This window comes from Macrotis lagotis, chromosome 2 (assembly GCF_037893015.1).
Source record: "Macrotis lagotis isolate mMagLag1 chromosome 2, bilby.v1.9.chrom.fasta, whole genome shotgun sequence".
NCBI classification, from domain to species: domain Eukaryota; kingdom Metazoa; phylum Chordata; class Mammalia; order Peramelemorphia; family Peramelidae; genus Macrotis; species Macrotis lagotis.
Window position 1 is genome coordinate 185,531,225 of NC_133659.1, and position 72,089 is coordinate 185,603,313.

At 39.7% G+C, this 72,089-nt stretch overlaps 2 protein-coding genes and 1 pseudogene across 2 annotated transcripts; 1 reads left to right on the forward strand and 2 right to left on the reverse strand.

Moving 5' to 3' along the window:
- Positions 1 to 3,091: 3,091 nt before the first annotated feature.
- RUNDC1 (RUN domain containing 1) lies at positions 3,092 to 12,443 on the reverse strand. The gene is made up of 5 exons (XM_074223816.1): positions 11,928 to 12,443; positions 8,339 to 8,497; positions 6,907 to 7,105; positions 6,595 to 6,711; positions 3,092 to 6,502 (listed from the first exon to the last, which is right to left on the reverse strand). Exons 1-5 carry the CDS (start codon positions 12,405 to 12,407, stop codon positions 5,637 to 5,639), a joined length of 1,821 nt encoding a protein of 606 aa, XP_074079917.1. The 5' UTR covers positions 12,408 to 12,443; the 3' UTR covers positions 3,092 to 5,636.
- An 884-nt stretch (positions 12,444 to 13,327) lies between these two features.
- Positions 13,328 to 32,087, forward strand: AARSD1 (alanyl-tRNA synthetase domain containing 1). The gene is made up of 19 exons (XM_074220953.1): positions 13,328 to 13,372; positions 13,572 to 13,685; positions 13,766 to 13,832; positions 13,954 to 14,052; positions 18,050 to 18,139; positions 18,310 to 18,363; positions 18,641 to 18,668; positions 22,429 to 22,460; positions 22,573 to 23,619; positions 25,387 to 25,546; positions 25,708 to 25,765; positions 26,976 to 27,132; positions 27,234 to 27,350; positions 27,650 to 27,780; positions 28,402 to 28,468; positions 28,734 to 28,825; positions 29,502 to 29,556; positions 30,066 to 30,160; positions 31,850 to 32,087. Exons 1-19 carry the CDS (start codon positions 13,365 to 13,367, stop codon positions 31,983 to 31,985), a joined length of 2,607 nt encoding a protein of 868 aa, XP_074077054.1. The 5' UTR covers positions 13,328 to 13,364; the 3' UTR covers positions 31,986 to 32,087.
- LOC141513712 (transcription initiation factor TFIID subunit 9-like) lies at positions 19,002 to 23,543 on the reverse strand (annotated as a pseudogene).
- Positions 32,088 to 72,089: the final 40,002 nt, after the last annotated feature.

A 72,089-nucleotide genomic window follows, 5' to 3' on the forward strand; every position in this document is an offset into this window, starting at 1 on the left:
CTATAGAACCCAGAGAATCCCATCCTGGGTGTCAGGCTGATGGCTATTGCAATGGATGGGTTTAGAACTTTGAAAGAGCACTTGGCCTTTGCTTCTAAGTTGGAAAAGGTGAACAGCAAACAGTGACAAATGTCTCAAAATGGGACCTGCAGGTTGGAAGAAGCAGAAAGCCAGAAAGCTAATGTTTTAAGCCTGTGTCTAACTAAGTGATAATATTACCATTTAATGTATAGACAAGACAAGGCAGGAGCTTGCTAATACCTTATCTGTGCATGTTGTCTAGGACAGGACACTGCACACTACAAATGCTTAATATTTGTTGAATGAATACATATTACATCCTCCATATAGTTTGTATTTCAGATTCCTTCTGCATAGTTAAGAACAGCTGTGCATATCAGCTATGAGTTCATATTCAGTACAGGGACTGAACTTTAGGGGAAGTAGAGGAAAGTGGAGGAAGAGGTCCTGCTAGAGAAGAGGAATCTGTGAAATACTATGATTCCCTCCTTGAGGCATTGAAGAAATCTTTCCCCTGTCAATTTCCTGATAATGCTGGCAGAAAATTACCTGGGTAGCCAGAGACAGCTTACTGTTTGGGGTCCTTCTTAGGGAAGAGTAGCACATTTATTTTTTTCCCTATGAAAACTTTATTTTTGTGGTAGATGTTACTGGTGAACATACATAACAAGGAAAAATTCACTTTCACACTCTGGAAGCATTTTGGTTTGGAAAACAAGTTCAACATAATTGAAATAGACCTCCAAATGTTTAAGTACTCATACATAATATTTCTCTCTATGAAGATTATAATTGTCCTATGTCTTGTTAAAAAAATTTTTTATGACTGTCAAGATATATAACTTTTGTTATGAGGACAGGTTAGAAAAGCTGTAGAGGCTTAACTGCCCATAGTAATAGGAGTTTCCTCTTCTTCATGCAAAATTACAAAGACAGTAAATTATCTTGGAGCCTCAACACAAATATTGTACTACTTAAAAGGTAATATTACAATATTGCACTTTTTTTTGCTATTTTCTTTTTAAAAAATTTTCCACATTACTACAGTAGTCTTGCTGTAAAAGTAAACATACCCTCCCCCACATACACACACAAAGAAAGAGAAACCTCAAAAAAAATGAGATTAAAAAAAGTGTACTTCAGTCTAAATTAAGATACCATCAGTTCAGTCTTTGGGATGGATAGCATTCTTTACCTTAAGCCCATCAGAGAAATTGCTTCATTTTTTTCTCCCCATTTGCTATATTTATACATACATCTATATCTATCTATCTATCTATCTATCTATCTATCTATCTATCTATCTTTCTATGTAATGGCTATTTCCCTCCATCTTATTCTTCCCCAATCCCTCTATTTTCCCTCTCCTTTCTCCCTGTTTCTCCACAAAAGTGTGTTGTATCTGACTACCCTGTCCCATGACCTTCCTTCTCTTTTATCACTATAGTCCTACACCATCCACTCCCCTCCTTCTGTTCCCTGTCTTCCATCCCTTTCCACTCCTATTTTCTTCTGGGATGATAGATTTCTATACTAAATTGAGTATGTATGTTATTTCTTCTCTGAGTTACTTTTTTTTTTTAAGGTTTTTGCAAGGCAATGGGCTTAAGTGGCTTGCCCAAGGCCACACAGGTAATTAAGTGTCTGAGGTCTGATTTGAACTCAGGTACTCCTGACTCCAGGGCTGGTGCTCTATCCACTACACCACCTAGCTGCTCCCTCTGAGTTACTTTTTAAAAAAAATCTTATTATTTAAGGCAATGGGGTTAAGAGTGACTTGCCCAGGGTCATTATAGCTAGGCTTTTATTAAGTGTCTTGAGGCCACATTTGAACTCAGGTCTTCCTGACTCCAGAGCCAGTGCTCTATTCACTGTGCCACCTAGCTGTCCTTCTGAGACACTTCTGATGAGAAGGAAGGCTCACTCATTCCCCCCCCCCTTTCCCCCCCTTTCACTCCACTGAAAAAGCTTTTTCTTGCCTTTTATGGGAAATAACTTACTCCATTCTTCCTCTCCTTTCTCTTTCTCCCAGCACATTCCTTTCCATCTTTTTAATATACCTTCATTTTCAGCTCCCTCCTGTGTTTTGTCTATATATGCTCCTTCCAACTGCCCTAATAAATGAGGTTCATGAGTTATCTGTATCATCTTCCCATGTAGGAATACTAACTGTCCAACATCAAGTCCTTCATGATTTGCCCTTCCTGTTCTTTATCTGAGCTTCACCTGAGTCCTGTAATTTCTGTTCAGCTCTGATTGTTTCAACAGCAAAGTTTGAAAGTCTCCTATTTCAATGAATGTTTATCTTTTTCCCTGAAAGAGAATGTTCAGTTTTGCTGGGCAATTGATACTGGATTGTAATCCAAGTTATTTTCTTTGGTGTTTTTTTTCTATTTCCTTCACCAAGCTGCTGACTTGGTTTTCATGATTTTCCTGCATCACTCTCATTTCTTCCCAATTTTTCCTAGCCCCCCCTTATTTGCTATTCAAATTCTTTTTTGAGCTCTTCCATAGCCTGAGACCAATTCCTACTTTTCTTGGAGGCTTTGGATACAGAAGCATTGACTTTGTTATCTTCCGAGTGTGTGTTTTGATCCTCCATGAAACCAAAGTAACTGTCTATGATTATTCATTTTCTTCAGTTGTTTGCTTATCTCCCCAATCTATAATCTGATTTTAACTCTTTGTAAGTTGGGGCTCTGCTTTCAGAGTAGAGGATGCACTTTCCCAAGCTTTTGGAGTTTTTGCAGCTCTCTTCAGGACACCCTCCCCAGGAACCTCAATTCCTCCCAGGTCTTATGAGAGCCTCTGACTGCTCTCCTGGCCTGTGCTCTAGTCTGTGGGTGACCACAAGCATTCCCCTCTGTCCTGGAGCTGTGAGGAGAGTCTCTGCTCTGCTTTGGAAGTAAAGCTCCCCTTTCTGAGACTGGCATCCGAGTATAGGCAAAACAACAGAATCTTGTCTCAGAGATAGCAGAGAGACGTCTGCAGTCTCCCCCAAGCCCCCTTACCATCTGTGGAATGAGTGCTCTGGAAGCAGCTGCTGGGGGGGCTCCCTAAGCCTACTTCTAGTTCTGAGGCCTGGACCTCATAAGCCTACTTCTAGTTCTGCATTGGCCTGGACTGTGTGCTCATTCTAGGGTGGCAGCTTTCCCACTGACCTTTCAAATTATCCTTGACAATCCCTGGCCTGAGGTCTGGAAGCCGCCCCTGCTGCCAGGGACCCAGGTGCCCCACACGGGCTATTCCAGGATGGCTGGAGCTGGTTTGCTCCAGCCCAACACTGCATCCTTTCCAACCTCTGTGTTACAGACCTTTCCTGCAGATTTTCCAAGTTTTCTTGGGTCAGAAAATTGTTTCGCTCAGTCTTTTTGTGGGTTCTACCTCTCTAGAATTTGGTTATTACTTAAAAGCACTTGGAATGATCTGGGGGAGAGTTGCTGGGATTTCCTGCCTTCACTCCGCCATCCTGACTCCGCCCCACAATATTACAATCTTAAATAATTTATTTTCTTTCCTTTGAGAATTAGGAACATTTTGTTTCCTTGTCCCCCTAGGGTCTTTTCATTCTAGTGTACCTACTTGCTACAAGTTGAAAGCACAATTTATTTTTAACCAACAACTCCAGTGGCCTTACTCCTCTGGATATCCCCTTCTGCAAAAGGCAGAGCTTATCAAAGGATTGGAGCTGCTTGCTAGAGGGACTGAAATGCTTAATACTTGTCAAAAATCCAGCTTTCAAGGAAACACTTCCCACTAAATGCTCTGGCTTTGTCAGCAAGGAAGAGAGGTTATGACCACAACATTTACATTTATTCTATCACACAACTGATAAATTAGGATCAAAATCAACACAATTTTAAATATAAGTTAACATTTGTGAAAAAAATAATTAAGTTAAAATGCACCGTATAGCCCAACAGACACAAGATCATCCCACAATTGCACACATGTAACTGAAGACAAAGCTTTTACAAGAGTAACCAGAGGCTTGTCCATAAAGTTGTACATTCACAGCTTTGGACAGTTATATACTGACATTTGTCACAAACTGATTGAAAAAGTAGTGGAATAAAAAGACTCAAGAGATAAGTTCTAAATAGGTCAGTTCTAGAAATAGCTAATCAGTTCTTCCCACTTCACTTTTGGGAATAATTATCAGCAAACCAGCATCAAAACCCCACTAAAGGGGGAGCCTTCCCTAGACCTATACCTTCCCTGGAGGGAGAAAAAAGCTAGGTCAGACTTTATTTCTCTCCCAGTCTCCAAGATAGGCTGTACCAAGATAGCTCCTAAATTAAGGAAAAGTTGATACAAGTCTGTCCTGGCATGAAAGTCCCTAACAGAACATTACTAAGAGCTCTGCCTCTGAGAAATCTGGTTCAAATCCCTAGGGATTCAAAAATCTTGCTGAAAGGTAGGTGGGTAGATAAAAGAAAAAAAAAGTCAGAGAATATATCTGTCATGACATATAAATTGATAAAACATTTGCTCACTGAGATTTAGGCTCTAATCTTTACAAGATTAAATGTTTTCAAACTGCTTCATTTAAAATAAAAACAAATAAAAAAAAAATGTGGCTAACTCCCTTACAGCTCTGTCTGAATTTCTATCAGAAATGTAAGAGAATGCATTTTTTTCAAATTATATTCACTGGCTTACCCAGAGGAAAGGTACAGAAACTACTGGCACAAAGAGCATCTTTGGGTGCAAAGGAGAAACTATGGTCACAAAACAGTCTGGCTTTGGGTCGTGCTTTAAAAAAAAATAATTAACAATGATAAAATAGCTAGCATTTATATAGTGCTTTAGTTTGGCAAAGAGCTTCACAAACATTATTTCACTTGACCTTTACAACCACCCAGGGAGGTAGGTGCTATCACCCCTATTTTTACAGAACTGAAAACTGAGGCAGACGGGTTAATTGACTTCCTCAAGTAAGTCTTGCTGACTCAATCCAGTACTCTATTATGTGTACTCAGCTGTCCCCCCCATTAAGGAGCAGATGATGATTAAAAGAAAAATCGAGCTGTATGTATAGAGATCTAGTTCAGGTAGAATTTTTTCCCGTTCAACTCTATGTGGAAATGTTCATCTTATTGGGGGTTGGTCAAGTGTATACAATAAAAAAAAAATGGGGAGCCTCTCATTTGAGCAACAGAATGTTGGGCTTAAATTCTCTCTTCATAGGTGGAAACACATCTTTGCTAACCCTCACTTTCATTGTCACATGATGAATTCACTCCTGGCTTTGCTAAACTTCTGATAAGGGCACCTGTAGGTCAATAGAGCAGCTGGGAAGGCAAAGATGCCTCTGGGAGAAAAGACCATGTTCATCCACATGTGCACCTAGATACACACAGGCAGGTGATGACCATGTATCAGGGCACAGCATTTTCAACCAGGGGCTTTTCAGGGTGAATTTCTAAGGTGCTAAGTGTGGGTAACAGATTTAGAGGCACTAGGACTGATCATTTATGCCAAGCCTAGAAATAGTTAATCTGTAACCTAGCAGCTTCTTTCTCCTACTTCCTCAGCCTCATGTAGCAAAGTGGTAACCCATCTCTATCGGTTGGCCTGTGGAGAGGCACTGGTCAGGGACAAGGGCATGGTCATCAAAAGGCATCTTTGATGTTCTTGAGCTGTCGGACAGCCAAGTCCACAGGGAGGCTGAATTTGAGGCTGCTCAGACGGCTGAGTAGATTCAGGGCACTTTCAAAGCCTGTGTGGGCCATATAGCTCCAAGGCTGGTAGTGTGGTTCAATGAGTGCTCCGGATTTGCAGATCAGGTTGATCCAAGACACCAAACGCTGCTCATTCAGGGCCATGCACACCAGAGCCTTCAACTCGGAGTCTGCACTGCGCTTAAACGGGTCATGTTCAGTCAACACTACATGGATGGCAGTTAACAAGCTCTGTTTGGGGGTAACAACAGTACCCCCAGTCACAGGCAGCCCAAAGGACTGGGACAGCTTTCGAGCAGGAGATTCCACAAAAGCTCGGCCATTCTTGGTATTGTAGTATTTCACAAAGAGCTCCCAGGGGTGCATGGTCTGAGGGGCAGAGGAGAAGGAGGGGAGCAAGCAAGCAATAGGTGCCATCACAAGACTCATCCCTGGTGAGGAGGCGTACAGTCCATGGGCCAGCAAGTCTCTCATGGCCATGGTGAGCTCCTTTCGCACTGCCACTGTCAGTTCATCTTTGCCCCCAAGGGGGATGTCCTGAAGGCTGGTGCTGCTGATGACATGATCAGGCATCTGGTTTCTCAGTGCTAGCTGCCTCACCCTGTCCACTGAGACCTCTAGCCTCTTCAGTAGAGGAGAATAGTCCCTATCAGTCTGGTCCCTCTGCCACAGGGTTCGAGGGATCTGACCAGCAGTGCAGCCAAACTGACTCACTGCAAAGATCTGGAGCACAGCCAGCACTCGCCGCATCAGGTGCAGCCCAGTCTCTCGGATCTTCCTCGCCTCTTCAGCATTCGCTGTGGAAAGAAATAATCACCTGTCAGTGAGAGGCACATCTTGCCCACACCTCAGACATGCTAAGAACTGCCAAGGACTAGGCCACCCTCACCTTTTTTATTTCCGGAAGGTAATCGAGTACCAACCCTAGAGGAGCCGTTTCCTGACTTCCCTGATGTCCTGCACTCACAGTGTTCACCTCCTGTCTGCAGGGGGCTTCCCACTTCATCTGGAATACAAAGTCACAAGAAGGGACTTACTTAGCCTTTCTGAGAAAAAGGCTGGGATGGAGTAAGATAATATTTTATTTATTATAATCATTTACTAAATCCTAAGGGGTTGTTGTCACTGGTGTCCCAAATATACAGACACAGAATTGTGATTCTGAGGCGTTCTTACCTCTTGCCTTAGCAGGCCTACTGACCTTGGATGAAGTTAATGAACATTTCCAGGTCTCGGATCTGAGTTTTTAGCTGTTCCACCAATTGCTCCTTCACTCGGGCAGGATTGACTATCTGGGCCACAGCTGCATCCACACGTTGCCTGAGCTCTTCAGGAGACAGTGAACTAATGTCTTCATTCAGATTCATGTCCAGCTTCTTTATTAGCTCATCTATGATCACCTGCATTAGGTTACAAGCAATGACATACCATTTACCAAAAGGGAAGCTAGGTGATGCAGTGGTTACAGCACTGGTCTTGAAGTCAGGAGGATGGGAGTTCAAATCCCACCTCAGACACTTGACTGTTACTAGCTGGTTGACTTTGGGAAAGCCACTTAAACCTGACAATCTCGAAACCAGAGCCATCTCTAGTTGTCCTGATCTACACCTGGCCACTGGACCCAGATAGATCTGGGGAGAAAGTGAGACTGGTGAACTTATTAGCACAGCATTCCCCCCTCCCCCGAAACTCAAATCTAATTCACGTGCTTGTCATGGCATCACCTCCTGGATGTCATGGTCTTCTTCAAAAATGAAAGACAAAAATTAAAAAATGGAGTTCCACAAGGGGGAGACATACAGATTCCCAAGCCCATAACAGGTGAAAATGGTACTACAGTGGATTAAACCAAAGTTTCTAAACCTTCTGTTTCACTTGTGGTCTCTATGACATAGGACCACTAGAGCCCGTTCTTGAAGTTGCCCAATAATATTAGGAGTGCATTAGAATGATGTTAATGTCATCATAATGCCACAACAGGTGCTGTGAAACTGAATTATCTGCCTCTTTGTGATATTTTTGTAAAACCAAGTAATGATATTAGATGGGATATAATTGAAATTTGTTTCCCAAATGCCCCAGCATACTTATTCCAATTTCTTCAAATTTCTGGTCAACTAAGGAACTAGAAGTCCAAGGTGACTAGAGGGAAAAAAATATCAGTTAACAATGAGGAATATTGGGGCAAATCTGAGAGAAAAATAATCTGGCCACTTTTTCAGAATTTGTGAGAAATCCATTCAAGCCTTTTGGAGCTCTGAATCAGTCATGTAGCCTTTGGCTGACCTGCCTCCCATATACTTCTGGAGCAGGAGTATTCCCAAGGGAAAAGGATTGTTTTCAGTGTGTATGCCAATAGAAATGTAGCTAGTGTTGTAAAATAATTTTAATACATTAAATATATTTAAATAATGGTTCATAAACCTACTGATTAATAACTCCATGCTCAGTTATGATAAGCTATATTAAAGTATGTTCCTTCTCCTAAAAAAGTGACTGGTGGTAGGGGAAGGAAGTAACCCAAAAAGAGTTCTGGGAAGAACCAGCTGAAACAATGTCATCAGTAAAGGAGAAAAGGGGGGGGCACATGTCAACCAAGGACAGCGTCAGAGGAACCTCTAGGACGTACTTACCCGCTGTCTTTCCAAGACCATGGACTGTGGTAGGGAGTCATAGCTGCCCTCCTGGTAGGCAAAGGTTTCCAGGTCATCTAGCTGAGTCTTGAGCTGAACAATGAGCTCTCGCTGCTTCTCTCTCTGGGCTTCCACACGCTCTTGTTTTTCCTGTTCACTCTAAAATAAGGAAAAAACCAGGATGCTTATGTTAAGCATGGAAAGGAGTGGTTCAGGGGATGGTTTGTCTCTCTTTGGCAGGACTCTATAGAGCCTTTTATTCTAATTGATTCATCCTAACTGGACTGTCAGGGAGGAAGTAATTAGTTGATATCTCTGCCAAGGTGGTTTCCTGGGTCTCCATATTTTCCTTAGGCAACACTGCCACTAGCTCATATTGAATCTACAGAAGTCTTAGGGAAAAAACTCAGTACTAGATGAGTAGGGCAAATCATTCAAATCTGATTTCTTATCACCTCTCTAATGGGCTCCACCCATGACTGCCAGCACATTTAGCTTCTAGACTCCATAATCTAGAGCCTTGTCTGAGGATACATCACTCAAGGATCTCCCCTGCTTAGTTCCTGGGTTGTTCCCTCTCTACCTCCCAGCAATTTCTGTTTGGGGAAGAGGCAAGAATAAAAGGTCATTTTTGCTCCTATCCACTAAATGTCAAATGTGGCAATGTATTGTGTTATGGTACTAATGGCTCATCCTAAGTGGAGAATGAAATGTTTGTTCTCCTCTGAGTAAAATAAGAGAAAAAGATATACCCGCTCTCACTACCTCTTTCATTTTTCCAAACTCTGTGACTTTTAACAACCCTTTGCTGGAAGCTGTTCCCAGTCCTCCTTCATCTTAGTGCTTTCCACCTAAGATTTTCCCCAGTTTATCTTTTCCATCCATCCATCTCTAGCTTATTTGTGCAAGGTTGTTTGCATACTGTCTCCTCCATGAAGCAGTGCATTCCTGAGTGAGGAATGCCAACTACTCTAGCATTTAGCACACAGTAGGTGTTCAATAAATGTTTGCTGAAAGACTGACCACCAGATCAAGGAAAGACATGTATAGTGATCTCTTTTTTCATTCTTGGATACTCAGGGGACTGATGGAGCTGGAAAGCCAAATGCTAAATGAGGGGTAAGGCAGAATAGAGGGAACTTCTAGTTAAAAGTCTCTAGGTTTCAGACTCTTTCCCTTGGCACTCCCTATCCTCATTTTGAGCATCCATTTTATGCAGGGAATTATTTTTTAAAAATGTACAATTAAGACATTTCAGACTTATTCTGGAAAGCATAATCCTAGCCTCATTTTTTTAGGTTTTTGCAAGGCACTGGGGTTAAGTGGCTTGCCCAAGGCCACACAGCTAGGTAATTATTAAGTGTCTGAGACCGGATTTGAACCCAGGTACTCCTGACTCCAGGGCTGGTGCTTTATCCACTGCGCCACCTAGCCACCCCCTCCTCATTTTTCTTACAGAAGAAAACTATACATCTTTAAATGCATGGAAAATCACAGCATTTTAAGCCTTTAATTTCAGTTTGTCCACAAAGATACAGGATATAGCCTTAAAGTGGCACTTACCAATCCCTGCGGATGTAAGGCATGAGAAAGAACAAAGCAAAAACAGCAAATTAATGTCATGATATTTTATAAATGAATCAATTGCTTTTAGTTTGCTCTAAATAAAAATCACACAATTTCCCCTTCTCTAGAATAGTCAGAACAGCCTCAGGAAATCACAGCAGTGTCAACTATGAATCTGACCATAGATTCCTTTCAGTCTTGAACTCTTGGCCATGAAAAGTTGTCTAACCAGCCACAGGAGAGAAGGGGGAAGTTTCTTTTTCAAAGTATCTTAACTCTTTGCACATAAAAGCAAAAAACAAACAAAAAAAACAACAAAAAACCCAGCAACAAAAAAGAACTGTTATTGACAGTCTCTGCAGAAAACTGTCTCTAACAGGACAAGAACAATATGGTATTACACAATATGATTAACAAGAGTAAATTATAAGGAACACTAGAAAAATGCGGCAAGGTAAAAAAATGTCTGTTTCTCTCTTTATACATAGACCCCCCCACACACACACACACCCCTCTGGCACCCTGCACCATAGTAAATTCTCCACTGATTTTTTTTTAGTTTTTGTAAGGCAATAGGTTAAATGGTTTGCCCAAGGCCACACAGCTAGGTAATTATTAAGTGTCTGAGGCCGGATTTGAACTCAGGTACTCCTGACTCCAGGAGTCAGGTGTTCTGTCCACTGTGCCACCTAGCTGCTCCTTCCACTGATTTCTTAAAGCAGATACAAACAAATAGAAAGGATAGAGCACCGACCCTGAACTCAGGAGGACCTGAGTTCAAATCTATTATCAGACACTTAATAATTACCTAGCTGTGTGATCTTGGGCAAATCACTTAATCCCACAGTCTTGCAAAACAAACAAAAACAAAACCAAAACAAGTACAAAAAAATTATCAAATGCAGGTGGGATAATTGGTGTTAATACTCTGGAATGAGGGGCTTGATCACCATCACAGCACACCTATTTCAGAAAAAGAGGTTTCCTAAGATTCTGTGTATCAACCAGGGCCAAACAAGTCTGGGTGAGAGGAGGGAACGGCTTCTTCCAGGGTCTGTAGAGAAGGGAAGAGAAGAATGGTGGGAGAGCAAAGAGTAGAGAGTACACTAGGCAGATTAAAAGAAATAGGTCAACATTCTTTGTTGATAAGAAGCTTCCAGGACTTCACTTTCTGGTGGGAAGGAAGCCATATGTGGGAATGTGTATGTGACTTAACAACAAACTAAATGCATGTCTAAGAGATCTAGAAGAGCCCTCGGCATATGAAGTTGTGTATACCTGGGCCATCTTAGAGTCAATCTAGAAAGGAAGTTTCCAGTGGTAAAGAATACAAGGTTAGATTATTCCATGAATTGACTGATCACTAAGAGGACCTCAACCTAAGGTTGTGAGTACTTATGGGGGGCAAGTTAAAATGCCCAAATAAGTCAAGATTGAAGTTTCAGTGGGTAGACAATTTAAAAATCCTCAGTCAGAGAGAAGATTTAGGACCGTCTTCCAGATCTTTTAGGAAATCATGGCCAAACCTCATCCGGAATCTCTGGACTGCTACTTCCAAGCCTTTATAAATTACCTCCTTGCATCAAGTCAACACTGGTCTTGCCTGGACAAAGCCTAACGCTTTTGAAAAGGATGGCAGCTGCTGGCACGCTACCCAAATAAGCCACGGGACGGATCTTCATCATTCACACAATCAGAGAGAACTAGAAGGGCCTTCAGAGATTATAAGTGCCCCCTTCACATCGGAGGTGAGGAAGCAGGCCCAAAGAGGCAGGGGCACTGCCCCAGGGGGCAGCTTTTACTGTGCTGCTTCCTCCAACCCGTACACTTCTTCGGCTTTCGTGCCCGCCTTGGGCTGCCAGGTGTGGGGCCCCCGCACGGAGGCGAACCCTCCCCACGACCCACCAGGCCGGCCCGCGGGGTCAGAGGCTCGGGCCGCGGGCCCTGCCCAGCGCCTGCCAGCTCGGGCCCCTCCGGCGGGCATGCCCTCCCGGCTCCCCCTCCGGCGGGCGCCCCCGCTCACCGGGTCGTGGGGCCGCGGCCCCCGGGGCCCCCGGCGCGGCCGGTCTCCGTCCTGCTCCTCCGAGGCCGCGTCCGCGGGGCCGCCCCAGCCCAGCACGTGCGGGCAGCCGCGGAAGGCGAAGTCCTCGAGCTCGCGCAGCAGGCGCTGCTGCTCCGCCGGGGCCCCGCGCACCACCTGCCGCAGGCGGAACTGCACCTGCGCGAAGTGCGAGGACAGCGCCAGCAGCGCCGAGTCCAGCCGCCGCCGCTCGGCCCGCAGCCGCCGCAGCGCCCGGCCCGGGGACTCGGGCGGCGACGAGGGGCCGGAGCCCGCGCGGCCCTCGGAGCCCTCCTCCTCGCGCTGCGCCGCCCGCGCCTCGGCCACGGCGCCCACCGGCGCCCACCTCACCGCCTCGCACGGCGGCGGCGACGCCTCCGCCTCCTCGCCCTCGGCCTCGGCCTTGGGCTCCGGGGCAGCCGCCGTCCCCTCTGCGGCGGCCATCTTCCCGGAAGCGCGTCCCCGCCGCCGCGCCCCCTCGCTGCCATGGCAACGCCGCGCGCCAGAGCCGCGGGGGGGGGGGGGCGTGTCCCGGCGCGGGCGGGGCCGGGCGGCCGCGCCCTCCTGGGGCTCGGGAGCCCGGAGCGGTCTGAAAGGGCTCGTTCAGCCGTGCCTCGGCCGAGGCCGCCCGCGCCTCCGCGGCTCAAGCTGCCCCTTCCCTGTCTGCTTCCTTCCAGCGTGTGCACTGCGCTGAGCGCAGGGTGAACTTGGCCCAAAAGAAGAATCCATGGAAAGACGTTGTTTGCCAGTGTGTGTGTGGGGGGGCATTGACTTAATTTGGCGGAACTTTTCCCTCCTATTAAAAATTCATTATTAGGGATTCCTCTCTGGAGAGGGGAGCAAAGAAAGATGTTAAAAATGAGAGAAACACACACACACAGACACAGACACAGACACACACAGACACACACACAGAGACATACACATAGACACACACACACACAGACACACCACACACACACAGACACACACACAGAGACACACACAGACACACACACACAGACACACCACACACACAGACATACACACAGACACACACAGAGACACACACAGACACACACATACAACACACACAGACACAGACACACACATACAACACACACAGACACACACAGACACACAGACACACACACATACACACACATACAACACACACACATACAACACACACACACACACACACACACACACACACACACACACGGCCTCTCCCTCTGTCCCACCTGACCCCGGCCCCGGCCCGTCCCAGCCCATATAAGGAGCAGCAGCTGCTCAGGGCCGGCCGGCTAAAGATAGCTGCGGAGAGGGGAGAGGGGCAGAGGAGGGGGAGAGGGGCAGAGGGGAGAGGGGCAGAGGAGGGGGAGAGGGGCAGAGGGGAGAGGGCCGCAGCCCGGGAGCGCCATGGCACGGTGAGTGTCTTCCGTCCACTCTTCTCACTGCTTAGAGCCCCCATCTCCGGGGACCCCAGAACCCTAGCACGTCAGGCGGCCCGGAGAGCTCAAGGCGGGGGCGGGAGAGGGAAGCAGAAGATCCCCGAAAGCTCTGCCTCGTGGGCCTTCGGGGCAGGGTGACCGGGGGCTCCTCATACCCCCCACCCCCTCTCTGCAGCCAGCATGCCCGCACTCTGTGGTACGACCGCCCCAAGTATGTATTCATGGAGTTCTGCGTGGAGGACAGCACCGACGTCCGGGTGCTTCTTGAGGACCACCGCGTTGTTTTCAGGTAAGGGCCAGCCCCGGCTTTGGGGCAGGGTCTTTGTCCTCATTGTCTCAGCTCTCTCCCCTGCCCCTTTGTCTCCCCAGCTGCAGGAACGCCGATGGTGTAGAGATGTACAATGAAATTGAGTTTTATGCCAAGGTGAACTCCAAGGTAAAGGGGATTGCAAGCACAGGAATGACAGAAAAAGGGGGAAGACTCCGTTTTAGGGCAAAGAAGTGTCCCTTCCTCTCCCCCAACCCCCAGCCGCTGAGGCCCTCTGCCTGTACCTTAGGACTCTCAGGATAAACGCTCAAGTCGCTCCATCACTTGCTTCGTGAGAAAATGGAAGGAGAAGGTGGCCTGGCCTCGGCTCACCAAAGAAGACATCAAGGTGAGCAGGTTTGGGCCTGAAATAGGCAGAGATTGAGCCTTGGCCTCCAAAAGCTTTTAGTACCTGGCCAGGAAACCAGTACCTTAAAAACAAAAGCACCCTGCCCTCAAGACCCTCGGGACGGGGCCTAGCTCCTGATTTGCTGTGTAAAGCTGAGCAGCACCTACTCCACCAGTCCTAGAAGGGCCATCCTGTTTAAGAGCAGGACTTGAACTCAGGTCCTCCTGGATTCCAGGACAGCTTTCAATGCTCAGATAAACAAGTACAAGATAAATAATAAAACTAATAAAAACAAAGGATTGTGAAGAGAGGAAAGGGGATCAGGAAAGGCTGAATTTGTGCAAGATATCCTTTAAGCTGAGGCTGTAAAGGAAGATAGAGATTTAAAGAGGCAGAGATGAGAGGGAAGAACACTTGGGGATATTAAGGTAGGGATAACCCATGTCATGAAAGGGGCTGCCTGTGAAGATTAGAATGCAGATATTGTGAAGAGGAGGTCTAGATCAGTCTGGAAAGGTACATCTAAAACCAACTGTGAAGGGCTTTAAAGGCCATTATCATTAATACTTTTTTCAATTAATCTATCAATCAATAAACATTTCTTAAGTACCTACTATGTGCCAGCCACTGTACTAAGTGCTGGAGATTAAAAATAAAAGCCAAAAAACTGTCAGCCTTTCTTCAAGGAGTTTACAGTCTACTGAAGGAAACCATCTTGCCAACAAATATATACAAGCAAGGGACAGACAAGAGAAACAAGAAATGATGAACAGAGGTATGAGGGAAAGCCTCCTGTACAAGGTGGAATTTTAGGACAGAATTGGGGGAGTCAGGAGACCAATATCTCCAGATTCTAGAGTAAATTAGGAATCTGGAAAGGTAGGAGGAGGCTGGGCTTGGAATGCCAAGGAGCATTGTGGATTAGCTCCTGTAGGTTGAGAGGGAGCCACTGTGGTTACTGAATAGAGGAGTGCCATGGTCCCACCTTTGGGAAGAGAAGGAAAAGGAGGAAGTATTTATTAACTAAATTTATAGATGTAATCTCATTTAATCCTCATAGTCTGGGAGGTAGACATTGTTTTCATCCCCATTTTGCAACTAAAGAAACTGAGGCAGAAAAAAGTTAAGTGCCTTGCTCAGGGTCCCACAGCTAATAAGGGTCCCATGATGTAGGAGCATGGATTGGAGGAGCTAGAGACTGGAAGCCTCAAAGTGAATTAGAATTGAGTAGCAGCTGTGTGAGTAAGGAGGACAGCTGCAGTGGAGGTGGACTTAAAGACTTGGCAACAGATTGGACATTGAGGAGAGAGAGAGGATGAGTTGATTGTAGGTGGGGAATCAATCAGAAATTCATTTTCCTCATCCTTGAAGGCCCAGGCTTCATCTGAGAGTGTCTGTTTTTGTCTGCACTCTTTCATCTATATGCCTTTTTTCTTCACTAGTAGCAGTCTAAGTGAGCTTTATCCTGCTTTTAATAAAAAACTTTTTTTTTACTGATATCTTTTAACTTTGCCTAGATTTTCCTCTCTATCCCAATTCCTCCTCCCTCCCAGAAATCCATTCCTTCTAACAAAGAATTAAAAACCAGGGGTGGCTAGGTGGTGTAGTGGATAAAGCACCGGCCTTGGAGTCAGGAGTACCTGGGTTCTCAGACACTTAATAATTACCTACCTATGGTCTCAGACACTTAATAATTACCTAGCTATGTGGCCTTGGGCAAGCCACTTAACCCCATTTGCCTTGCAAAAACCTAAAAAAAAAAAAAAATTAAAAACCAAGACAAGAAATCAGCAAAACTGTTTAATACATGGAAAAAATATGACATATGCAATGTTTTCATATCACTATACTCTTGGTGTCCTCAAACTTTCCTCTCTCTCCAGTATAGGAGTGGGGATCAGAAAGCATCTTCTCATAAATGTTTTTTATTTTTTTAAAGAAATGGGTTTGAGGGGCAGGTAGGTGGCACAGTGGATAGAGCACCAGCCTTGGAGTCAGGAGGACCTGGGTTCAAATCCAACCTCAGACACTTAATAATTACCTAGCTGTGTGGCCTTGGGCAAGCCACTTAACCCCATTGCCTTGAAAAATCTAAAAAAAAAAGAAATGGGTTTGTGTGACTTGGCCAAGGTCACAGTTAGGTAATTATTAAGTGACTGAGGCAAGATTTGAACTGGGTCCTCCTGACTCCAGGGCTTGTACTCTATCCACTGTGCCACCTAGCCATCCCTCATGTATCTTTTGAGGCCAAGCCTGTTCTTTATAATCTTGCAAGATTCTTTTGTAGCTGTTTTCTATTTACAATCATGTTGCCATTGTATAGTGGGGTTTTTTTTGGCTGTACTTCTGAATTCATGTTCATTTCTTTCAGTATATCTTATTTCTTTGTTTTTAATTTTAAAAAGGTTTTATTTATTTTGAGTTTTATAATTTCCCCCAATCTTGCTTCCCTCCCCCCACAGAAGGCAGTTTGTTAGTCTTTGCATCATTCCCATAGTATGCATTGATCTAAGTTGAATATGTTGAGAGAGAAATCATATCCTTAAGGAAGAAACATATAGTATAAGATATAACAGAATTACATAACTTTTTTTTAAATTAAAGGTAATAGTCTTTGGTCTTTGTTTAAACTCCACAATTCTTTCTCAGGATACAGATCACATCTTATTTCTTAATGCCTTGTAATTTGAGTTTGACTTCATCAGTGTTCACCAGTTACCAGTATTCTATTGACAAATTCAATGGCCTTTTCTCAATCCTCACCTTTGGTCTCTCTGCAGCCTTTGACTGGTTTGGTGATTCACATTCCAGATTAAAACGAAATTCTAATTCATCTGATAGTTAAGAAAAGAAAGTTTATTTAGCCATAATATGGAAAGGATAGTCAGCAAGATATTGCTTTGACTCAGTTGTAGGTGCAGTTTCCGTAAGTCCACATTTGCCATGACTGTATACCAGATGTCATGTCGTAAGGGAGGAGCTCTCCATCCCTTGTGTATTTAAGTTACCAGTCTTCTACTTCAGGGGTAGAAGCCTTAATTCCCTGGATCAATTAAATCTCTAATGTTTTCATCACTTTAAATGTATGTATATGTGTGTGTGTATACATATACATACATTATGTATATTTTCATGTTTTCTAAGTACATAAAAACTTTTTAAAAAACATTTTTAAAAATTTCAAGTTCCAAATTCTCTCCCATCTTTCTCCCATTCCCAATTATTTTTTTTTTTTTGGTGAGGTAATATGGTTAAGTGATTTGCCCCAGTAAGTATCAAGTATCTGAGGTCACATTTCAACTCAGGTCTTCCTTACTCCAGGGTTGGTACTCTGTCCACTGCACCATCTAGCTGTCCCCTCCCAACTTACTTTTTAAGGAAAAACAAACTTAGTCTGCAATAGGAATCTTGATTGTATAATTGACATTCTCCCTGCATCAATTTGACTTTGTACAGGTTGCTTCCTACATATAGAATGAACTTCCTCACCTTTGTCTCTTAAAAATGCTTAGCATAGGGGCGGCTAGGTGGTGCAGTGGATAAAGCACCGGCCCTGGAGTCAGGAGTACCTGGGTTCAAATCCAGTCTCAGACACTTATTACCTAGTTGTGTGGCCTTCCGCAAGCCACTTAACCCTGTTTGCCTTGAAAAAAAAAACTAAAAAAAATGCTTAGCATTGTGGGGTGGCTAGGTGGCAGTGGATAAAGCACCGGCCCTGGAGTCAGGAGTACCTGGGTTCAAATCTGGTCTCAGACACTTAATAATTACCTAGCTGTGTGGCCTTGGGCAAGCCACTTAAACCTATTTACCTTGCAAAAAAAAAATGCTTAGCATCTTTCAAAATTCAGTTGAAGGTCACCTCCCACAGGAGGCTTCCCCTGATATGCCTCATTGTATTTACTGAAGTCTCTTGTATTATTTGGGGCTTATTTGGGGTCTCCAGAGGTGACCTGTAATAAATGCTTATTGAGTGACTTTCAGTGTTTCTTTCTTATAGCCAGTGTGGCTCTCTGTGGACTTTGATAATTGGAGAGACTGGGAAGGGGATGAAGAGGTGGAACTAGCTCAGGTTGAACATTATGCAGAGGTGAGACAAGATGCCAGTATCAAATCTGTCCTTGGACTTATGTATCTCCCTGTCATTTTCTTTGTGGAAGTTCTGTCTTGCTTGCTGTCATATAGATTTCTGCTGGCTCTCTTTGACCAGTGACATCTAGATACTCCTTCCCCTGTGACTTTCTCTTATTTACTTTCTAGCTCTTAAAGAAAGCCAGTGCAAAGGGACCTCCGCCTGCCATGGATGACCTGGATGTAAGTGAAGCTGATACAGCATAATTCATGAGTCTCTGCTCAGTGAAATTAGTTCTGCTTTCTTAGTTATGGTCCATCCTGTTCATGGTTATGGCTATCTTCCCAAGTAAAGCCTGCTTTCTCTAGTTCTAAAGAGATAGCTGCTTGAATGGGGTTTTTCCCTTTCTTTCATGGGTATTCCCAGCAGGGCCTTCTTCCTTCCTGCCCGATTTGGGCATATAAATACAAATTATCTTTTCTTTTCCCTGACCCAACATCAGCCTCTGTTCTTTTCTAGGATGAGTCTGGTGGTGAAGACGTGACAGGTAATTTCTCTGTAAAAAATATGGATAGGGATCTGGAAAACATTTCCTATAAAATGCTGGGGTCTTATCTCTGTTTGACAGTATTATATGTATATGAACCTATGATTTACTTTCACCTGTAACATTTATACTCCCGGTGAGTCCTTTCTCTTAGGCCCTTCACCAGGGATATATATGACTTTGGCAACTGTTTCTGAACAGGATGGCAAAGAAACAGGCTGCTAGAGGCCTTGGTGCTTTCCTATCATCAGCCTTTAATTTCTGGATTTTGGTCAATCATGAGCATTTGCATGTTTTTGTAAGGGAAAAAGGAAAGAGCAAAGATCTCATGAAAACTTTTGAAATTTTTTTTATTAGGAACTTAAGCAACAATACAGAAGAGAATGAACATGCTATCTTCATCCTTCTATATTTCTTTTCCACCTTTGTAAATCTATGTACATTTTTGGAGAGTTGTACCTTGTATTTTTTAACTTAACATTTCACATATACCGTTTGCATGTTTCAATATACTATACATATTTCATAATGGATTAAATACTGGATTTTAAGATCTTGGTGCTCCAGATCTGATAATAACTAGTAGTATGACCACAGGCAAGTCATGTAATGTCTGTAAACCAGTTTGTTCATCTGTAAAATAAGGTAACAATCCACTTCCTGTGTCACTAAGCTGTGAAAGTGCCCTATAAAGTGCAATCTAAATGCAAACTACTGGTGTATTAGTATCCATAATCTATTGAGCCACTCCCCAATTGTTGGTTACTGGGGCTGTTTCCAATTTTATAAACCTTGCCATGACAACTATTGTAAAATAACTTTTTTAGTTATTGGAGTATATTACTCAAAAGACTTATTTCACAAGATCTGTGCAGTTTTAGTTTTTGCTTTTAACAATCCTCTTCTCCTTTATGCCTAAAATTTAGATTCTCAACCTGCAGTGACTTTCCCTCTCCCTAGCTGGGGGAGGAGACAGAGTTCTAAAGTCACATCCCACAGAATGACTTTGCTTGTTGCCTTTGAACCAGCCTTCCATTGAACCAACTTCATGCCTTCTGGCCTACATTTGTAATAATATACCCATGAATATTTCAGTTTTTCCAGTATTATTAATTGGCAAACAAAGATTATAGGCTTAAAATAACAGTTAAATTGTTTAAATATCAAGTCTTAAAAGTGTACCTTTCTGTCACTATCACTATGGATGTTATATCTGTTGTACAAGACAGAGGGACATTTTATATTTTTATGACAATCCTTTTTTTTGCACTTAGGTGGGAAGGTCCTCAGATAGCAGGTAATGTTTATTTCTGAGGACATACTTGAAACCTTCCCAGGTTGGAAATACCTGCCAGAATATATGTTTATTCATTGCTTTAAAAAACTGAGGGTCACCTCCTTACCATCATGAAGCATCGCTTTCAAAATTGGACTGCTGTGGTTTTTGCTTAGATTTCGTATTAATTTCACTGCACTCAGAACATGATGTGGTTACCTGTGAAACGGAGCATTTGAAGAAGTTCATTTGGATGATGGTGACCTAGTTCTGAGAAGAGGGATGCTTGTTTTTCAAATGAGAAAATGTGTGGGGTAGGAAAGAAGGCAAAAGAAATTGAATCTTCTTTTCCAAAGAAAACACTTACAGGAAGCATCAGTAATATCAATAACTCTGTTGGAAGCTGGGTTTCCAGCTGAAGGATACTGAGAAACAGGATGGTTGTCCAAAGAACATGATGGTGAAGGGTCTTGAATCCATGTCATATGAGGATAGTTGAATGAACTGGAGATGTTTGGCCTGGAGAAAAAAAGAAAAGGGAAAGAGACAGGCAAACAGAATGGTATATGATGGCTGAGCTGTTATGTGTTTCATTCTAGAAACCAGAACCAGGAGCAATAATAGGTGGAAGTTAAGAGTGGGGAGTGGAAGAGGGGTGTGTACTAAATAAGAGGCTGGATAATCAATTTTCTGATATTATAGTGAAGATTTCTTTTTTGGGTATAGGCTGGACTTGATGGCCACTGAGCTCCCCTTCAAGCCAGGCTCCTGGGTGTTGTGTATAAATCTAGAAGAATTTTGTTCAAATTCTGCCTCAGACACTTCACTAGATATGACCCCCAAGCAAGTCACTTAATCTTCATCAGCCTCAGGTTCCTTAGAAAGCTATGCAAATGCTAATCGTTATTATTATTACTGTTGCAACTCTGAAACACTGATTTTTTTAATAGGTTTTTTTTTTTGGCAAGGCAAATGGGGTTAAGTGGCTTGCCCAAGGCCACACAGCTAGGTATGAAACACTGATTTTTGTGAACTAAAGAATTTTCCTGATTTTGGGAATTAAGATTCTTAAGCAGTCCCATGTTAGCTAAGATCCTATATTTGTCATCACTTGGTATGCTAAATTGGAATAGTTGGATTCAATTTTAACTCCTCTTATTTACTACCTGCAGCTTTTATACACAACATCTGATTATCCCCAGTTTCCTCATTTAAAACAGAAGTGTGTACCATCTGATTTCTAAAATGTCTTCCAGCTCTAAATCCTAAAATGCTATGAATTTGGGTTTTTTTTTTTTTAAGAATTCTAGCCTCAAGGGAAAAGAGCTAAAAGGTTGTTAAGTACAAATACTGTTTCTTTCTCTTATTTTCTTGCTGCACTCTTTTTTTTTTTTTTGCCAGGTTTGTGGTTAAGTAACTTGCCCAAGACCACATAGCTAGGTAATTATTAAGTGTCTGAGGCCGAATTTGAACTCAGGTACTCCTGACTCCAGAGCTGGTGCTCTATCTACCTAGCTGCACTCTTTCTTTCTCTTAAGATTTTATTTATTTTGAGTTTTACAATTTTTCCCTTAATCTTACTTTCCTCCCCCCACAAAAGGCAATTTGCCAATTTTTACAACATTGTTTCCATGGTATACATTAATCCAAATTGAATGTGATGAAAGAGAAATTATATCCTTAAGGAAGAATCATAAAGTACAAGAGATAACAAGATCAGACAATAAGATAATAGTTCTTTTCTAAATTAGAGTTAATAGTCTTTGTTCTTTGTTCAATCTAGCTGCATTCTTACAAAATTTTTTGTATTTAAAAAACTATATGCATTTTCAACATTAATTTTTTGTAAGATTTTGAGTTCCACATTTTTTCTCTTTCCCTCCCCCCCCACCCCAAGACAGCAAGCAATCTGATACAGTTTAATTCATAACAAAAAAATTATTGGTCCTACTAAAGAAAATCCAACAATTATAATTTTAGTGAAAAACACTGCTGCCACATCACCTTCCCTTTATCCTTTGGCTTAACAATAGAGGCAGCTGGGTGGCACGGTGGACAGAGTTCTGGATCTAGAGTCAGCAAGAGCTGGGTTTAAATTCAGCCTTGGACATCCGCAAGCTGCCTGACTGGGCAAGTCATTTCACCAGCCTACCTCAATGTCACCATCTGTAAAAACAAGGATGCTAATAGTACCTACCTCCGAGGGTAGTTGTGAGGAAGTGCTTGGCAAACCATGAAGTGCTATAAAAATGCCAGCTGTATTATTTATAATGCACGACTTTCCCAAAGTCCTCGGGCAATTTTAGGCTTTTATAGCTGACTTTTCCCAAGGCAACTCTTCCAGCTGCGTCGGCTTAAACTCACCTTAAGACTTTTGACACAGGCACCAGGATTTTGGGACGCCCCCCCCTCCCGTCTTCTCCGGCCCACTCCTACCTTGGATGTTCCCCAGGTCCACCTTCGGCTCTTTACAAATTGTCGTAGTCGTCATCCTCTTCGTGCTTCCTTTTCAACGAGTTGGAGGACTCGGCTGGGGTGCTCTGGGACGACGAGGAGGAGGAGGACGAGGAGGACGACGAGGAGGAGGAGGAGGAGACCATGTTGGTGGTTATGAGGATGTTCTTGGAGCCGATGAGGGAGGGGTTGATGAGGACGTTCTGCACGGCGGGGGTGGCGGGCATGGCGGCCTTGACGGCGGGGCCCTGCGAGGCCGGGATCTGCACCGTGAACCTCTGGCCGGCCAGGGACAGCGGCCACGACCACGGAGGGCGCGGAGGAGGGCGCGCCCAGGGTCGGGGTGCCGGGCCTGCTGCCCACGGCGCCCACGCTCAGCCGGGGCTCCGTGATCCTGCCCGCCGGGGCCGACACCTTCTTGGGCAAGGACTTGAGGCGGTAGTTGGGCGCCGTCAGGCAGTAGCGGTCGGGCGGCAGCCGCGGGCCCGAGTAGGGCTTGCTGAGCTGCAGCGGCGTCTGGTTCTGGTTCTTCTGCCGGGCGATGTCCAGCAGGAAGTCCCTGGGCGGCGGCGCCGTGAAGGACTGGTCGGCCCTGCCCTGGATGGCCAGCCGCACGTCGTCCGCATCCACCGCCGGCTTCTTGGCGTGGCTCGAGTAAATCTTGGCGTCGTCCAGGATGGTGGTGACGTAGCGGAAGGCGCACTCCGGCATCTGGTTGACGACCCTGGGCTCGTACTCCGTGATGCCCGTGTCTTTCAGGATCTGGGCCATCACTTGCGAGTCTTTCCGCGAGGTCTTGGGGTTCGCCATCTTGCCCGGCTCCATGACTTCCGCCGCCCGCGCTTCACTTCCGGTCTCTGGAGGGTGCGAGGAGGAGCGAGCGAGGGGAGCGCCCCCCCACTTCCGCTCGCACCGGCTCTGGGCCTGACCCGCCCGGCGTGGGCACGAAGCGCGGGGCCCGCTCAGGGCTGCTCCGGCTCAGCGCGCCGCGGGGCCCGGGAGCCGGCCGGCATGACGTTCCGCTGCCAGCGAGACAGCTACGCCCGCGAGGTGAGACCGGGGCCGGGGGGGCCGGGGCGCGCGGGGCCGGCCCGCCGCCCGCCTCACGCGCTCCCTCTGCCCCGCAGCTGCGCACCACCGTGCTCTCCTGCAGAGGAGACCCTCAGCGGCTACCACGTGGTGCTGGCAGACACGCTGCTGTTCCCCGAGGGCGGGGGCCAGGTGCGAGGCCGCGGCCGCTCCCCAGCCTGCTCCGCGCGCGCCCCGCCAGCTGCCCGTCCTCCCAGAAGCTCCGCCCTGCGGCTAGGCCCCGCCCCATCCGGGTCCCCCTCCTGCTACCCCCCCCCGAGGGGACCAGAGCGCATGCCCGGGAGGGGACCAGAGCGCATGCCCGGGAGGAAATTAAAAGTCTGTTTTTTTTACCCTGGGGAAGTGACTTGTCCAAGGTTCCACATCCAGTAGCTGGCAAAGCCAAGGCCTAGAACCCATGTCCTTATATTTTAAACCTTTGACTTCTAGAATCCTTATGCCCTTTCTTATCTCCTAGGCCTGATTAAGTGTATTGGAAAATAGGGGGGTGGCTATACAGCACTGGCCCTGGAGTCAGGAGGACCTGAGTTCAAATTCGGCCTCAGACACTTCATAATTACCTAGCTCTGTGGCCTTGGGCGAGCTATTTAATCCCCTTGTCTAGCAAAAACCTAAAAAAAATTGTTTTGGAAAATACTCAAGACTAACAATCCCCCTCCTGTCCCTGCCTTGGCTTACTTTGGAGCTAACCTTGTGTAAAAGGAGGAGATTAGACTGGATCAGGAATTTTAACCTTTTCAGTATCACAGACCCTTTCAGCAGTCTGATCAAGCTAGTAAGAGCCCCTCTCAGAATGAGGTTTTTAAGTCCATAATATGAAACTATATATAGTATTACCAATTATGTTGAAATATAGTTATCAGAATATTTTAAAAAGTTCACAGACCAGTTGTAAGAACCCCTGATGTAGATGATTTCTAAGACCTCTTTCATCTCTATATCTTTGATCCTATGATCCTCCAGTCCAACCCCACAGGTTAAGAATGAAGATGAGTTATCATATGTGAAACTCATTTACAAAACTTAAAAGTTATGGACAAGTTAGTTCTTATTAGCTATTACTATTTTTTTTAAGGTTTTTGTAAGGCAAATGGGGTTAAGTGGCCTGCCCAAGGCCACACAGCTAGGTAATTATTAAGTGTCTGAGCCCAAATTTGAATTCAGGTAACCCTGACTCCAGGGCCAATGCTCTATCCACTGCATCACCTAGCTGCCCTTAGCTATTACTATTAAAAGAGTTGGTCTTGAATCCAAGTCTAGCCTTCTTTCTGACACATACTGTGTCATCTTATTTCTTTCAACTACAGGTTATTTTATAAAATTTGTAAAAAATGGAACTGACATACGTTGGTAAAGAGTGTTTCTTATATCAAGCCAATGAAATCACAGGCCCAGTTGCTATCCCTGTCCTCCATAAGACAAAATAAGCTGATAGATGAGGAAGATAGAGGGACAACCCCTCTTCCTCCCTGCTTATCAGAAGCAACTTAAAACAGAATAGCCTGAGCCCATTAGTCCCATCACTACTTCTGTTTTTGACCTCTGACCCTTGGGAAATTCAGATTGTAGCATTATATCACTCCCTTCACAAAAAAAATACTAGATTTCAAAGGATCATAGTTTTAGAGTTGGGAAGGATGTCATTTGACCTATTCATTTTACCTAGGAGGAAACCGAGACCCAGAAAGATTAAGAGACCTTATCCAAAGACATGCAAGTATGTGGCAGAGACAGCATTTAACTGCAGGTCCACTGCTGTTATTCCTGCCTCTCTTTCTTATCTCCTTGTAGCCTGGACAAATTCTACCTCCTGCTTTACAGAACAAACTGCCTTTTAAGTGTGAATTACTGCTTCATCCTTCCCTTCCTAAATTCATAGTAGAAACCTTTTCCCCCCAGCCTGATGACCGAGGTTCCATTGACAACATTCCAGTGCTGAGAGTGACCCGCCGGGGATCTGAAGCTGATCACTTTTTGCTTACTCCCTTGGCACCAGGGAGCCAGGTCCAGGTGCAACTAGACTGGGAGCGGAGGTTTGACCACATGCAGCAGCATTCAGGTATCTTGGGAATGAGAGTGGAGAAAAGCACAGTCTCATTCCTGGGAACACAGCTTAGATGATAATAAGCCCATGGCTCCCCATGTAGCTAAGCTTTGTGGGCCCCCAGGCCCTTGCATGTCACATTCTTCTTAATGCTTCCCTTCCTCCTTGGTCCCCAGGGCAGCATCTCATCACAGCTGTGGCTGATCACCTGTTTGGGTTGAAGACAACATCCTGGTGAGTACCAGGCCTTGGACTAACTAGTAAAAATTTAAATGTTTTATTAAAATCTTAACTTTGACCATCAACACAACTACTAAACTGACTTAGCAGATGTTTACATTTAAATTAATTTCTACATATAACATGTCTTAATATTTTTCAGTCATTCCATATTACAAAGGGATCTTCATCAGAATTCTTTTGCTGTGGGTTCCCATTCATTTTTGTTCTTATGTAGTCATTTTTACAGAGATCATGAAGCAGCAGGATATATTGGTTAAAGATGCTTCAAATTGAAGTCTTACTCTTTTTATACACTGATTATAAGAACCTGGCTTGACAAGTCACTGGACCATTTGGTGCTATTAGTAGTTCTATAAAGACTCAGTTGCAAAAAAGGTACCAATCTGGTAGGTAGAAGGAATTTCCTTATCCTTGAGTTCTCTATCTCACTTGTCTAGTCCATGTCCCTAATCAGATAGACCTCATGGAATAGTAACTCAAGAGCTGTTCTTGGAGTTAGAATGATCTGGAGTCAGGTCCTAGCTCCCACATATTCTATCTCTATGACCCTGGAATAGTCACTTAACTTCCCACTCCCCCAAGCAAATATCTAAGACCATCAGGATCAGAACACTTATCAGTCTCCATTAGTGGAGAGAGTTTTCTTACCTAGAGTTCCACTACACTGCTGAAATTACAGGTCAAAAAAAAAAAGTTGTGTTTTTTAGTGTTTGCTCCATTTTCTTGTTCTGCTTTTTTTTCATTTTGCAGTTTTATAATGGATTATTTGATACAGACTGACTTCTCCAGCTTTTTTTCCAACAAAGACCTAGGGATAGAGGGAAGAGGAAAGGGAAATTTCCTGGAATGGAATACTGGCTATCCCTCGCTCAGCTATCTTTTGTTAGCTCTGAAGATGGGGTAGGGTTGTATCACTATGCCAGAGAATGGCAGAATTCTTCCAATCCAGGAGTCTGAGGCTGAGGGACCACTTGTCTTTCAGAGTGTCTGTGATTTTGCTGTTTTTTCTCCCAGTATTTTGTGATATTTGCATTTCAATATAATTGAATTTCTTTGCAAGCCTATGTAATTAAAAACATTATTCTGGACTGGAGGCATAGGCTTTGCCAGACTGCCAAATTGAATCAGTAATACAGCAATCCCTTAAGCTTTACATCTTCTATTTCATTCTTATCTTGCGAACCCCACTTTCTCTGATTAGGGAGTTAGGACGCTTTCGGAGCACAATAGAGCTGGATAGCCCCACGGTCTTGCCAGAACAGATAGTTGCTATTGAGCAAAGTGTCAACGAAAAGATCCGAGAAAGGCTGCCTGTGATTGTGAAGGAATTGAGCCTGGATGATCCTGAGGTGGCTCAGGTAAAATCTGTTGGGAAGAGCTAACCAGGGATAACTTCAGGGTATCTAAAGGGTTCCTTTCAAGAACCTTTTAGAAGCTCAGATATACCTACCCATCCTAGGTAAGGGGCAGGGGTTTGCCAGATGACCTTGCAGGACCTATCCGTGTCATCACCATTGAGGGTGTTGACTCTAATATGTGCTGTGGAACCCACGTGAGAAACCTCAGTGATTTGCAGGTGAGTGGGATGGGAGAAGAGTGAAGGGCTGAGTTTCCAGAAAGGGCTTATCAGTGGGGTGGAGGAACAAAATGAGCCTGAGACTGGGGGAAGAAAGAGTAGAAACTCAAAAATGTTGAAGTCCTTTGGGCAAAGAAGTTAGGATCTGTCTCACTTCTACAGGAGATGCATTGGCAAAGTGCATTGGCTGAGTCCCTGTATGAAGGATTGATTCCTTGTAGGATCCCTAAAAGAAACTTCCTTTCACAGTGTGAATCTAGAACCTGCTTCACTGTGTATGTCTTCCAAACCCAATCCAGGTCATTAAGATCCTAGGTACAGAGAAGGGGAAAAAGAACAAGACCAACCTTGTGTTTTTAGCGGGGAATCGGGTGCTGAAGTGGATGGAGAGAAGTCATGGAGTAGAAAAGGCCTTGACCACATTACTCAAGTAGGTCTTTTCCTTCTTGTGAATTTGTTGAGTGATGTTATAGAAATACTTCAGTTTTCCCAACAGCAATATGTGGAATGTTATTTTCTTGGTGCAAGGATCAGATGAGCCCATAGGTGTGGGAGGGCTCTTGAAGGTGGAATTCTTTGTGTCCTCCCAGGCAGAACAAGCTGGGGGAAGAAGTTCTGGGCTTAGAGTCAGGAAGACCTGGGTTCCAATCATATCTCAGACATTTAACAGCTGTGTGACCCTGGAAAAATGACATAACCTCTCTGAAACTGAGTTCACAATAATAATAGAACCCTCTTCAGAGGAGCTGCTATGAGATAGTGAATACAAAGTTCTTTGCAAATCTTAATGCACTCTAGAGACATCAGTTAGGATTAAATGACCAGTCTTTGGCCTCATTGTCTTGTGAATAAGTGATTTTACCTTTGAGCTTCATGTCTGATGTTGCTATCTCTCTCTGCCATCCCCACATCCCCAACAGTAATCTGTAGTCCTCAGTCTTGCAAGGAACCCCTGCTTGAGGCCAGGTATCATTGTTTCCCAAGCAACTCATCCTCTAGTAATTGAGGTGGGGAATTGGACGATGGTCTCCAAATTTCTGTGTTTCCCAAGGTGCGGAGTGGAAGAACATGCAGAGGCTGTTCAGAAACTGCAGAACTCAGCCAAACTGCTCCAGAAGGTGACTTAACCTAGAGCTGCAAGAAAGGAAGGTTGTGGTGGAGATAGAGTCTGTCTTCCAATGGGTTTCTTTTGGGGCTGGGCTGTGAGAGTATAAGGAACATCTAAGGCTGCTTTACAGAGTTGAGTCTCTTAACCATATAGATTTGTGGCAGGAGGTAAGGGAACTAGGGGTTTGAGATGGGTTGGGGGGGGGACCCTACTGTGGATCACCTCCTTTCTTTATGTCATCTTTACTTCTTGCTAAATTGTAAAATCATTTTCAGAATAACCTGAATCTTCTCAGAGACCTGGCTGTTCTCACTGCCCACAGTCTTAGGGACAGCCCAGACCGGGGAGGAGTGATTGTATTACACAGGTGAGGATTCAGAAACTGGTAACAGGGGTGAATAGGAGTGGGATGTCAGACTGAGGCCCCATATAATTGAGTGGGCAAAAGATATTGGAAAGACAAATCTATGCTTCTTTGGGTTCTTCATGATATTGTAAAAATCTTAAGGGGGTGGGGGAAGAGAGGTGTCAAATACCTGATTTCTTGGTTTGGACAGGAGGATAAATGTGTCCCTGGAATCATTTCCTATCCTCCTTTCTCAGCCCTGTAACTTCTCCAGCTATCCCAAAGAGCTCCAGTTGTGCACAGGAACCCCATTTAAAGAATAAGAACCCTAAAGCTTTCACTGCTTTAACCCTAAAAATTTAACACACACTTTATCCTCTGGCTTACTCTTTCTGAGTCTTGAGAGTCTGAGGTTTTGTGTGCCTTGGACAGCTGCCTTTGGGGAACAGATTCCTCTGGACAGATAGCCCACAGCTTGCTCTCCCTGGTCTCTGATCCCAGCTGACCCCTAGTGCCCTCCCTGAGCAAGCTTTGGATATGAGGATTTTGATTCTAATCCTGTCACTTCAACCTACCATTTGTGTGACTTTGGGAAACTCAATTTAGCCTCTCTAGGCCTCAGTTTCTTTATCTGTAAAATGTTCTGATGTCTCAGTAATTCTAACCAAATCTAAATCTAAATGGTCTTTTGTTGTAGGAAAGATGGTGATTCTGAGTTTATGAATATCATTGCCAATGAGATTGGGAGAGAGGTGAGCGTGCGTGAGATCCCCTCCCTTATCCCTACATCCTCAGAGGCCTTAGACACAACCTGTTAACTTCTTCCAAGATCAGACGTTGACATATGTCTTTCTGAGCCTCTGGCACTTGCTGTTCCTGAATATACCTAATCTTTCAGAGCAGCAGCCTATAAGGGAACACCTGTATTGTTTTTGAGACCCAGGTTTTGAATCATAGCCAGGCCTTTGATTCTTCCCACCTTTATTTCAGATGACCCCTCTGGAATGATGTTTCAATCATCTGTTAAGTGTAACAATCTCCAAACTCTTGTTCTTGTTCTCCTTTATCTCATAGTTGTTTTCAGACCATTTCTTCTTGTATTATGCATAATGGCCAAATGAAAGAGATTTTTATTCTTTTCCCAGGGAGTTTGATTCTGAAACTTTAGGAAGTTTTCACCCTTGGTGAGGGAATAGTTTTGGGAATGGGTAGGTTTTGTATCACTGAGTATTAGAACTCATTCCTCCAGCTTGTCTTCTAGGACATCCTTCTCTTCTTAACTGTGGGGGACGAGAAAGGTGCTGGGCTCTTCTTACTTGCGGGACCAGTTGAGGCAGTGGATATGTTGGGACCCAGGTAAGTCTACAAGAAATCCTTCAATTCAGGTTGGTAAACATTTATTGAACATGTATGCATACCAGGCACTGGGGATAGATACAAAGATAGAACAAAACAATCTCTGACTTCAAGAAGCTTCCATTCCACTGAATGGAAGCAACATGTATACATATCAGTAAATATAAAATATGTATGAAGTTCTTTTGGGTGATAAGGAGAGACCCTAACAGCTGCACCTGTGAATCATTCTAGTAGAAAGAAGAAGCTGATTTCAGAGGCATGGAGGTAGAATGGACAGTGTGTGGCAACTGATTGAGGGTGAGAGGAAATTTGTGAACATGACTGGCCAACTGGAAGGATGATGATGCCCTTGTCAAAAAAAAAAGAGGCAAATTGGTGTGTGAGGGGAGGTTGGAGTAGAGATGGAAAGAGTAGTAGGTTCCATTTCGGACATGTTTAAGTTACTTATGAGACATTGAGATGAAGATATTTGTCAGGAATAGTTGGTTACAGTTGAGGTTCAGAAGATAGGCAAGGCTTAGACATTGAAATTTTGAAGTCATTTGCATAGAGGTGCTAATTGGGAGCTGAAAAGATCAGTAAAAGAGGTTATACTCAAAAGAGTAGTGAACCCAGGACAGAGCCCAGGGGGTACATTCATGCCACAGGGACAAGACATACAAGGTGACCCAGCAAATGAGAGGGAATGGTCAGGCAGGTACAAGAATCTAGAGGAAGTGGTGTCATGAAAACCTGGGAAGAAGAGTATTTAGGAGGATAGGGCAGTCAATAGATCAGATGCTAAAGAGACATCGAAAAGAAAAGGCAACTGGAAGAAAGATCATTAGATTTAACCATAGAAGATCATTAATAACTTTGGAAAGAACAATTTCAGTTGACTAATGGATCATAAACTGAATTGATTGCAAGTAGCTGAGAAATGAAGGAATGAATGAAAAAGAACTTCTTAATGCACTTATCATGATCCATCACTATGCTAAGTGGAAAGGGGACCAGTGGGAAGGAAGAGGGGAGGCACCATTCCTCATAAGGAGCTTCATTCTACTTACAATCCATTTAGAACAGGTCAGCTTCAAGACAGAAGGAAGGCTTAGGGTGAAGCCACAGGGTATGTGGCAAGGCCCAGGTGTTCTTAAGGGGCAGTCATAGGTCAAATGGCAATTCTCTAGGGGGGGTCTGGAGAGCACAGTGGCAGGGCCCAGTGGTCATTTTGTCATTTTGAGTTGGTGACACCCTGCTTATCCAAGTAATATGATTAGCCACAGCTTGACCTTTAACTGTTGGGGAATGGGCAGTGGGCTCAAGAGTCAGAGTGAAATGGAGGATTTGGGTGAATGCCTGGACAGAGAGAGCATGGGTGGGTTACCTTCCACCTGGGAGGGAACATCTGGCACCTTCTGGGAACTGGGTAGTAGAGACTCAGGAAGAGGAGGGGAGGAAGCCTCCACATCCTGGTCCAGACCCCCAGGCCCCATCTTGGGATCTTCTACATGAAGTAGTGGAGGCAGTAAGCATAGGCAGTTTTTTCTAGGCGTTTGATAATAAAAGAAATATATAAAAGGGTCAATTATGAATACAATTATGAGCTACCTCTTGAATGGTAAAGAATAATGACTCAACTTTACTCTTCTTAGTATTCTTCCTAAATGGGTTTGGTTGTCTCTGATATTATCCATTGGTTTTCAGGGTGGCTGAATTGCTACAAGGCAAAGGAGCTGGAAAGAAAGGCCGCTTTCAGGGCAAAGCTACCAAACTCAGCCGGCGGGCAGAAGTGCATGCCCTTCTCCAGGATTATCTCAGTAGTCAGAGTGCTGAGGAATAACAACTCCTACCCTTGAGTCCTTCCCAGGCATTTCCTTAAGAACAGATAAAATGTAGCTATGCCTTCTTCTAGACAATAAAATGATTTTATTGGAATATGTAATCCTGTACTTGACTATGTAGTTGTTCTTTGTGTGTGTGCACAGTTATGTACTTTATAAATAAGTTAATGGACATAGTATGAAATGAAATATGCCAACTCATTAGGGCTTCCTCTCTTGAAGCTGTGAAATACAATTCCATAAAAGTTATAGATCTACCTAGATGAAAGGACTTAAAATCCCATTAGTATTTTTCTTTTCTTTTTTTCTTTTTCCTGTAGGACAATAAGCCATGTCAATATAACCTCAAAGGCAGCAATATAGTATATCTCAGCTAACTCAAATATGGATTATGTAGAGTTTCTAAAAATTGGAAGGGACTTCAGTGATCAGACATCCAACTTCCCCAAAATGGAACCTTCACTGATGGGGGAAAATCACATAAGAAAATCTATTATATTTTTAGACAGTTCTAATTGTTAGATTTTTATTTTTACATGGAACCTAAATCTGCTTTTACAATTTCTACTCATTATTTTCAGTTCTGCTCCCTGAAGTCAGAATTGTGACTCTTTCTCTTTCAGTTGTTGGCAGTAGAGCTAAGTCTGGATTTGAGTCAGGGAGAAGCACAGAGAAAAGAGGGAGGACAGCTCAAGGACAGCAAAGTTGAATGGTTTCATATCTGCACATGCTGTTCTGTTTGTCTGTGACAAAGTTAAAAAAACATGCACGACTCAAGATTATTCAATATTCACTATTCTCTATACTTCTGTTCCCCTTTTTAATTGACCTTAAGAGGGAATGAGCAGTAGACCCCTTCCCCTCAAAACCTCATAAGTACCTAAGCTTATAGTTGGGGGGGCGGCTATCCTATATTTATGTGTTAGGTCTACCTTTAGCTCTAGAACTTTGAAAGAAAATGTGAAGGCATAAAAGAAAACTTTTGTTTAGATGTTTTTCTATGAAGGTTGGTGTATTTTTGTCAGAGGAGTAGCATCCAAGCCCAAGTCATATTTGGTTAATATCCCAAGATGATTCCCACATGGAAGAACATGTCTCTCCTCTCCAGTACTTTGAAAAAGAGCAGCTGAGGCAAGTTGAAAACATTCAGCCCTGTTCTAGTTTTTCTTCTGGGGGAGTATGTTCTAGGGTAATGTCAGTAAAAATGATTCATTTTTACATTATAAAGCTGAAATGACCTTAACACAATGGGAAATAAAACAGACAATAAAATGGATGCTCAGGGGAAGTAACAGCTACATTTGATAACATGCTTCTCCCAGTCCTGAAAGGCACATCATTAAAATAGTTTCTAATTGCAAACATGATTTAATAAAAAGGAAAATGGAAGTTACTGTAGAGTGTGCCTCTGGGTCCACACATTTTTAATATCCAATCATTTTTTTCTCATATCAAGATAATTTGGGGAAGAGAGAATACCAATCCAATTAGCCTTCCTCCAGAGCAAATAAAATTGAGACTGCTTGCCAGACAAGATTCATAACCTAAATTAAAAAAAAGGAAATTTGGACTCTTGTGTTCCAGCTGGAGATGGGAGAGGTGAGTTATTGGATTCCTGTTGAGGAAAAAGGAGAAATATTTTCTTAGTCAACCAGGAAGACTAATTTTTCTACCTTACACAAGAAGTCCCCCACTGGGACTTCAGCTAGTTCCATTGATATTCTATGTGACTATAGGGTGAAGTAACACATAGGGAAAGTATTTTTAATATATTTTTATAACTATAGATAGGAATTTTTACTCTTATGGAAAATACCATAAACCACTTAAATCCAGGGCAAGTAGGATTCTCAAATGATTATGAGGGTTGGGGGAAGGCACTTAACCCAGCCTGGAGTCTGAGAACTTCTTTAAAGTAGTTATTCTTGCTAACTGGGTGCTAAGTACTATTGTATCTATCCTGCTGATAGACTGTAAGTACTTTTAGTTGTCTCTAAATTGGATGCTCTCTAAAGTCTAGTTGCCCTACCCCAGTTTCTCTGTGTGTGAACCAGAGCTAGCAACATTTTGTCACCCTCTTTAGGACAGAAGGATGTAAAGATGAAGACAAATCAATTAATAACCATTTACTAGATGCCAGTGATATGCCTGGAACTGGACTAACACTGAGAATACCTCCACAATAAATGAAGCTTTCCCTACTTAAAAGGAATTTAAGAGTCTAACTGGGAAGGTAACAAGTACAGATTAAATACAGAGAGAATAACTACATAGAAATACAAAGTTAAATGCAAGGAAACTTGAGAAAGAGAGAGCCCTAGCAGTTGGAAGGATCATGAAAGATTCCATGCAGAAAATAATGCTTAAGTAGCATCTTGAAGGAAGAGTGAAATTCTAGAAGGAATGAGGTAGAGATTATAGATTGCAAGGTATGGAGAACAGTCAATGCCATTTTTCCTATGATAACATTTTGGATGAGTATCATAACCATAGGCAGAAGTGATCATTGAAGCTATGAAAAAGGATGAGTTGACCAAAGGAAATAATACAAGAGGAACAAAAGACCAAAACTGGAACCTGAGGAATTACCACATTTAGAGGATGAGAAGATGGAGTCAAAAAAGGAAACAGAAGGAAAGCCATGAAAATTCCAAGAAACTGAGAAAAGAGAGTTTCAAGAAGAAAGTCACAGTCAACAAAATAAAATACTTCAAATAAGTCAATAAAGATAAGGACCAAAAAAAGGAATTGATTAGGGAGACATTGATAACCTTTAAGAATATAAGTTTCACATGATAGCATAGTATTCAAAAACATAGTTACCGGGTCAAGGACTCAGTATTCCATTTTTAAAGTTTTATTGACATTTTGGTTTTATATTAGATTACTTAGCAATATGTGACAGTTCTCTTGTAACAAGCAAAACAATTAAATAAGTCCAACAGTACTGCGGCCTTATCTGAAAATGCATACAACAGCCTACATCTGTCTCTACTTTTCTATTTTTTTGTTTTTTTAATTAACACAAATTTATTTTCTCTCCTATCTCCCACTGAAAAACGTGGGGGGAAAAAACCTGAATATCTTGTAATAAATATTCAGCATTGGTTCTCTGGAATTGTATGCTTATATTTATTACAGCTTCTAAAGTTATTTGGTTTTTTTTTGTTTTGTTTTGTTTTTGCAAGGCAAATGGGGTTAAGTGGCTTGCCCTTCCAGGGCGGGTGCTTTAACCACTGCACCACCTAGCCGCCCCTAAAGTTATTTGTTTTTACAAAATTGTTGCTATTATATAAATTGTTCTTCTGGTTCTACTCTTTTAATTCATCAGCTTAAAAAGTTTCTAAAATTACTTTTAAAATTTTGGCGTATAAATTCTTTTGGTTTTGCTTTTTTTCACTGCATTGGTTCATAGACCATGTTTCCTTGAAATTTGCTATTTACTTAATTCTAATGATACAATAGCATTCAATTACATTCTTATATAACAACTTATTCAGCCTTCCTCAATTGATGGGCATCCCTTTAGTTTCTAGAAACTGAATTAAGGACTTACTATTTGATTAAAATACTGGGATTTGATTAAAAATTGGGAAAATTGGTTAATGATATAGAAAAAATTAGATTTATGCTAACATTTCATGCCTTAGAACTAGATAAGCTTCAAATTAATATGACAAATATAAAAGGTTAGATAATAAGAAAATTAGAGAAACATGGAAAAAAATACCTTTCAGATCTGTGGACAAAAGATCTGTGACCAAACAAGGGATAAAGAATATCAAAAGAAAAGAAATGGATAATTTTGATTGCATAAAGTTAAAAACGTTTGGTTCAGGGGCAGCTAGGTGGCACAGTGGATAAAGCACCTACCCAGAAGTCTTGAGGACCGGAGTTCAAATCCAACCTCAGACACTTAATAATTACCTAGCTGTGTGATCTTGGGCAAGTCACTTAACCCCATTGCCTTGCAAAAAACAAACAAGAAAAAGATTTGGTACAAACAAATTAAATAAATGTTAAGACTAAAAGGGGAAAAAACTTTACAGCAAGTTTTTCTAATAAAAGTCTAATTTCTAAGACATTAAAAATAAGAATTGTTGCAAAATTAATAAATGGTCTAAAGATATAAATAGGTAACTCTCAAGGGAAAAATCCATATAGTCATATGGAAAAATATGACTAATTATAGAAATGTAAAGTAATTCTGAGTATCTAAATCACACCCATCAGAGTGTAAAAATGACAAAATAGAATATAGAGCAACATCCTATTTCATATACCAAGATAAATTCCAAATGGATACATGACATAGATATTATTGCTATTCCAATTACTCTCTGTGTGGTACCACTATCTCCCAGTCACCTATGCTCACTATATCTTAGGTTGAATACTTAACTTCTCACTCCCTCTCATCCCTTATTTCCAATAAATTGTTAAATCCTGTCAATTCTACCTTGGTAACAATTCTTTTATATGTCCTTTTTTTCCTCTGCCACTGCCACCACCTTGGTGCAGGTCTTCTTAACATGTCACCTGCAGGGGCGGCTAGGGGGTGCACTGGGGCGGCTAGGTGGTGCAGTGAATAGAGCACTGGCCTTGGAGTCAGGAGCACCTGGGTTCAAATCCGACCTCAGACACTTAATAAGGATTACCTAGCCGTGTGGCCTTGGGCAAGCCACTTTAACCCATTGCCTTGCAAAAATCTAAAAAAAAAAAAAAGTTACCTGGATTATTGCAATAGCCTGCTGGTTAGTTTCCTCTCACTCAAGACCATCCTCCATTCAACTATCAAATTGATCTTGTTAAAGTTTGGCCATGTCATTCCTCTCTTCTGTAAACTCTAGGGGTTTCCCATTACTTCTAAGATAAAGTACTCTGTCTGACTTTTCAAGTCCTTCACCACCTGGTCCCCTTCTACCTTTCCAGACCTCACCTTTATTTCCCTGCATGACTTCTATGAACCAGTGACTCCAGCCTTTTTGTTGTTCTCTCCCAACTCCCTCCTGTTCTCTACTTTCTGGCTTCCTTCAAGTCTCAGCTAAAATCCCACCTTCTGAAAGAAGCCTTTCCCAATCTTCCTTAATACACTAGAGCCTTTCCTCCCTGAAATTATCTCCAATTTATCATGTAATATCATTTTTATGTTATTCATATATGACTGCTTGTGTATCTCCCCTTGTCAGCTCCTTTTTATTGATATTTTATTTTTCCAAATACATATGAAAGTTTTTTAACAGTCATCATATTCATATGTATATTTTTAAGTTACATAATTTCATTCCACCCTCCCCACTCTCCTCCCCTCAATTAAATGAATATTGCATGTACACATTTGTGTAAAACATGCTTACAGATTAGTCATTTTCAGGATAAGGAATTAGGATTAATGGAAAGAAATACATGAGAGAAATTTTTTAAAAAAGTGAATGTAGTGTTCATTAGATTCTGAAGGGCTCCTGATACCATGCTCAAGGAGGTAGCTGTTCTTGCTCATTAGTATAATGATCAGGGAGGGGAAAAAGTATGGGGATGAATATAACAATTAGATTGTGGCCCCAACCAAAGATTGGCACTAAGGGACAGGAACAAAGCCTTTCAAAGTTCATAAAACACCTAGTAGTGTCAGATTTCAGGCTCCTCTCTCCCCTTAAGATAGAGGTGTGCCATTTATTAAGATGTCTTAATAAAAAAAAAATTTTAATCACTCTAGACTAAGTGTTCAGGAGCCATTTATAATACCCATTGCTTGGAGAATGGTTTTCCATCTCTACATAGAGAACTGAAGAACTAAAAAATGAAGACTAAAAAGTGTTTTCTTATCTTTCACTCTTTTTTGGGGGGGCATGGTTAATGTGGAAATTTGTTTTGCATGACTGTATGCTTTGTAATAGTGCTATTTTTCTTTTTTTTCTCAATGGATGAAGAAGAGCAAAGGAAGAGGGAGAAAATCTGGAAATGAAAATTGAATTTAAAAAATAATAAAAGGCAAAAATTAGGAGATTAAACATTGTGTACAATAAATATCAAGAAAGTTAGTCAGTATCTTATAGAAGACTGAAATATAAGATTTGAATGATAGAAAGGATGTGTTCATGGATAAGGTTAAGTGATAGAAAGGTTGTGAAGGACATGAAAAGTAAAATAGAAGATTTTATATTTGAATCTGGAGGTTGTAGGGAGAGACTGGAGTTTATTGGATAGAGAAGTGACATGATCAGATCTGTGCTTTAAGATCTCTTTGGCAGCTAAGTGAATGATGGACTAGTGTGAGGAAGAGACTCATAGGAGCAGAGAGTAAGGCACTGCAAAAGTCCATGCATAGAATGATTGAGAACATGTATCAGGATGGTTTCTATGTGAATAGAAAGAATGTATGTGTATGTGTGTGTGTGTGTGTGTGTGTGTGTGTGTGTATGTATGTGAAGATAGAAAAGATAGAATTTGATGGAAGTTTCAATATTTTTGTGTTAAGCACAAATGAGTGATTGAGATGAAACCTAAGATATGAGCCTGGGTGCTGGGGAAGATGGTGGTACACCTGACAGAAATAGGGAAATTTGGAAGAAAGGAGAATTTAGAGGGGAAAGATAAGTTTAGCTTTGGATAGGTTATATTTAAGTTGTATGTTCCACTTGTGATGTCCAATAAGCATCTGGAGATCAAAAGCAAAGTCAGGGCTGGACAGATCTCAGAATTATCTTGATGGGATCCAAGTTAATAAGCCCCCCTCTCTAATATTCAGATCTGCTCTGAGTGTCCTTCCTAAGTCCTTGCTAAAACTTGGAGTTCTAACTAGGACCCCTATTTCCTACCTCTTTCAAGGCCTTTGGTCTCCAATGTGTGTTAGTTATCACTATTCATTGAATAGGGATATCTTTCAACCTTATGCAAAAGTCTGTGTAGAGACTTAATCACTTACTTCCAACACCAGGAGTATTCTATGATATACAATCCTTTTTACAAGCTTGTGTTATAACTCAGTTAGTATGTCTGTCCTTCTAGTGGCACCAACTTCTGACCTCCGGACCTACTTTCTTTTTTATTAAAATTTGTTTTTTATTTATTTAAGCAATGGGATTAAGTTGACTTGCCCAAGGTCACACTGGATTTGAACTCAGGTCCTCCTAACTCCACAGAGACTCTAATCTACACCCTCCCCCCCGAGTTACTTTCACATAGACGACTATTTATCTGAGATCATTTCTTTTCTCTTCTGCCTCTTTCCATATATAAATGAGGGTATGTCAGATGCCTCTTTGCTAGAATATCTCCCAACTCTCAACCCACTGTTTCAGGACAGTGCCCAATAAAATGTCAACTTGCCTGGAAGAGAGCTTCATGTGTCATGAATTCTTTCTCAGATTTCTAACACCAAATTTCAATGTTCTGGAGATACTAACCTCAACAATCTGCATAGAGATGATAATTGAATCTATGGAAGCTCATAAGACCACCAAGCAAGAAGGTGTGGAGGAAGAAGAGGACTAATGATAAATCTTTGGAGAACACTCAAAGTTAGTGGGTATAATTTGGATGAAGACCTACCTAAAAGATAGGAGGATGAGGAGGGTGCAGTGTTTAGAAAACCTAAAAATCAAGAAGGATGAGAACTGAGAAAAAGACCATTAAATTTGTCGATTAAGAAATCATTGGTGAATTTTATAAAGAGCAGCCTCAAGTGAATAATGAAGTCAGAAACCCTTAGATTTGAGAGGGTTTAGAAGATAGAGGAGGAGAAAAAGTGACCTTCTTTGAAGACTGATTTCTTAAATTTAGTTATGAAAGGGAAGTGAGATATAAGACAATAACTATCAGGGATAGATGACTGGATTAAGTGACATGTAAGTATAGACATCAGTAAAGGTGATGGTAAGGCTGGGATTGAAGATTACTGAGAGTGGGGATGATGGAATGGGCTGGAGAAGATAAGATTTAAGAAAATCAAGATTGAATTTAGTGTTTACCTTAGCAAGAAGGGCCACATCTTCATGTGAGACAGAAGTGAAGGAAAAGATAGTTGAGGAAGATATCTCAGTGATGTAAGAGGAGGAAGTTTGGGGTTTTCTTGGCAAAGATATGAGTGGTTTGCCATTTCCTTCACCAGTTTTACATTTTACAGTTGAGGAAATGTAGGCCAACAGGATTAAGTGACCTGCCTAGGGTCAAAAAGCTGGTAAGTGTCTGAGGCTGGATTTGAACTCAGAAAGATGAATCTTCCTGACTCTAAGCCTAGCACTCAATCCACCTAGCAGGTTACAGAGATAAGAGAACTCTTCAGCAAAATTTTCAGTTAATTATGAGGCAAGGTCTTCAGTTGAGATGTCAGGAATAGAAAATTGGCTTTAGAAGGGATGAAGAGGTTTGAAATAGTCATTATAGAGAGTAGAATATTGCATTAATTAGAATTTCCTTGATGCAGTAAGGACCCCATTAAGATCAAGAAATTTAAAAATTTGTAGTGATTTCAATCAATCAACAGGGAATTGTGGGCACAGAGAATTATTGTAACTGGAAACAAATTTTGTAATCTTTTTCTGCATTTAATCTTTACTTTGACCCTAGCCACAAGCTCACCAGTGAGTCAAGTTAGAGGCTAGATTATGCATTCATGATAGTGTGTCACATTAAACCAAGTAGGGGGTTCATCCTACAGCTACATCTCCTTCAGCAATCTAGGTAATACAAGACCTGGAGTTCTCCCATGGATCCTGAGTATTTAAGAAACTAAAGTGTTTCTTTCTCTCTCATCACCCTTATCTCTCTGACTTCTAATGCTCAAGTTTATCTGCCACTGGCCTGCCTGATGGAAGGGCTGTGCCCAAAACCATCTGGCCTCTTGGGGTAGCTAGGTGGCACAGTGGATAGAGCAAGTGTCCTGGTGTCAGGAGGTCCTGAGTTCAAATGTGACCACAGACATTTAATAATTACCTAGCTGTGTGACTTTAGGGAAAGGCAAATCCTTAAATAACACAAAAAAACTTTAACTCTTTTAATCTTATGGTCTCTAACTTGAAGAACTTTACTTTCTCTTAACCTTATTCTCTAACCTCCTAATGCTACAGTTAAATCAGCTGACCTGTCTGGTTAAATAGCTGTGCCCATTAACTTTGTGGTCTTTAAGGAACTTTTAACTATCTCTCTCTTTCTTTTGTGTTGTAATGACTGTTGTTTGGTTTTTTTTAGGTTTTTGCAAGGCAAATGGAGTTAAGTGGCTTACCCAAGGCCACACAGCTAGGTAATTATTAAGTGTCTGAGACTGTATTTGAGCTCAGGTCCTCCTGACTCCAAGGCCGATGCTCTATCCACTGTGCCACCTATCTGCCCCTGTTGTAATGACTTTTTAATAAATCTGCATTTTCTTCTACAAGTGCACTCCAGGATCAGAGTCACGAGTTAGGGAAATTAGTGATTCCTCCAACACTTTAATGTTTTCCTCTGTTAGAATTCAGGTAGATTCTATTTTTTCTTTTTGTTCTGTTCTAATTAGATCTAGGGAGTTTTATGACTAAAAAAAATCCAGACTTTTTATTTAATCAGATTTTTCAAGGAATCTAATGATTCTCTCTCTCTTTTTTTTTTGTTTTTAGGTTTTTGCAAGGCAGTGGGGTTAAGTGGCTTGCCCAAGGCCACACAGCTAGGTAATTATTAAGTGTCTGAGGTCATATTTGATCTCAGATACTCTTGGTTCCAGGGCCAGTGCTCTATCCACCGAGCCACCCAGCAGCCCCAGTTTTTAATTATTTTGATTCATTTTTTCCCAAACCACTCTTAGATTCCTTATGACAAAGCTATTCTTTCTTTTGAGACTGTCTGAACTTGTTTTTCTTTTTCTGAGTGAAAGTTTTGGGCTTCCCCTCAACCATAGTATTTCTTCATTGTGTTTTGTGTTTTCTATTTGTTTACTTTTAGATCTTTATATGTAGGAGAGGCCTGGATTTCTCTTTTACCTTTCATGCTGCTATCTTAACCATAAGTCTAAGGAATACATTTCTCTTAGTTCCTTGAGTAAAAAGACAAATTAGCAACTTGGGGAGAAAGACAATTTGTGATGATTAAAAGTAAGTTATCTGTAAAGTTTTCTGTAGCACTTCCTAAGATTCACCAAGAATAATAAAAGGGAATGAAAAGTGGACTAGGTATATACTTTATTTCATAAACAAGAATTATATTTTCTATGTTTTTTTTAAAATCCTGTTATAAACTGTTTACCCTAAAACTTGTGTAAACCTTGAAAATATAGGATTAAAGAAATTTAATTCTCTGGGATTTATCACTAACCTATAGGTAGAGGCCATTCTGGTAATGATCATTCCAAGCTAAAGGAGATTAGAAAATTTATGCAGTTTCATGAGAACAGAACAAAAATCTTAAACTTCCCTGAAAACCATTCTATTATTTGATATAAAAGAGAATCATCCTCCTACAATGCTATCTTACCTGAGGGAGGTAACTTTTTTTTTATGAGTTTAAGTAATAGGAGGGCAGGGCTAGTACTCTTTTAAAGTCTAAAGGAGGACACATTTCATTCCTCACAATAACTAAGAAAATCAATTCTTTTTTTTAGATTTTTTTTGTAAGGCAAACAGGGTTAAGTGGCTTGCCCAAGGCCACACAGCTAGATAATTATTAAGTGTCTGAGGTCAGATTTGAACCCAGGTACTCCTGACTCCAGGGCCGGTGCTTTATCCACTAGGCCTCCTAGCCACCCCTGAAAATCAACTTTTGATCAGGTATATAGTTGTAAAAACTTATAGTAATTATTGTGAAGAATATGGGGGTATTTGGGTTCCACAAGAATATGAAGGGAGAATTGTTAGTTTACATAACAAAGACTGGGGTCTGCTTGTATTATTACTTATGGGCATATATGTGAGTTAAAACAAAAAATTTAGTCTCAATCTGATGAAAAACAGATTAGGCCAGGTCTGCCCCACCTAGTTCTGAGTTAACCTAAATTCTGTGTCCTTTTCCTTTTCACTTGCTCAAGGAGATAACAGTTCTTGCTCATTAGTATAATGAGCAGGGAGGGGAAAATGTTTGGGGAGGTATTTAACAATTAGGTTGTGGCCCCAGCCAATGATTGGCACTAAGGGGCAGTAACAAAGCCTTTCAAACTGCATATAAGACCTAACATTTCTGGGATTCCTCAACCCTCCCCTTGAGAGAGGTGTGCCATTTATTAAGATGTCTTAATAAAAAAATACATTTTAATCAATGGACTAAGTATTCATAAATGATTTATAAAAATTAATATTATTGTTATTTGAAAAGACATATATATGGGGCGGCTAGGTGGTGCAGTGGATAGAGCACCAGCTCTGGAGTCAGGAGTACTTGAGTTCAAATCCACTTAACACCATTGCCTTGCAAAAAAACCTAAAAAAAAAAAGACATATATATCCACTTTGCCAAGACATATATTCACACTCACATGCAGGAAGATTTCTGTAATTATATTTGCTATAAAGCTACAATTGGTATAGAATGAACCTTAGATCAGATAACATCCCAAAGTAATTTAAGAATTTAAGTATCAAAAAAGCATTATGACAAAATGCTTTATTTGATTTTTAGAGAATCTAAATATGTATATGCTACATATCAAATATTAGTCTTCAAGTACTAGAAAATGAAATAATAGAGAGTTGGAGCCAAGACCCTAAATTTTGTATGTGTCAGTACCCACTGCAGTCTCACTCTATTCTTTAGCACATTAAGCCATAGCAAAATTTCAAAGTAATTTTATTAATAATAAGATTCATAACAACAGAGTCTAATTTTATGAGGATAAAAAAATCTTGAACTTTTTGGTGAATAATTTGTTGTCAAAGTGCAACAATAAGAATTATTATAATGTATTTTGCAACACTATATTCCTGGTAAAAAGGCTGATTTCTTTACTTTATAACAATTTAGTCTTCATTTTAGTGCAGGTAAAACTATCTCCCCTTATGTTAATTACAAACTCTGGAATACTTCACTGAAGATTCTTAATATAATGATTCCTCACAGGCAGAACCAAACTCAAATAGCCAGCAGCTACAATATTAATGGTGTGAACCCCAAAATTATAAGAACTTCAAAAACATAAGGTTAAAACAAACATAACAGAAAAATATAGATTAGACAATGAAGTTTTATTCTTTGGGATCCCCCTACAAAAACTTATAGGTGAAAACCATCTAAAGTTGATCATAAGGAATATTTATCTAAAAGGCATATTTATCTAAAAACAAAGAATAGGGAAAAAAATCATTAAACATCCTTAGTGTCCTAAACAAAGGAATTTGCACAACATCACTAAATTGATCTACAAAGATCTTTGTATCTCTTCTTGAATTCTTCCTGGGAGGATGGTCTCCTTATATCCTGAGCATTGTTCTCCTAGATTTGTAATTAACACTACGAGCTTAATTCCTAACTAGAGAGGTAAAGTGATCTGATATGAAGCCTAATATTCTCTAAAGGGCACAATAAAGTTAGGAGAAATCATTTATATATATGAACCCTTTCAAAATCCCTTATAGAAGATTATCCAATAGTCATGTCATTGCTCTATTTATAACTTCCTTATCAATTTAAAAACATCAATGTGAATATTGTGTTTTTTTTTAAAAAAATCCAAGATGCAATTAACCTATCCTTCTGTGAATTAGAATTTCTCTCTCCTGCCATGACACTCAACTTTTGTGTTGCCTGTCCTGTGATCAGAGTACACTAAAGTGTTTCTTTAGTTTCTTAGTAGTGAATAGTACCAATGAGACAAGGTATAGTAATTATTTTGGTATGTTCTCATTTGAGCAGTGAAAGAAAAATTTCTTCTCAAGTCCATGAATTCCACAGGATGAATATGCAAGTATCCTGAATAAAAGAAAGGGAACTCATTTCAGGAGAAAAAGATAGATATGACACTTCTCTTCCTAACAAACCCTTCATCTACAATCTCAGAATGTGGACTAAGGGTTTATCCCAACTACTGGTACAGGATTGGCAGCATATTTACAGAAGGACAATATGTAAAACAATAGTATATTGTGAGCAGATGGTTTCAGGAGGTCAAAGAATTGGACAAAGATCATCAATGCCAACATGCTGCATACCTAGAAGTGGGTCTGCTGTCAGTGCTGAGAATGTAGGACTAACCCCAATCCAAATAAGATGCTTACAACCCAGCAGAAGGTGGCTAAGAAAGATGAGCAGAGCACACCATTTCTTGGCCATTACTTCTAAACACAGCATTAGTTTAAAAAAGTCTATGGCAAAGACATTTAGAAAGATGATGGTATTGGACTTGATCTTGAAATTTGCCTGGCAGATAGTGCAGTAAATTTTTTTTGGCAAGGAAAATTTCTAAAAATGAAAAGCAGGGTTAAAATTCCACTAAAAAAAATAAGAATTTTTCCAAGCTCTAACAATGTGCTTTCTATTTTAAATACTATTGAGTCTCTATAAGAAAAAGATTAAGTAGTTTTGGGATCTTGGACACTTAGAATTTGGAGGTGTTGATGAACAATTCACCTAATCTCTAAGGAGATAGCATTATGTCTATGTTCTATCAAAAACACTGGTAAAAATGTATTCTTCCAGTGTATAATACTTGTGTAGCTAATAATTTTTACCATTTCTAGAAGAAGCTAAAAAATAATTTGAAATATCCTCCTTTGACATCCCTATACCTTGTCTCATTGTTACTATTCACTACTAATAACATTAACTACTATTGAAGTTTCACATGAAAACACTGCTTTTAAACATATCTTCTGTTTTCCCTTTGTCTAATGCTGGAATCCTTTAATAGCTAATATTGGAAGGAATCCTAAAGAACTGCAAAGATCTATAACAACAACAGGGGGTGCTGGGGAGTCATATAAAGCGTCTGCAGGAGAACTCTAAAATCGCCAATTGTATTTATGCCAAACTGAAAAGAAAAAAATATTTATTTAGGATATTGTGATATGTGGTATTGTTTACAAAGTGCTAGCAGAGACTCAAGGATCAACCTATATAATATCTGGAACGAATTTATTATTTGATTTTTATGGAACAGATCTACTCTTCTCTAGTTATGATGATTGATATTTTATACATAACAAAGACCAGCGTTTCAGAGCAGTGCTTGGTTTTGAAATTTCCTTTGTGCCTGCCTCCTGAGCTACATGGACAACATGTAGGATCGATTATCTGTTTTTTGTAGGTCAGAATTTAAATGTTACCTCTGTCTCCTTCCCCATCTCCAATCTCAGAATCTTTATTACTTCCCAATCTTCCTTTTTATGCTAATTATAATCTTTCCCTTTGATGATCCCTAACTAAAAGCAGTAATGATTATATTCATTTTTGACTGGCATGATTGTACTCCGATCAAATACAATATATGAAAATATTATGTAAATTTGTGGACATGTTCATTATACAAAATGATTCAAAAGGTTCCATAGCAAAAGTTTCTTATGTTTAAAATATGATTTGATTTATGCAAGAACAAAACCAAAATACTAATTTGCATACATTCCAATAATACATTTAAAGCCTAAAGTGAGATATACCTGATGAAAATTTGGATATGCTGTAGTATTTGTAATGTTGATCATGTTCTTTACTCAGAGAAGGGTGAGAGAAATTCAAATTCATGTGAGGGAGAGTATAACAGCAAATACTAAAGTGTAATGGCAAGGTGCTTCAGTGGATAGAACACTGGGCTTGGAATCAGATAAACCTGAGTTCAAATCTTACCTCAGACTCTCCCTAGCTATGTGATGCTGGGCAAGTCATTTAACTTTGCTTTAATTCACTCCAGTATCTTACCAAGAAAACTCCATATAAGGTCCTGAAGAATTGGACACAACTGAACTAAACAATAATGGAACCAGCAACCACCTGGTGTGAGAAATGAGTTGCTAAAAAAGCATCTGTATAAGGGACAGCTAGGTGGTACAGTGGATAGAGCACCAGCCCTGGAGTTAGGAGGACCTGAGTTCAAATCCAGCTTCAGACACTTAATAATTACCTAGTGGTATGACCTGGGGCAAGTCACTTAACCCCATTGCCTTAAATAAAAAAAATAATAAAAAGCATCTGTATAAACACATGCACAGATTTCTATTGTCCAAAATTCTGACACATTCTATCTGAAGAATCCTAAAAAGAGGAAGTTCAAGGTTAACAACAGTTACGAAGGGAAGATATTTCTTAGTGGGGGCTAGAGCATGGTGTGTGTTCTGGTATTCTCTATTTATTTATCCAGCACTACCTCCAAACAGGTAAGTGGAAGCACTCAAAAAATCTCAAACAATATAGTAATTGTTTATTTTTAATAATTTGTATTTATTTCATTGAATATTTCCTAATATCATATAAAAAACTGGAAATCACTTTTAAAAATTTTGAGTTCCTAATTCTCTCCCTTCGTTCTACTTATTTCCCCCCTCCTTAAGAAATCAAGCAATTTAATTTCTTTTTTCTTTGGCAAGGCAATGGGGTTGAGTGATTTGCTCAAGGTCACACAGCTAGGTAATTGTTGTGTCTGAGGCCATATTTGAACTCAGGTCCTCTTGACTCCAGGGTCAGTCCTCTATCCACTGCACTACCTAGCTGCTCCTAAGCAATTTAATTTCAATTATTTATGTGAGGAATGCAAAACATATTTCCATATTGTTCATGTTGCAAAAAAACCCAAAAGAAAATAAAAGAAAATAATGACTCAATTTGCATTTAGAGTTTATCAGTTCTCTCTGGAGATGAATAGTATTTTTCTTCATGGATTGTGTTGGATCATTGTCTTGATCAGAGTAACTAAGTCTTTCATAGTTCTTCATCCTAACAATACTGTTGTACAGTTTGTTTGTTTTTTATCTCTTTGGTATATAGACTTAGAAGAATAGGGAATGCAAATGCATGGTTTTATAGCTCTCTGGGCATAGTTTCAAATTGTCTATCGTGGCTGAAGTAGTTCACAACTCTTCCAGCAGTGCATTAGTGTCCCAATTTTTCCACATGTCCTCCAGGATTTCTCATTTTCCTTTTCTGTCATAATCACCAATCTGATAAGTGAAAGATGGTACCTCAAAGTTGTTTTAATTTGCATTTCTTGAGTCAATAATGATCTATTGTTCTTAGTCAATATCAGATTGTTCTGAGTATTAATATAGTGTGAAAATTTAGAACTGCTGGAATGTCTTCCTTTTTTATTGCTTCTCTTGATATTCTTTTTATTTTGTTTTGTTTTTTTGCAAGGCAAATGGGGTTGTGACTTGCTCAAGGTCACACAGCTAGGTAATTATTAAGTGTCTGAGGCTGATTTGAACTCAGCTCCTCCTGAATCTAGGACCAGTGCTCTATACACCTAGCTGCCCTTACTATTTTTCCTAGCTCTATAAAATAATTTTTTGGTAATTTGATTGATATGGCACTGAATAAGTAAACCATCAGGTAGAATGTAATTTTTATTATATTGGCTCAGTCTATCCACGAGCAATTAATACTCCAATTGTTTAAATTTATCTTTATTTGTATGAAGTATTTTATAGTTGTTTCATATAATCTTGGACTTGGACTTGCCTTGGCAGGTAGACCCCCAAACCTTTTATATTGTCTGCAGTTATTTTATAAGGATTTTCCCTTTCAATCTCTTGCTGCTAGGTTTATTGGTAATAAATAGAAATGGTTCATTTGGGTTTATTTTATATCCTGTAACTGTGCTAAAGTTAATTGTTTCAACTAATTTTTTAGTTGATTCTCTAGTGTTCCTTAAATATATCATCCTATCATTTGCAAGGAATGATAATTTTGCTTCCTCTTTATCTGTTTTTATTCCTTCAATTTTTTTCCCCTTGTCTTATTGCTATAATTAGCATTTCTAGCACAATATTGATTAACAGTGGTGATAATGGACATTCTTGCTCCACTCCTTATTGGGAAATCTTTGAGTTTATCCCATTAAAGATAATGCTTGCTCTTGGTTTTATTTATTTATTCATTCATTCATTCATTTACTTGCTTATTTATTTATTTACTCATTCACTCAATTCATTCATTCAATTCATTCATTCATTCATTTTTTGTTTATTTGTTTATTCATTCATTCATTTATTTATCTGTTTGTTTGTTTATAGGTTTGTGCAAGGCAGATGGGGCTAAGTGGCTTGCCCAAGGCCACACAGCTAGGTAATTATTAAGTGTCTGAGACCGGATTTGAACTCAGGTACTCCTGACTCCAGGGCTGGTGCTCTATCCACTGCGCCACCTAGCCACCCACTCTTGGTTTTTTAAATACTATTTATGGTTTTGAGAAAAGCTCCATTGATTCCCATGCTTTCTGATATTTTTTAATAGGAGCTCATGTTGTCTTTTGTCAAAGGTTTTTTTCTGTACCGATTGGTATAATCATATGATTTTGTTATTGTTATTGATATGATCAATTAATACTGATAATTTTCCTAGTATTGAAACAACACTGCATTTTTGGTATAAAATTCCACTTGGTCATAGTGCATGATCTTTGTTATATATTCCTATAATCTCCTTGCTAGTATTTCATTTAAAAATTTTGCATCTTGGGCAGCTAGGGGGCACAATGGATAGAGTACCAGACCTGGAGTCAGGAGGACCTGAGTTCAAATTTGACCTCAGACACTTAACCGCCTAGCTGTGGGACTTTGGGCAAGTCACTTAACCCTATTGCCTTAAATAAATAAAATTTAAAAAAAAATTGCATCAGTATTCATTAAGGAAATAATTCTACAATATTATTTCTCAGTTTTTGTTCTCCCTGGTTAAGTTTTTGTCAAAACCATAGAAGAAATATGTTAGGACTCCTTTTTTATCTATTTTGTTGAATAGTTTATATAGTATTGGGATTAATTGTTCCTTAAATATATGGTAGAGTTCATTTGAAAATCTATCTGATCCTGGGATTTTTTTCCTTAGGGAACTCATTGATGATTTGTTTGATTTCTTTTTCTAAGATAAAGTTATTTAAGTATTCTACTTCCTCATCTGTTAAATTGGGCAATTAATATTTTTATAAATATTCATCCATTTCACTTTGATTGGCAGTATTACTGGGATATAATTGGGCAAAAGAACCCCTAATAATTACTTTAATTTCATCTTTATTGGTGATACATTCACCTTTTTCCATTTTTGATATTAGAAATTTGTTTTACTCTTTTTTCTATTTTTTTTAAATCAAATTAGCCAATGGCTTAGCCATTTTGTTGTCGTTGTTGTTTATAAAACCAGTTTCTGGTTTATGTATTCAATTTTTTAAAAACTTTCACTTTTACTAAAAGTAAAGGATTTCTATTAAGTATAGATATCTTAAATTTGTCCTTTTTCCTAGCTTTTTGGTTGCATGCCTAATTCATTTCTCACTCTTATTGATATGTACATTTGGAGATAGGAAGTTTTCTCTGAACTTTGCTTTGGTTACATACCACAAATTTTGGAATGTTGTCTCATTGTTGCCATTCTTTTTCAAGAATCTGACTGTTTTCAGGGTGCAGTGGATAGAGCACTGACCCTGGATTCAGGACAACCTGAGTTCAAATTCAGCCTCAGGCATTTAATACTTAGTTGTGTGACCTTGGGTAAGTCACTTAGTCACATTGCCTTGCAACTCCCCCAAAATAAACCCCAAACCAAAACTGACTTGTTTTCTATAATTTTTTTTTATGACCCATACATTCTTATTTATTTATTTATTTATTTAAGGCAATGGGGTTAAGTGATTTGCCCAAGGTCACACAGCTAGGCAATTATTAAGTGTCTGAAAGTCACAGTTGAACTCAGGTCCTCCTGATTCCAGGGCTGGTGCTGTATCCTCTATCCATGGAGCCACCTGGCTGCCCCACCCATTCATTCTTTAGGATTAGATTATTTAGTTTCCAGTTACTTTTTAACTATGTTTCCATGGCTCTCTACTAAACACAATTTTTATTGCATTGTGGTCAGCAAAAAATGCATTTAATATTTGTAATTTTCATATTTTTCTAAGGTTTTCATGCTCTAATTTTAATACATGGTAAGTTTCATAAAGGTTCCCCAGAGGTCTAACTTTTCTTATATCTAATCTTTTTTTTTGAGATAAATTCTGCTTTTATTTAAAAGAGCAAATTAAGGGGCAGCTAGGTGGTGCAGTGGATAGAGCACCGGCCCTGAGTTCAAATTCAGCCTCAGACACTTAATAATTACCTAGCTGCATGGTCTTGGGCAAGTCACTTAACCCCATTTGCCTTGCAAAAAAAACCCCCCAAAAACCTAAAAAAAAAATTTTTAGAAAAAGAGCAAATTACTTGCACGTGTATATTCAAAGCTTAAATTCAAGTATTATTTTAAATTCAAGTATTATTTCTCCATAACAACACTGTGAGGTAGATATCCACATAGAAACAAGTGATTCAAGTCACTTTTGTTGTTGCAGAAATGAAGATTCACCACTAAAAAAGCCAGAAATTGTGGTGGTTGTAATATCTGACCAATGGGCAATTTGGGCAACACTCTGGACTCAAGAGCTCCCCAGATAATTTATCAATTTATTATGTATTCCTGAGGGCAGTCTGTATCATCACTTTGATGTATGATTTTTACCCTGAATCATGGGAGTTATGACTATATATCCAATCTTTATATTTAACTTGATCAAAATTCTATTCAAGTCCTTCATTTCTTTTTTACTTTTTGATTAGATTTATCTAAGTCTGAGAGGCAAATTTAGGTCTCCTTACTAGTACAGTTTGGCTGTCTATTTCTCCATATAATTAATTTAAGTTTTCCTTATTGGGTCTATTTTGCTTTTGCTTAGTTTAAGATCATGATTGCTAATCCTACCTTTTTTTTTAAGTTTGAGTCTTTTTTTAAAATTTATTTAAGGCAATGGGATTAAGTGACTTGCCCAAGGTAATACAGCTAGGCAATTATTAAATGTCTGTGGCCAAATTTGAACTCAAGTACTCCTGACTCCAGGGTCAGTGCTCTATCCACTGTGCCAACTAGCTGCCCTACCTTTTTTCTCTCCAGTTAAAACAATAGATTTTGCCGCCTATTTTTACTTTGGGGATATCTTTCTTTTTCTTGTAAACAATGTATTGTTGGACTCTGGTTTCTAATCTACTACTTATCCTATTCCATTTTATGGATAAGATCATTACATTCACAGTTATGGCTGTTGTGTATTTCCTTTCATTCTATTTAATAGTTTCTTCTCTTTAGGAGTTTTTTTTTTTTGCTTCTGACTAATCCCTTTCTTATTCTATCCTCCTTTTTATTTTACCCCTTTCCTTAACCCCTTTCCCTCCTGTTTACTTTTATACTTGTGTGTATGTGTGATATTCCCTCCTTAGATAACTTCAGATGAGAGTGAGATTCAAATGTCAACCAAATTCTCCCATCCTTGCTGTATAAAACCTTATTGGAAAACTCACACAGGGTAGGCACTCACAGGGGGTTCAGAAGAAATGACACAGGGATACCTTGAAGGTCCCTCTTAAGAACTTTGGAATTGATTGTGGAACATGGGAGACACTGGCTCAGGACCACCTAGAATGGTGTGCCCTCATCAGAGAGGGTGCTGTGTCTTACGAACAAGGCAGATTTGTTTATTTTTTAGAAATATTTTATTTATTTTGAGTTTTACAATTTTTCCCCAATCTTGCTTCCCTCCCCCACCCCCACCCCCCCCAGAATGCAGTCTGTTAGTCTTTACATTGTTTCCATGGTATACATTGATCTCAGTTGAATGTGATGAGAGAGAAATCATATCCTTAAGGAAGAAAAATAAAGTATGAGAGATAGCAAATTACATAATAAGATAATGTTTTTGTTGTTGTTGTTGTTGTTGTGGAAGGTAATAGTCTTTGGTCTTTGTTCAAACTCCACAGTTCTTTCTCTGGATACAGATAGTATTCTCCACTGCAGATAGTCCAAAATTGTCCCTGGTTGTTGATCATCAGCTCCATGTGAGCAAGGCAGATTTGAAGCAGCTCAAAGGCAACGTGAGATATGTAAGTACCCATCCTGGGTGTTCACATTGACAATTTGTGCCAGACCTGTGGTGGAGCATTCTGAGCTCTTGTTGGTCTGATCAGCTACAGTCGGACACACTGTGATTCATTTCTAATATAGTGATGTCATTTTGGTGTTTGATAACAGAAGACAAGAACCAACTTGTACAAACTATTTAAGGGATAATTTTTTTTCTGTTCTCCCTTTCCTTTTCCGTCCCAGTGTTTTCCTCTTTCCTCTTTTTTAAAAGAGCATCAAAATATAAAAGAATCCCTCCCAAGTCTTCTGTCTATTTAGACTCTCCTGATGGCCTCTGATGATGCTAGGATTCTGAAGGGATATGGATATCTTTTCATCTAAGAATGTAAATAGCTTAATGTAGTTTAGACTTATTGCTTGATTGTGTTTACCTATTTTTATGCTTCTCTTGACTCCTCTGTGTTTGTATGTCAGCTTCTGAGCTTTTCACTAAGAATGATTAGAAGTTGTGGCGGCTAGGTGGCATAGTGGATAAAGCACCGGCCTTGGAGTCAGATAGTGCCTGGGTTCAAATCTGGTCTCAGACCCAGACGCTTAATAATTACCTAGCCATGTGGCCTTGGGCAAGCCACTTAACCCCATTTGCCTTGCAAAACAGACAAACAAACAAAAAAAGGAATGATTAGAAGTCTTCCATTTCATTAAAGATTCATGTCCCCCTCTGTAGAATTAAATTCAGTTTTTCTGGTTAGGTTATTTTTTATTGTAAGCTTAGATCATTGACCTTCTAGAATATCATATTCCAAATTCTCTGTTTCTCTATGATAGTTTTTTGGTATTGAAATTCTTTCTTTCTGGTTGCATGAGGTATTTTTTCGACTTGGGAACTCTGGATCTTGGCTAGAATATTTTCATTTTAAGGTTTCTTTCAGAAGATAATTGGTGGATTCTTTCAAATTCTACTTTGTCCTCTAACCTTAAAAAATTTAAGTAGTTTTCTTTTATGGTTTCTTGAAACAGGATTTTTTTTTTTTGGTCATAACCTTAATGTTCAGTGATTAAATTCTTTCCTGATCTGTTTTCCAGGTAAGTTTTTTATCTTACAAGTGAGTCAAATTTTCCATCTTTTTATCCTCAGTCTTTAATGTTAATGTTTCTTGATGTTTCATGGAATTAATAGTTTCTATTTCACCTATTCTATTTTTTTGAGAGTTATTTTCTTGGATAAAATTTTGTTCCAAACAGTGAATTTCCTTTTCACATTTTTCTTCGACAGTTCTTTTTCCATGTTTTCTTCTACCATTTCGATTTAGCTTAGATAAATCATTTTTAGTTCTCTCCTTTTAAATTTCTTCCAGAAATTCTGGTTAGACTTGTATCCAAGCTATGTTTTTCTTTGAGGGACTGCTGTCCTGTTGCCAAAATAGTTTTTTAATAGGGACAATTTTTTTTTTTGTTCATTCTTTTAGTCTACTTCTTGACTTTGGACTATTATTGGTGGTGGGTTATGCACATTTCTGGGGAGAACTTTTGACCTAAACTTCTATTCTCTTGAGTGCTGTGGCTTTCACAACTCAAACTGAGGAACTTTGTTCCCAAAGAAATATGATCTAGGGATGAAGTTTACCCAGTGCCCTCCAGGTATGAGCTGTGCAAGTTCCTGACCCAGAATTTGGTCTTGACCTTGATGGGTAATTTTAGTAGATGGCTGCTGAATTCACCATTATTAGCCTGCTAGGAGGCTCTGCAGGTTCAGTGACTGAATTTGAGGTTTCTCTTTAGTCTGTGATTCCTACCCTGGTTAGTCTTCTACAGGTTTCAGCTTGAACTTGGGGCTGGTGTTGAGAACTTCTTTTGTTTACTCTTGAGATCAGAAGTACACTGCTACTGTTTGCATCTGATCTTATTCTCACCCAATACAGAGTAGAGTCCAGGACAAACTCTCCTCTGGTGTATTTTCTAGATCTTTGTGGAAGAGGTTTGGTAGGAGAATAAAGCTATACTTCTTCCAGCTTTCTGCTATCTTAACCCTGCCCTATTTTACATTTTACAAAGTGATTTTCTCATTAAAACTCTATGAAGTAGATAGGGGAGAGATTTTTAATTTTCCCTTTATTGGATGAAGAAATTCAGAGAGGTTAGATGACTTTTCCAGGGTCATATAATATATGAGAGAGGCAGTAGTTGAACTAGTTATTCCTGATTCTAAACCCATTCTACCATGCTTTGTTTTATATGAATACATACATATGTGAGTTTTAGAAATATATCTCAAGACCAAATAAAGAGTATTGTAAACAATCAACTTTTCATTATTTTTTACATATATAAAACACATATAAGATATATAGATGTTGTAAATTTTCAAAAACAAAATTTTATTTTCTAAACTTCTCCTTGCCATATAACATGAGGTCTTAGATGTTAGTTGCTCTATACACAGGACATATGAGGGTTTTTTTTTTAATATTAGAGTGAGCAAGACCTAATTAGAAAGATAAAACTGCAAACAAACAGATATCATAATGCATTTCCAAGCCAACAATATATTATTTTTGGATGATCAGCTATTTGGGATTATCTGTTTTATGTAAGTGTAGATAAATGAAAATTGATTTTAGCGCTAGTATGAACTCTGATTAACCTGAAATAAATGGTTCTCAGAAGAACACAAAAGGTTATTGGGTGATCCCACTTACCTGGAGTAGCTTCACAACTGAAAGAATATTGGCATTATATTTGAGACTGAGAAGTCATAATAAAATTTGCTTTTATGAATCTGCCAATAGAGTCTAGAACCAAAGAGAATCTTGAAATTAAATCCAATGGAGGTGATAGGGTACATGTTGCCTTAGAGAATTCATTCAAGGAAGCATACCCCTGAGTGATGTCAGGCAATAAACATTTATTAAGCACCTTCTATATGCTGGGCACTGTGATATAAAAGAGAGGCAAAAGACAATTCTCACTTTCAAAGAGTATCAACTTACCTGCCTCTCAATTACTATCTAAAATGAATAAGCATGAGCAAGGGCAGAAATGTCACTGACAATTAGGTCAGGATTCCTAGTCAGATATTCTAAAATTAAAATAATAGCACTCTCTCTAAAGTCTTCTTTTTGTAAAGCAAACCTCTATTAGGTGAGATACTAATGCTCTGCATTTATCTTTTCTCAAAAGTATTGTTCTATTTTCAAACTTTATTTCAATTTTAGGTTACAAATACTTATGGATGTCTTTTTTAATGAGTTTTTTTTTTAATTTTATTCAAGCTTTTCAAGAGGCAGTATTGTGTAGTGGATAGAGAATCAAACTTGGAGTTAGGGAGACCAGAGTTCAAATCATGCCTCAGATTCTTCTTAGATGTGTGATCCTGAGCAAGCCATTTAATTTCAGTGCTTCAGTTTCTTTATCTATAAAATGAGGAATGGGCAATACAACTTGATCTCTCAGTTCTTTTTCATGATTTTTTTAGTGTTTCTAGCATTTTCAGTGGTGTTCAACTCTTCATGACCTCATTTGGGATTTTCTTGGCAAAGAGTAACTTAGGGGTAGCTAGGTGGCACAGTGAATAGAGCACTGGCCCTGGACTCAGGAGGACCTGAGTTCATATGTGACTCAGACACTTGCTAATTACTTAGCTATGTGATCTTGGGCAAGTCATTTAACCCCATTGTCTTACAAAAAGAAAAGAGTAATTTGTTGTTTCCTTCTCTAGTTCATTTTACAGATAAGAGGACTAAAGTAAACAGGATTAAGTGACATGCCCAGGGCCACACAGTTAGTAAGTATCTAAAGTTAGATTTGAACTCAGAAAAATGAGTCTTTTTGATTCCAAGCTTAGCACTTTAATGACTGTATCACCAAGCTGCCCTTGTTAGGGCAGTGGACAGAGCACTGGCCTTGGAATCAGGACAAGAGTTCTAAGCCAATCTCTGACACTAGTTGTGTGGCCTTGACCAATTCATTTAACCCTGATTGCTTCAAATTCAGGATCATCTCCTTGATTCATATCTTGCCACCGGACCCAGATGACTCCGGAGGAGAAAGTGAGTCTGGTGATTTTGCACAGCAACCTTTCATTCAAATTCAATTCATGTCCTTGTCATGACTTCACCTCCCTGATTTCATGGTTTTCTTCAAAAATGAAGGACAAAGTTAGGGCTGAGGAGTAGTTACATTCTCAACCTGAAAAGACCCAAATTTTCTCAATGTTCACACAGCAATTAATCCCAAACAAGGGTGAATTTTACTAAACAAAGGTGAAACTTATCTTAGAAATAATTAGATAGTGTACAGTGAGAACACCTTTGTAACTATCCCAAAGTCCCAGATAGACACTGAAAGGAAGTTCTCTGAGATTCTCCACAAATCAAAAGGCACCACTAATTGTTAATGACCTAAAATTAGCAGAGGCCCTTCACTACCAGCTACCTATATTTTTGTAAGTCTTTTAACAGCTTGGCTCATCTCTAGTTCATTCCCTTTCTAATTCATCCTCCACTCTTATGTCAGTCTTATCTTAATAATTCATAAATCTGATCATCTCACATAATTCAAAACTCTTTAATGACTTATTTTGTTTCCTAAGTATATGAAAACTCATAAGTTAAGCATTCAAGGCTCTCCATAGCCTAAAACTACCCTAGCTTACCAGTCTTTTTTTATATTACTTCTATGTAATCTCTGCTTCAAATTGGACTGCTCTTTTTATATGCCATGTATATATTATATGCCTTATATTTTTCTGCCTCTATGCCTTTGTCTCCCTTGTTCTCTACATATAGAATGCACTGTCCTATTTTCTTACACATTTAATTTCTACATATCCTTCTCAGGGATTTTTTTGGGGGGAGAGGCAAGGCAATGGGGTTAAGTGACTTGCCCAAGGTCACATAGCTAGGTAATTATTGAGTGTCTGGATCACTGAGGTCACATTTGAACTCAGATCATCCTGGCTCCAGGGCTGGTGCTCTATCCACTGCACTATCTAGCTACACCACTCCTAAATATCCCTAAATTTTTGTTGTATAGATATTTTAAAAATATGTAATAGACAGAGGTCAACACACAAACACAACTTCCTCCCTCCCCCTACAAATGCCACAGTTTAAGAAAGACATGGATAAGTAATGGAACATTCAAAGAAGGAGTGCCTTGAGTTCATACCATGTGATGATTAGCTGAAGGAACTAGGTATGGTTTAGCTTAGATTTGGAAGGGAAATCTGATAGCTATTTTCAAGTATTTCCAAGTGTATTATATTGAAAAGGATACAGTGTTTTCTGTTTGGAAGGTAGAATCAGGTACAATAGATGGAAGATATAAAGGGATAAATTTAGGTTTGAAGTCAGAAGAAACTTCTTGACAATTAGAGCTATCCAAAAGTAGAATGATTTGCTTCTACAAATAATAGGTTCCCTGTCATTAGAGATCTTCATATAGAGGTTGGATATGATATAGTAGTGATTCTTTTCTGATATGAGCTGGAATAAATGGCCACTGAGGACCCGTCCAACTCTAAAATAATTTTCTTTTTTATTAATATTTTATGTGTTCCAATGATATATAAAATAGTATTTTCTACCTATCATTTTTGTAAGGTTTTGAATTTTACAATTTCTGCCCCTTCCCTTCCCCCAACAGAAGGCATTCTGATAATCTTTACATTGTTTCCATGCTATACATTGATAGAAATTGAATGTGTTGAGAGAGAAATCATATCCTACAATTATGTAGTACATAAGACCCTTTTTTTTTTTTTAAATCGAAGGTAATAGACTTTCATCTTTGTTTAACCTCCACAATTCTTTCTCTGGAAACAGATGATATTCTCCATTGAAGGTGCTCTGAAATTGTCCCTGCTTATGGCCTTGGTGCAATGAACACCAGCTCTAAAATTCTAAGATTCTGGTTAAGTTTTTTTAGAAACAGGTAAGCAAAGTCATCTTAAAAAGTCTAACTTAGCCTTTAAAATCCAATACAAATGCTTTTCCCTCCAAGAAGCTATTCCCTGTCTGTCTTTTCCTTTCCTAAACTGATAATTTCCTTTGGATCTCACATAAGACTTTCTCTGTATTTCTCATTTATTACACATCATTTTGTATTATAGTCAGTTTTGTATATGTTATACTCCTCTATATGCTCTAAGAGGGCAGGGGTCATGTTTCTTATCTAAACTTTACCATTTTTCCCCATGTATAAGACAAACCCTTCTGAAAAATTTGGGGTCTAAAAACTGGGAGCGTCTTATACAGTAGTTGTAGACTTTTTTTACTTGTATTTCCTGCTTTTTCATGCTTGTTATCTTTGCCTTCATTGTTTTGCATTTTTTATTGGTATGTTAGGTTACATTTTGCCACACACTGCTCAGAAATGGCTCAGAAAAGATTTTCTTACAGTGCTGAAGTTAAGTTCAAAACGATCCAGTTTGCAAAATTGAATGGAAATTGTGCTGCTGAACATAACTTTGGACCTTGTCCAACTGAGAAAACAATCTGAGATTGGCTCTTGGAAGAAGAAACCCTACTGAAAACTAGTGGCCAGAGAAGGTCATGAGAAGCAAGTCAGACAAATGGCCTGAGTTAGAGAGGGAATTGAAGAGATGGATTGAAGAGCAAAGGGCAATGGGAATTCCTGTGTTTACAAAGATGGGTCAGTAGGAGGCAAGAAGAACTGCTGATGAAAAAGAAGTTACTGATTTCAAAGGAGGACACAACTGGTGCTTCAGGTTCATGAAATGGAATAGATTAAGCATGCTTTCATGCACCAGATTTGCCCAGGGAGTGATTACAGTCAACCCCAGACCAGAGCAGAGGCAGGAGAGCAGTCAGAGCTTCTCCTGAGATAGTGATTTCGTCATCAAACACAGATGAAGACAAGCTAATGGATGGGAGTTTGATAGTGATGAGGAGTTGTATGAATTTTATGAAGAATAAAACTTGAGTTCAATAACTTTATGTAATACATTTTTTTTCAAATTTTGGGCCCCCAAATTAAGGTATGTCTTATACATGGGAGTGTCTTATACGCGCGGAAATATGGTATATCTCCTCAAAGCCAAACAAGATGGTCTTCACATGTTTATGATTCATAAATGTTTATTAAATTGAACTTCAAAAGGTACTTTCATCCTTTCAATTGTCCAAATAATCAGAAGAAAAGATGAATCATGTATACTTAGGGGACACTTCATATGCAAACAGAAACCTCCAGGATTTCAAATTTTCCTTTACTAGAATTTAAATTTAAAAAATCAGAGAGACTATTTAAGCTAATTACAACTCAAGTAGTTAGTAATATACTTCAGCTCTACCTTGTGGGTGGGTGTACTTTACTTCTCCAAACATTGACTGGATAGGGTATGTCACTGTATAAATACACACACACACACACACACACACACACAAACACACACAGAGCTTTCCTATAATTACTTCAGCAAACAATACTACAATACTATATAAGAAATTTTCTTCCATTTGAATACAGATATTCAAATCAACAAGGAATATGTTGTCAACAGTCTATTTTGAGCCACAGACATTTTCAATCTTGACTGTTTTTTGTTTATATGTGTGTCTGTGTCTGTGTGTGTAATTAAGTTTAATTTTTGTTTTTTTAGATTTACAAACTAGACTGGGGAACCTGAAGCAGTAAGAGAAAATAAGGGTTAGTCAAGTTTCATGTCACAATAAACTTTGTTGAAAATGTTGTTATTCATAGTGTCATGATTCCTATTCAAGATTTTGATATTTTATTTCTAAAATAATTACTTCAATATATGGTAGAAGGCATTCTTATTTCAAAATTAAAAAGTCTGATTTGTTTTGGACAGTTGCCTGAGAGGTTTTTTGTAATGGCAGTATTGCTAACTAGACCTAAAAGTTTGAAAAATAGTATCATGGACTTAGAGCTGTAAGGGACCTTAGAGACCATCTAAGTCCAACTTCTCCATTTTATAAATAAACTGAGATCAAAAAGCCTTAAGAACCTTATCCAAGATCACATAGCTTGAAAATGGCAGAGTAGAGATCCTTGGCTTCAAATTCAGCACTATTTCTACACTATGCCATACTATCCTGAGTGACTCAAGAAAGGAATGACATTATGTAGAGAGGGCATGGAAGATATTAAAATGTGTTGGAATTAAGATATTGCAAAGTAGTAAATGAGTCAAAAAATGGAAGGGCAATCAATGGGTCTATTTATGGGGATTTATTATGAAAATAAAAAAAGATTTGGAAATTAGAATGTAGAAGTTATTTGGCATCGCAGATACCTTGTGGCTATTTACAAAAACTTAAAGAACAAAAGGAATATTGCAAAATATAAAAGAACAAATATTAAGTTAGTAATTGTGATCGGAGATAATAATTAAATCAAGCAACTAAAATATAAAGAATAAGGATAGGGGTCAGCTAGGTGGTACAGTGAATAGAGCACCCACCCTGGAATCAGGAGAACCTGAGTTCAAATTCAGACCTTACTTAATAATTACCTAACTGTGAGACCCTGGGCAAGTCACTTAATCCCTCTGCCTTACCAAAAAAAAAAGAATAAATAAGGGTAGCAAATTGAAGGAGAGAGAAAGCATTGTTGTTGTTGTTGGGTTGTTTCAGTCCTGTCTGAACCTTCAGGACCCTTCATGCTGGGTTTTCTTGGCAAAGATAATGGAATGATTTGCCATTTCCTTCTTTAACTGTTTTACAGATGAGAAAACGGAGGCAAATGCGCTTAAAGGATTTGCCCAGGGTCCCAAAGCTAATAAGTATACTTTAGAGTTAAATATTAAGAATAGAGATCTAAAAAACAAAACAAAAAAAATGTTTTTATTGGCATGACTTCTAGATTAAGAGTTGAATGTTACCCTTTAGTATTAGACACATCATTTTCTTCATATTCTTTACAGAGAAGAATGTTAATGGATTTTTAGAGGTACTCAAAAAACTAATTGGATAAATTGACACCTTCCATAAGGATACGGACTAATATTCTAATCCCCCTTCCCCGCCAAAAAAAGGTTAGTATGAGTAAAGCATTGCTTTTAGGCCCCTGTTTGCCAGAGTCGGGAAGTAAAAATTGTGAAGCCTGAGCCAGGGACCTTGGCTCCACCTGTGTGACCTCAGGCAAGGTACCCTTTCTTGGTCCTGCTTTCTTATTAAGGGGAATCGATCGTTTTTAATGCAGGTTTTCTTTGAGCTCGAATTCCAAACTAAGAAGGTCCATTCCAACCGAAAGAGAAGCCATTTCCCGCTGCAGACATTTAAAGGTCCGCTTTATCCGCCAGCTTCAAGAAACGTGTCGTTTTGTTGTTCCGTTCCTCTCCCTGGAGATTCCTATTTCAAAAACAACCATAAATAAACCCAGGAGCCGGGCGGGGGGTGAGGGCGGGGCGGGGAGCTACGGGGACATTCTGGCCCCGGGCGGACAGCGCCAGGCTGGCCTGGCCCGGCTTGTGTGGGCCGCGCGCGCCTCCCCCAAGGTCCACCTATCCTCGGAGGCTCTCATTAAAGGATGTTTGCTTTGGCCTTCCCGGAGCCCAGGATGCCCGGCAGCTGGGGGGCACCGAGCGTCCTGGGCGTTGGCCCGTAGCGAGTGTCTCTACCAAAAGCACCGAGAGAAAGAAGGGCTTTATTCCTCACAATCCCAAGCCAGAGAGGGTCGAATTACTTGGTTCGGAGGCCCTGGGTCCGAGCTGGGGGGGGGAGGGGGTGAAGGGACCAGCTCGAACTGAACCATCGGCCCTCGGCGCGGGGGGGGGGGGAGAGAGGCGGGACCACGACTGAAGAAGCTTGCCTCAGTTCTTTTGGCTATTTATCCCCAGACTTAGCCGAAAATTTCTGCTCCCGGCGATTTGGGATAGAACTAGTTCCTTTCTGCGAAGATTTTTGGAAGGAAGGCAGGCTCTCCCCCCATGTGGGTAGAATGGAACGTTCCTCCAAGCAGTTAGCCGGGTTCCCGCTCCTTCCATTCTCCCTCCTCCCTCTTCTCCAGCTGCCTCCTGCCCCGCCCCCACCGCTCAGCTTCATGGGGGGCTCCCAGGACTGGGGGCGCTGGAGGCTGCTCCAAGGCAACCGCTAAGGGGGAGAGAAAGGGCAAAGCAAGGCCACTGGGTTTAGAGAGGGGAAGGTGCGTGGCTCGAGGGCTGAGAGGGATAGCTTCTTGGATAAATGAATTTATTAATAGAAAAGAGCTAGAAACTAAGCCAGTGCCATCAGTTGGGTATGTGAATGTAATAGAATGCTGCTGTAACATAAGAAATGATGAAAGAGATAGTTGCAGTGAAACTTGAGAAGTTTTGTATAAATGTAGGACTTTTAAATTGGAAGGAATTTGGGATTTTGATCCCTAGAGCAGAGGATACAGAGATTTAGATCCGGGAATGGTCATAGATTGCAGAAGGCATTGAAAAAAGGCTGCAAAATTAAAGCCTTACTTGTGGCTTCACCTTTTCTCCTTTATCAGACATACTGAACAGCGTATTGTCTTCTATAATCCATGTTAGTCTGAAGATTTAAAGAGAAAAATAAAAACTTCAACTCTATAGAACTACTTGAATAATTAGACCTTTCCAATCCTGAAAATAGACATGTAATCTTTTATCTTATTTTGTTTAATAAAGGTTCAGGAAATAAAGAAAAAGTTAGTTTACTGCTAATCCAACCAAAACATTTTTCAGGGGAAGGAACCTGAGACCCAGAGAGGAGGATGTGACTTGCCCAAGGTCTCATAGGTAGTTGAGAAGAGAGTTGGAAGTTAAAATTAGAATTTATGATTCGTGTCTAACCCAGGGGTTAAAATATTTTTTTGTGTCGGGAACTCCTTTGGCAGTCTGGTGAAGCCTATGGATCCCTTCTCAGAATGTTATTTTAAACTAAGTACAATAAAATATAATATTGCAAAGGAGTCATGTTGAAATAATTATTGCTATAATATGTGTATATATCTGTTTACCTTTATTGAAAAAGAAAAATTTCTGGAACCCCTGCTTTAAACTAGGACTGAGCACATTCATCCACATTTTCTAGTAGCCAACCCCATGATCAGAAATCTCTATGTATGTAGATGAATTTTATTCTGTAATGAATTAAATACAACTTCAATTTCTAATTCATGATGTCAGATCTAGTATTAAAGGAACTTCAGAGGCCATTTAGCCTAACTCCCTCATTTTATTTTATGTATAACTTGCTTTTTTTAAAAAGAGGATATGCTAAATTCAGAATACTACTTTCAAAGCTGGCTTTATTTTTATTTCTTTATGATCTTGTATACATTTTTAAAAATGCTTCAGTGATTCTCTTCTTTTTTTCTCTCTTGGCAACACTTGACAGCTCTCATCTCCCCCAGTCCTTGTAACAAGTATAGTCAAGCAAAACCGGTCCAATCCTTCTGCCATGTCTAAAAACACATGTCTTATTTTGTAACCCAGGCACATCCAAGGAGGGTGGAGGAGGGGAAGCCTTGTGCTGCATGTTGTTTTATGGAGGAAAATTTGACTCCCAATTAATTAGTGGGAATTATGTGAAGGTGATACTGCATACCTGTGTAAGGGAGAGGAGGAGTTGATGTCAGAGTATGTTGGAGGAAAAGATGCTTTGAAAAAAAAACAGTAGGGGAAAAATACTTTGGAAGCTACAGTCATGGATGAGTTGGAAGCCAACTCCCTAATATGTTCCTAATTTCCAGCTTGCCTCTGAGGGAGAACTTCTCCTTGGATGAGATCAGGACTTTTCTCTTGATTTGAACTGAGATTTCATCTTGCTCCCATGTAAAGAAGTTTATCACTATTGAGAATTTTCTGGCAATTCTAATAATAATGATGATAATGAGCATTTATATTATATATTTATATTATATAACACTTTAAGATTTTCAAAGTACTTTACATTTTTTAAATCATTTGATCCTTATCTGTATAACTCCTCTGATTTCTGTTTATTAAGTTTCTTGGATAAATGAATTTATTAATAGAAAAGTACTAGAAACTAAACCAGTACCATCAATTGGGTATGTGAATATAATAGAATACTCTTGTAACATAAGAAATGATGAAAGAGATGGTTTCAATGAAACTTGGGAAGTTTTGTATAAAATGATGAAAAGTAAAGTACGTAGAACTAGGAGAATAATTTATTTATTAACACTGTAAAAAAACAAACAACTTTGAAAGTCTTAAGATTAATGAAATGTAGGGCAGCTAGATGGTACAGTGGATAGAGCACTGGCCTTGACGTCAGGAGGACCTGAGCTCAAATACAGTCTCAGACACTTAATAATTACCTAGCTGTGTGACCTTGGGCAAGTCACTTAACCCCATTACCTTGAAAAAACATCAACAAAAAGATTAATGAAATGACCAACCATGAATTTAGAGGGCTGATGATGAAGTGAGGTGACAGACTCAGAGTGCTGAATGAGACTAGAATTTTTGGAGATGGTAAATTTGTTTTGCTTGATCAAATATATTTGTCAAAAAGTTTTTCTTTTTCAGTGGAATGTTGGATGAGACAGAACATTTTCTGTTATTAAAAAAGTTAATTTAAAAAGAAAAATGAGGGGCAGCTGGGTGGCACAGTGGATAGAGCACCAGCCCTGGAGTCAGGAGCACCTGAATTCAAATCTAGCCTCAGACACTTAGTAATTACCTAGCTGTGAGGCCTTGGGCAAGTCACTTAACGACATTTGCCTTACAAAAACTTAAAAAAAAAGAAAAATGATAAATGGCTTTACTTAGTAATTCACTATTTGGATGACCTTTTTTATAACCAGGATTTAGAGGAAAGATCCAGGCCAAAGGGTGTAAACTTGGGACTACTTTTACCTTAAGATCAACCAAGGAAACAAATTTTTGTCTGGACCAGGAATTGGCAATTTGGCAATATTTTAGGGAGCATAAATATAATTCTAATACAATGCCACTTTTGGAGATGGGTGAGGGAAGGAGAAACTATTCATCCATCACCCCTCTATTCCTGTCAAAACGTATCTCCTTTAGAGAAGGTTGCATCATATTCCAGAGATATTTATCTATATTAATCAAAAGCTGCAATTTCTGTTTATAGAGAACATATATGTTTTATATTGGGAACCTATTTATCCTACATTTGGAGTTTGTTGGATCATTACATTGAGAGAGTTCTTGGGTCTTCCAAATTTGTTATTACTGTATATATTGTTCTCTTGTGTTAGGGATTCTTGAGGACCACAGTTATAAAATGACAAAGGTAATGGTTTAAAGACCCTCTTGGCCTCTTGTTGTTTTGCAAACATACTGGTTCTGTTTCTCAGGAGACCAGCATGACCCAAACCCCTTTGCTTTTCCATGAGATCAGCATGACCCAACTTCTTTGTATCTACTGACATTGATCAAGAATCGAATTATAACAAGAGCAATGAAGTATGCATAAAGATGTGTGTAACTGTTTAACCAATGTGTAATGATGTAATCGATGTGTAATCTTTAATATGATTGGTGCTTAAGCTGGTAGCATGAGTGGTCCACAAGTACAGAAGTAGACTAGGATATAAGCTGCTGTGTAACCCTAATAAAATTTGGAGTGTTTTACCATCTCTTCCTCCTGTCTCATTTGTTGCAAGCTGAAAACAGTCCTCTGGTGTCCAGAGAACTCAAGTAGCTGGTGAACTGTACACTTTTGATTCTCTCTTCCCTCTGCATCAACTGATAAAAATCTTTCCAGGTTTCTCTAAAACCATCCCTTTCATCATTTTATAATGCAACTTTATAATACATTGCATTACATTCAGATAAAATAATCTGTTCAGCCATTTTGCAATTGATGAGTACCTCCCTTTATGTTCAGTTCTGTGCTTCAACAACAAAAAAAGTTGCCATAACTATCTTTGTACATTTAGAACTTTTATTTGAATATGTTTGTATTTATTTACTTTGTATCTTTAAGGTTTATATTTATATATGTACTTGTTATCATCTTCACTAGAATATAAACTCATTACAAGTAGAGATTATTTAATTCTTTGGACTTAAAATCACCAGAGACTGATGTGCCTGGCACATAAGCACTTAATAATAAATGTCTATTGGTTTATTGATTAAAACTGATTCACTTTTCTTTGATCTCTTTAGGGTTTAGGCCTAATAGTGTTATTATTGTGTCCAAAGAGTATGCACAGTTTAATGTCTTTTGGGGCAAAGTTCCAAATTGCTTTATAGAATAACTTGGATCAATTTACAACTCCACCAACAGAATTTTAGTCTGTCTCCCCACAGCTCCTCCAACTGTCATTTTCCATTTCTGTCATCTTTGCCAATATGATAACCAGTTCCCTCATTTTGTAAAACAGGAAACTGAGGCCCAGGAAGGTTAAATGATTTATCCAAGATTACTGGTAGCAATTAGTGGTTAGATTTGAGAAAGAGAGACACAGAGCCAAGATGTTAGAGTAGTAAAAAGTGATCTAAGAAAATCCAGAAAACAAGTCAAATTGATTCCTAATGGGGAAATCCAGAAAAAAGTCATAGTTTCAGACCAATTCAGCTTAGAGAGATGGACAGGAAGGTCCCCAGATGCTAGGGATGGGTCATCTGAGAGTTTGCTGCATGATAAATACCCCAGGACAGGAAAAGGCTGGGTACCAGTGTAAGGGAAAGTCTCAGATCCCCACTAGAGCACCAGACTCAAAATGAGGTACTGAGATGGGTCAAAGAGCTTTGTTACCCAGCAGTTTTGTCAGCTCTGTCACCTACTACCAGTTCTGGGTCACAGATTCAGAGCCCCCAATGTGAAGGGGACTTGTACATGTGGTGAATGGAGAAAAGAGGCCATTCAGAAGCTGTCAACAACAATAGCAGTATGGCTCAGACCATAAGCATATAGCAGGGCATCATTTTTAGCATCTAGCTCAGCCTGCAAAGGAATAATTGGGACAGAAATTAAAAACCAAAAGAAAGCTTACAATTTTGTTATCGTGAGTCAACCGTGCTGTCCATCTTTATTTATTTAAAGTGATGGGGTTAAGAGTGACTTGCCCAAGGTCACACAGCTAGGCAATTATTGTGTCTGAGGTCACATTTGAACTCAGTTCTTCTGACTCCAGGGTCAGTGCTCTATCCATTACAGCACCGAGCTGCCCTGCTTTCCATCTTTCTGATAGAGATGGAGTTCAACAGCAGTTTCCTCTTACTCAGACCCAAACCTATGTTGGGAAGTTACAAAGCTTAGTGTGTGTGGTAGGGGGCAACAAGGAGGCTTTGACCTAGATCAGACAATTTTGGGAACCTTAAAAGCTTACAGGATCTGTCCAAATTCTCCTTCCAGAAGTGCCACAAAACTCAGCACTAACCCCAAGTCAGGAAGGACAGAAGAATGAACAAACAAAAAACAGGATCTCACCATAGAGAGATATTATGGGAGCAAGGAAATTCAAGATGCAAACCCAAGGGAAGAGAATGACAAAACAGATACAAGCAAAGACTCAGAAAAATACATAGCTTGAGTTCAAGCTCAAAGAAAATTTCTGGAAGAGACAAAGCAAGAGTTTTTAAAAAGTGTTAAAAATTTAAAAGCAGAATGAAAGCACTTGAGAAAGAAATGGGAGAAATGAGAACTGAAGATGGTTTGTCCTTCGTTCTCAAAGACCATGGCATCAGGGAGGTGATGCCATGACAAGCATATGAAAAGGATTTAAGTGAGGGGATGCTATGCTAAGTCACCAGCCTCACTTTCTCCTCCAGAGGCATCTGGGTCTAGTGGCCAGATATGGAGATTGACCTGGATGTGAGGCCACCAGGGTTAAGTGATTTGCCCAAGGTCACATAGTTAGTCAGTGGCAAGTGTTTGAGGCTGGATTCAAACTCCTGTCCACCTGACTCTAAGGTCAGTGCTTTATCCACTGTACCACCTTGCTGCCCTGAAATGAGAGCTTTAGAAGGAAAAATGGTAAGGGAATTTACAGATTGACATAGGTTGCCCAAACAATAGAATGGACCAAATAGAAGTCCATGTCTCCATAAGACAACAAGAAATATTAAAAATCAAAAGACCAAAAAAAAAAAAAAAAGAAAATCTTAGGTATCTCATAGCAAAAATAATTGATCAAGAGAACAGGTTAAAGGAAAATTTATGAAGAATCATTGAACTATCTGAATATTATAACAAAAAGACAACAATCTAGGTATCCTGTTTTTAAAAATCTTAAAAGGGATATGATTTCTTTCTCATCACATTCAATTTAGATCAATGTATACCATGGAAACAATGTAAAGACTAATGATTGCCTTCTGTAGCAGGGATGGGAGAAGGGAAGCAAGACTGGGGGAAAATTGTAAAATTCAAAATAAATAAAATCTTTCTAAAAATCTTAAAAGAAAATTGCCCAGAGCACATAGACTCAGAAGGCAAGGTAGAAATAGAAAGAATTCATCAATCACCTCCTCAAAGAAAATCCCAAATGGAAAGTCCCAGAAACATCCTAGCCAAAATTCCAAGTCTTCAGATTGAAGAAAAAATATTGTAAACAATTAAAGAAAAAACTCAAGTACTGAGGAACCACAATTGGGATCACACATGATTTAGCAACCACCGATTTAAAGGAGTGGAGAACTTGGAATATGATATTCTAGAAGGTAAAGAATAATATATTAAAACAAGAAAAACTCAGCAAAACAGATTATAATGCTATGGTGGGGGGAATAGATCTTAAATGAAATAGAGGAATTTTTGCATTCTCAATAAAAAGATCAGAGCTGTGTAGAAACTTTGATGTTTAAACACAGAAGTAAAGAGAAACATAAGAAGGGAAGCATACATAAAAACTGATAAAGGAATAAATAAAGATAAACTAGTTATATTTAAATATAGAGAGATGTTACATGGAACTCAACACTTACAGGGTCATAGAGGGAGTCAAATTAAACAAGACTTGGAGTGATTCTATTATGTTTTAATGAATTTAAGAATGGAAGGAGAGGGAAAGAGGAGTACACTAGGGCAGAAGAGATAGAGCCAATGTTTTTTCCCATGCCTCCAGCATCTGAGAATACTAGCATGATGGTTTGGTAGTATGCATCATGAGCAGATGATTAGACATTCTGACTATATCAATAAGTTAAAAACTTTTCTCATTGATAAATCTCAGTTGCTGACTCCTTGGGGTCAGGTGGACTGTCTATAGCCTGGGAGTAGTGTGGGAGTAGATATGGGAGCACTATAAATCAGGAAAGGTCTGAATCAGATTGTATCTCTTCTCTGATACTCAATAGCTGAGTGAGTATGATTGTTATTGTTTGTCTGTTCAGTTGTGTCTGACCCCAGTTGGACTTTTCTTGGCAAAGAAACTGTGTAGTGCTTTGCCATTTCCTTCTCCAGCTCATTTTACAGATGAGAAAACTGAGACAGACAGGATTAAGGGACTTGCCCAGGGTCGAACAGATAGTAAATGTTGGAGGTTGGATTTGAACTCAGGAAGATGGATCTATCTATCTACTCTATCCACTGCACCACCACTATCTACCATATTTCCCCATGTATATGATGCACCTGAATTTGGGGGCCCGAAATTTGGGGAAAAATATATTACATAAAGTTATTGAACTCAAGCTTTATTCATCATAAAATTCAAGGACCTTCTGCTCATAGCTTTCAGGTAACTTTTGAGCAAGTCTGGTGCATGTACGCATGACCAGTCCATTCCATTTCATGAACCTGAAGCACCAATTGTGTCCTCCTTTGAAATCAGTCACTTATTTTTCATCAGCAGTTCTTCTTGCCTCCTGCTGAACCTTTGTGGACACAAGAATTCTAATGGATTTTGCTCTTCAATCCATCTCTTCAATTCCCTCTCTAATTCAGGCCATTTTGCTGACTTGCCTCTCGTGGCCACAAGTTTTCAGTTCTTCTTCCCGTAGTCAGTCTTGGATTGTTTTCTCAGTTGGAGGAGGAAGGACCTTTTACTTTTTTTTGCTTTTACAAACTGGATCACTTTTCACTTGAATTCAGCACTGTAAGAAAATCTTTTCTGAGACATTTCTGGGCAGAATGTGGCAAAATGTAACCCAATAAACTGGTAACAAATGTGAAACAATGAGTGTAAAGACAAGTGTGAAACAGTGGGAAATGCAACCACTGTATACGATACTCCCAGTTTTTAGACCCTAAATTTTTTGAAAAAGGGTTTCTCTTATACATGGGGAAATATGGTAGCCACCCATGTGAATACAGCTAAGTCACTTAAAAATGAAACTTGAATTAAGTACCTTATAATTACATACTTGTGAGGAAAATATTTTGTAAAATGTAAAATACTATATAAATATGAATTAGTATTTTTAAGACAGCTAGATGGTTCAGTAGATAAAGTACCAGACCTGGAGATAGGAAGACCTAAATTCAGATCTGATCTCAGAAACATACTAGCTGTGTGACCCTAGGCAAGTCATTTAACCTCTCTCTGCCTCAGTTTTCTCAATGACAAATGGAGAAAACACTTCAGAAGGTTGCTTGGAGGATCAAATGGCATACTATTTGTGTACACTTATATAATTATGTTCACAGAGCCTCACATATAGTGCTATATAAATAAATACTTGTTTCCTTATGTTAGATATCCAGGACCTAGGATTTATTTTTGGTTCAGTGTGTCTTTGCTCATGTTAACTGAGAGATCTTGGATAAATTAATACACTTACCTGTATACCTCAGTTTTCTTTTCTTTTTTTAAATTTTTTTAAGGCAGTGGGGTTAAGTGACTTGCCCAAGGTCACACAACTGGGCAATTAAGTGTCCGAGGCTGGATTTGAACTCAGGTCCTCCTGACTTCAGGGCCATTGCTCTATCCACTGTACCACCTAGCTGCCTCTACCTCAGTTTTCTTATCTACTAAGCGTATTAAAATAGGTCTCTCACTTTTGACATTTTGTGATATACTATTGTTCTGCTATCTCAAAATGAAGGTAATGAGGTTATCTGTATTTCAAGAAGACTGAAATGACATCACTATGCCGGGATCAAGATACAGTGTGTCCTATGGGGGCTGGTCAGACAAATACAAGCTTGGAAGGCTGTACCATGGGTCAGGCACAAAGAGTTCATATGAACATTGAAAAAAAGGAGATATCCCTAAGGTGATGCAGTGGA

Bases quoted from the DNA above. Each gene is read 5' to 3' on its own strand.
- RUNDC1 (XM_074223816.1), bottom strand. From the start codon at position 12,407: ATGGCCGCCGCAGAGGGGACGGCGGCTGCCCCGGAGCCCAAGGCCGAG. The intron at 8,498-11,927 runs GTGAGCGGGGGC...TCCTTATTTTAG, and splicing joins GGCCGCGGCCCCACGACCCG to AGTGAACAGGAAAAACAAGA. The intron at 7,106-8,338 runs GTAAGTACGTCC...AACCTAATGCAG, and splicing joins TGGTCTTGGAAAGACAGCGG to GTGATCATAGATGAGCTAAT.
- AARSD1 (XM_074220953.1), top strand. The intron at 13,686-13,765 runs GTAAGGGCCAGC...TTGTCTCCCCAG, and splicing joins GACCACCGCGTTGTTTTCAG to CTGCAGGAACGCCGATGGTG. The intron at 18,364-18,640 runs GTAAGTGAAGCT...GTTCTTTTCTAG, and splicing joins CTGCCATGGATGACCTGGAT to GATGAGTCTGGTGGTGAAGA.